Here is a 71,791-nt window from a genome sequence, read left to right as displayed (position 1 = left end):
GTGCTCTGTTAATAGAAATGTGTTTATTAAGTTCAAATTTATGTCATGAATTTTATTATAAAGTAAATCAGTGAGAATTATGGGACAATTTTGATCAAATCAATGGTTTGCAATGAAGGGTCATAGCTCTTGGTTGCTGTCTGAAATCTGCCAACACATCTGATGTTTGTAGAACTCCTAAAGTTCCTCTATAAAGTCCAAGGGCCCCCACAGGACTCTGGGTGAAAGCTATGACCTCCGTTATCTCCCCATATTCCTTCCAACTCAGATTTTTTCAGAATCTAGACTGTGTATCCCTAGAAGGTGGGCACTCTGTCTCCTTTATCTTGTGTCCCTGATACCTTGGGAACTTTACATCTGGCCCAGGGCTTTGCACAGGGTTAAAAAAAAATAAGTCTCTTGGATTGAATTGGGGACCTTACAGTCAGGTAAAGGAGGTAGGCCTTGGCTGGGAAGTTGCCCTACTCAGACACACAGGTACTGATCACTTCAGAGCTCCCTCCCAGATGACTGGGAGAAGCACTTTTGGAGAAGGATAGCTTACATCCTGGTTTTTTCGTGTATCACTCCTGCCAAGCTCCAGCTGCAATCTCCAGAAGGTTTCACTTCTGGGTGTCAAAGAGGCATCCCAAACCAGAATTTTTTTAGAGGTTGAGCAAAGCCAAGCTGACCAGAGTAGAGGAAGTGGCCTGGGCAAGAAGGACCAGAGTGAAACTGATTCGAGTACTCTTGGACATGGAATGGTGACTGTGGAGATAACTTTGAGAAGCAGCTTACTAAGCAAGGGTTTGGGAACTACAGGTGCCAGGTTGTTTCTGTGCAGCTGTCCTGGACTGACTGATGGTTCAGGTTGCCTTTTGAGAGACTCTGGAATTAGTTTTGTTTGTTGTTATTGTTTTCCTTTGGTATCCACTGCAGAATTTCTTAAAATGAAAATTTGTATGGGCAGAAAACGTGAATAGACACTTCTCTAAAGAAGACATCTGGATGGCCAACAGGCACATGAAAAGATGTTCAATGTCGCTCCTTATCAGGGAAATACAAATCAAAACCACACTCAGATATCACCTCACGCCAGTCAGAGTGGCCAAAATGAACAAATCAGGAGACTATAGATGCTGGAGAGGATGTGGAGAAACGGGAACCCTCTTGCACTCTTGGTGGGAATGCAAATTGGTGCAGCCGCTCTGGAAAGCAGTGTGGAGGTTCCTCAGAAAATTAAAAATAGACCTACCCTATGACCCAGCAATAGCACTGCTAGGAATTTATCCAAGGGATACAGGAGTACTGATGCATAGGGGCACTTGTACCCCAATGTTTATAGCAGCACTCTCAACAATAGCCAAATTATGGAAAGAGCCTAAATGTCCATCAACTGATGAATGGATAAAGAAATTGTGGTTTATATACACAATGGAATACTATGTGGCAATGAGAAAAAATGAAATATGGCCTTTTGTAGCAACGTGGATGGAACTGGAGAGTGTGATGCTAAGTGAAATAAGCCATACAGAGAAAGACAGATACCATATGGTTTCACTCTTATGTGGATCCTGAGAAATGTAACAGAAACCCATGGGGGAGGGGAAGGAAAAAAAAAAAGAGGTTAGAGTGGGAGAGAGCCAAAGCATAAGAGACTGTTAAAAACTGAGAACAAACTGAGGGTTGATGGGGGGTGGGAGGGAGGGTAGGGTGGGTGATGGGTATTGAGGAGGGCACCTTTTGGGATGAGCACTGGGTGTTGTATGGAAACCAATTTGACAGTAAATTTCATATATTAAAAAAATAAATAAATAAATAAAAACGAAAATTTGTAAATCAGTTTCGTGGTGCAAAATTTAAAAGGAATACAAAGGTATATAGTGAAAAAAAAAGTATATCTCCTTCCTTCCCTAGTCTCATAATATCTTTCCCCGAAGACAACCACGGTGGCCAGTTCTTGATGCATATGTCCTTCCACAGATATGTTATGCCTTTACTATATTTATATATCCTTCAAGAGGTATCTATACAAAGACAAACAGATACATGTTTATGTGTTTCTGTTTTCTGTTCACCTCCCACAGACATGAAAGTATCCTGCACACAATGCTCTTCATGTTCTTTTAATGGCTGCATAGTATCACACTGTATCAAAATTAATTTAACCAGTCTTTTATGGATGACATTTGGGTTCCTTCTAATCATTTCTATCATTCATAATGCTGCAATAACTACTCTTGAACATGTGTGATTTGGCAGAGGTGTGGGTATATCTTACTGCAGAGTTCTTGAGCCAGATTTTAAATCCAACCGTGAGGCTGCAGGAGGGAATGCTCTGGAATGCTTTAGAAGCCTAACTTTGCCTTCTTTTATCACTTTGCTGCTTTCCTTGAACTCAAGCTGGTGCAACAAAGTACCATTCTGGGATGTGAAGAAAGCAGGCAAAGGCCTGGTAGGCTTTTAACCTCCATTGGTTAACAATGTCCACTTGGCTAATGATTCCTATTTGGTGACATGTTTTGCCCCTTGAACCATTTAAGCAGTGGTCGAATGACAGACTGGTTTTAGAAACCAGGCAGATGGTGGAAATTCATGAAACAAGCAGCGTGTAAGATAATAAATGGCAATTGACACTTAGCTTCAGTCTTACAAACCAGATGGGGAATTGTGGGGGTGGGGCTGACCTGGAGAAAGCACATTCCATCTACAGGGGGCAGATTTCGTTCCAGCTGGCAATAGGGGCCTAGTACTATCAGATCTTCTGAATTTTTATTTATATTTTAAAGTAAGCCTTACACCCACCGTGGGGCTTGAACTCATGACTTCAAGATCAAGAGTCTCATGCTCTACTGACTGAGCCAGCCAGGGGCCCCCTAGATCTTATAAATTTTTAAGATGCTAGGGATATAGATTTTATGTGAACTTTTATATATACTCCCAATTTATATACAACACTAGTAATAATAATAGTAAACACCCACATAGCACTTATTGTGTGTCAGGCACTGTTCTAAATGCTTTAGATATCACAATGCAATATTCTTTGTATCTCTCTGATGTAGAGTACTATTGTTTATCTCTATTTTACAAATGGGCAAAGTGAGGCACAGAGAGTTTAAGTAACTTTCCCAGAGTCACACAGAACAAGTAGCAGGGTCAGGATGCAAACTCAGGCCATGTTCTTAACGACTATTCTATGAACTTTTAAAACACTCATATTAAATCTCTTATTGAGGAAACCTAAGAGAAATTTAAGTGCCGCACAGACCAACACTGCCAAGCCAAACAAAATGTCTCTGGAAGTCTCTGGTTGGAAACCTCAGCTTCAGAAGGTATCTGCATGAGGCTGCCTGTTGCTCAGCTGGTCCTTTAAACCTCAACATCGCCTGAGTCTCCCCCTGCCATCATTCAAACCCAGGTCAGGTGTCAGCACAGCACAGGAGCCAGGTGAAAGCCCTTTCTCCTCTGCTTCAGTCACACTGCCTGTGTTTTCAGTCCCTCCTGGGAACAGAGTGAGGGTAGGGGCCAGGGCCAGTTGGCCTAGCTTTGGGTCTTCAACAAGTCATGGAACTGTGGGTGAAAACGTGCTAGAACCGTTTTGGAGTTAGAATTCTTGGCTTCTAGTCTTGGCTTTTTGTTCTGCATTTTTTGTAATGGTTTTTATTTTTTTTGGGGGGGGGGTGCCTTTTGGCCTTTTTGATCCTCAGTTCCTTCATCTGTAAACCCAAGCTAATAATTCCTATAACACAGGATTATTGTGAGGAGCAGAAGACACTGTGTATACACGTGCAGTACAAATGGAAGAGGATATTCTTAGCAGTAAGGCTTGTTTGGGGGACAGGAAACTGTCATTTCCCAGAAGAAGCTACCCTGGGATGCAGTCGGGGAAGACGAGCTGTCTCCTCGTATCCCACCCTTCTCAGCGTTATGTTTTTGATTCCAAGCTCTTTCACCTACCAGTCGTCTTCTAAGACAATGAATGATACTTATCTAACCCTGGGCATGGCTTCCTGGAGTCCAAGGGCACAGAACAGCCTGAAATTAACCATGAGTGCTTTCTTTGCCAATAAATCTGCCTCTGCCAATTTTCCTGCTCCCTTGTATGCTTTTCCATGTTAATTTACATGTTTCTGTGTTGTGTTCAATAGGCTACATTTAATATAGTCTCAAATCTTTGCTCCTCAAGAGCTACCTATAGCTTAACGTCTGTGAATATTAGGCTACTCAAGGGAAAAAAAATGCATTGAAAGCAAGACTTAACATTACAGAGAAACCTAGTTTTCATGTCATCAACCACTTTGTGAAAGGATGCCATGTCCTGGTTGAGAATGAGCTTCATATACCAGCAGGAGGGTCATAGGGGAGTGGACAACATAAATGGAAAGGGGAACAGAGAGATGGGAGAACACAACAGATCTAGGGGACAGGGGAAACAAAGGGAGAGGGCAAAGGAATAGATACGGATGTGTTCCTGTGCTCTAGGGGAGGCAGACACTGTGTTCTCTGTATATCTCTAATGTTGTGACAGTGTGATGGTGAGTAACCACTATTCAGATAGATGCCTAGGCAGCCCTGTACAGAGTCCCAGAGAGCCTCCCACTGTGTTCAGTTCCTGTTTGTAGCTCCTTCTCTACTCAGGGCAGCCTACCAGGGATAGGCTTTTTACTCTGGATGTGAGTTGAGGCCAGGCCAAAAGAGTGAGGCAAGAGTGTGGAGGGTCTTGAACGCCAGCTTTCAACTTTTCCAAGCAACAGGAACCATGACAGGGGCAGGATGCCAGGCCACTGCTCCAAGAGGCTCCTGGCTGAGTGCGAGGAAGTCTGGGCTGCAAGGGCAGGAGGCTGGAGGCTGGAGGCTACTTGGTAGGTAATGAGACTGGGGGCAGACAATAGCAGTGAGGTTGGAGGGATGGGTTTAGGATGTAGAATATACACAGACATATAGGATATCTGGGTCATATAGTAGTGGGGTGGAGGAGTCCCAGAGAACTGCTTCTTGTGCCAGGGGCCGAGAGGAGAGGCAGGGCTATTAACATAAACAGTAAATTGGCTCAATGACTCTAGCCCCTTTTTATCAAAAGGCTGCCCAGACCTTTAGTGCAGGCCTGGCTGGGGCCGGCGGTGGGGCGGCCCAGGGTGGCAGCTGTGGAAGCTCTGTCTCATCCCAGGAACCAGGGAGGATCGAAACCTGAAGGGGCTGCAAAGGGAGGGCACCACCCAGCCCCAGCCGTTCCTGCACCCCGGCGGGTACCCGTCTTCGGCCCCACTTTGGCCTGGTGGGTCGAAAGCCAAAGACCGCCAGAGGCGGAGGAAAGCAGGCCAAAGGCGGGCTGGAGTCGGAGGTAAGGGCCGGGGAGCGGCGACGGGCCTGTACTCGGGAAGCGTGGAAGTGGGAGAAAGAGGTGGACTAGGGAGAGCCCACTCTGCAGGCGCCGACGGATCCCTGCGCCAGGCTCAGTTCGGCTGCTCCTCGGCCTCCCTCGCGCCTCCAGCTCGGGTAGGAGGAGCCACAGCGCCACCCAGCGGCATGTGGCGCGGAATGGCAGTCAGGGCTCTTGAGTGGCCCCAAAGGGAGGGGGAGCTGAGTGGAACCGGGCCCCAGAGTGGGGAAGGTGGGGTACACAGTAGTTGACGCGCTCTTAAACCAGACCCTCCATTCACTTCACCCACCATTCCATCTGGCACGTGGCACTAGATGAATCTTACTCCAGGTCAGCTGATGATATTCCTCTTAAAATAAAAACTCTTTCCTGGCTCCCAAGGGGTCTCAGTATAAAGCCCACATTCCCTGGCTTGACCTTCAAGGCCTTCCATGTTTTGATCTCAGGTTATCTTTCAAGCTTCATCTCCTGCTATCTATCCCACACACCCTACCAAGACTCACTCCTGCCCAACTGGATCACTCACTGGCCTCCACATCCATTTACTCAATGAACCTTTAACTAAGGCACTGGGGAAAGAGGGAACAGACAGAAGAGGTCCTTGTCTGCCCAGAGGTTGCATTCAAATGAGGAGCGAGGCAATGAACAAGAACGCCAATATATAAACAAGATCATTTCAAATATTTACCAGCTCTAGATCATATAAAAAGCAGGGTGGCATGATAGAGTGGGGTAAGAAGGGCACTATCATACCTAATCAGGAAAGGCCTTTCACAGAAAGTGACATGTGAGCTGAGATCTGATGATCTCTGAAGGAGAGTGAAGAGGAGTCAGCCTTGCAAAACTCTGGCAGAAGAACATCTCAAATTGAGGAAGGGTATGTACAAAGGTCTTGAGATAGGAGCAAGCTTAGTATAATATCACAAGAAAAGAAATAAGGCATAGTTGCCGGAGGATAGTGAAAGGAGTGTAGTGGGTGAGACTGACAGGTCATGAAAGGCCCTGTGGACCATGTTAAGGAGTTCGGATTTTATCCCTATGGTGATGGGAAGCTAATGGAGGGTTTTAGCAGGGGAGAAACATGATCTGATTTGCATTTTTAAAAGGTAGCTCGGGGCGGGAGGGGGGGGTGGTTGTTCCTGGGTGGCTCAGTCGGTTCAGCTTCTGACTGCAGCTTAGGTCATGATCTCACAGTTTGTGAGTTCGAGCCCCACATTGGGTTCTCTGCTGTCATCACAGAACCTGCTTCAGATCCTCTGTCCCCCTCTCTGCCCCTCCCCTGCTCGTTCTCTCTCTCTCTCTCTCTCTCTCTCTCTCAAAAATAAACTTGAAAAATAAAGACAGCTCTGGGCGGACTGTGGCAGGGGGACAAGATTGAGAAGCAGGGAGACCAGTTAGAAGGCCACTGAAGTGGTCCGAGAGAGAGAGAGAGAGAGAGAGAGAGAAGAGAGAGAGAGTTGGTGGCCTGGTGTAGGTGGTGACAATGGAGGTAGGAGAAATTGTCAGATTCTAGTAATTTAAGGGATTTCTATTCATGTTTCTTCTTACTAACCAACACAGGAGCTTCTTGGCAGATTCTCTGTGAGTGATCCTTGAATTCCTGCCCTACACCCCTAAGCAGGTAGTCTACTAGGTGCTCACTGTTTAGTGAGTAGATCTGTGACCCTCCACAGAGAAAGTGACCAGAGAATGGCAGTAAGACCGAAACTTGGGCCTGAGGCAGCAGTTCTGGGTCTTCTTTCTAGTTACTCTAATGCACTTCTCCCTTTTTCCTTGTTTGTCCCTCAGTGTCTTCTAAAAATGTTTTGAGAGGGAATGAAAGCAGGAATTATAACCTCCTCCTCTGTGCTAGGAACTGTACTCAATGCTTTCACATATATTACTTCACTGAGGTTAATTTATTTAATCTTTGTAATATCTAATCCTATTCCTTCATTTTAGAGATAAGCATATTAAAACTCCAAAAGGGAAAGGGGCTTTATGAAAGACAAAGTTGCCATAGCACAAAATATTCACAATTTTGAGCCCTGCATAGGGTCCTTTCCCCATTTCACACCCTCATACTGTTTATCTATACTCATTATGCTCAGGTCTTTTCAACCTCTTGTTAATGCTTAGTATTACACAAATGCAAATAAATTTCAGAGTGAAACTGCAGGTCTTGAAAAAGATTCAGGGTTTCATGAAGTCAATGAAAGTGATGTCGAAGATCCTCATTAAAGTCATATGAAGCCCTTGACAAATGGTGAGTTGCCAGAGATGGACCAGTTACCACTGGCAGAAGAGAAAATTGACCTGGGTAATGACAGGATCCAGGCTTCAAAGTAAACGATTCAACTCTCAGAGGATTATAAGAGGTCCTTGGGATAATTGAAGAAGCTCTCTAATTTTGGAAAAACAAAACTGTTTATGATGATGTGGTGAGAGGCACTATTGTGGTCCCATGCACTCTGGTCAGGAAATTATATTATGCCCCAGTGCTTGATTCATTCTTTGTTCATTTTAAGAATTAGTGCATATGTGCAATTATTTACACATTTCAAAACACAAAACTATTTGCCACATTTTCAATTTCATTTCTCAAGATAGAGTCCTGTTGAAACCTTTTCCCCCCTTTCCCCTACTCTACTGTGAAGTGTTGGTCCCTACTTCGAGTGGGTTCTTTGTAAATGTCCTTTTTCTAGCACCACTTGTCCTCGAATAACAAGGACTTCATGTAGGCCCAGCCTTCTATTCATCCTGTGATTGGTAAGCCTGGCTGCACATTAGAATCTTTTGTGGAGTCTGTTAAACAATACTGAGGCTGGGACCCCGACCCAGACTAATTAAATCTGAATCTCTGCTGGTGGGGCCACAGCAAAAGCTCTCCAGGTGATTCTGTTGAACTGCCTCCCCACCTCCTAGCATATGCTGAGGCGGGAAGAGACTGAAGCTGTCTGCAGTCAGCCTGAGGGAGAGTACCAGGACCTGGACCCAGGGCAAAGGGGGAGCTCAGAGCGGCATACCTTGTTTTTTTTTTTTTTTTTAATTTTTTTTTCAACGTTTTTTATTTATTTTTGGGACAGAGAGAGACAGAGCATGAACGGGGGAGGGGCAGAGAGAGAGGGAGACACAGAATCGGAAACAGGCTCCAGGCTCCGAGCCATCAGCCCAGAGCCTGACGCGGGGCTCGAACTCACGGACCGCGAGATTGTGACCTGGCTGAAGTCGGACGCTTAACCGACTGCGCCACCCAGGCGCCCCCATACCTTGTTTTATCATGCCTTGCTTTATTGCACTTTGCAGATACTGCGGGGTTTTTGGTTCTGTTTTGTTTTTTAACAGATGGTTTGTGGCAACCCTGTATGGTAGAAGTCTATCAGTGCCATTTTTTTTTTCAACCGGCATTCGCTCACTTCATGTCTCTATGTGACATTTTGGTAATTCTCACAATATTTAAAACTTTTTCATTATTATATTTGTTATGGTGATCTGTGGTCAGTAATTACAACTCCCTGAAAGCTTAGAGGATGGTTAGCAGTTTTTTTTTTTTTACCAATGAAGTATTTTTTCATTAAGGTATGTACATTTTTTTAGACATAATGCTACTGCACACTTAATAGACTACAGTGTGGTGTAAACATCACGTTTATACACACTGGGAAACCAAAAAATCCATTTGACTGGTTTTATTGTGCTGGTCTGGAACTGAAAAGCACAATATCTCTGAAGTATGCTTGTATTTCCTTGGCAGGGCCATTGTGCCCTTGACTCCCTTAGCACTGTGGGTTTGTAGCTCTCTCCAGTCTCTCACCTTTTTTTGTTTCCTATGCCCAAGGCCAAGATAAGTGGACTGTCCTCATTGACATGTGGTGAGAGAAAAACTCAAATGTTATGGTGAGCATATCATGGTTGCCGAACACATAGCATCATGTTATCCTGTGGATCTATAATGTGAGGTCCTTTACTGCTATATTCTCAGCATTGAGCACAGTGCCTGACATATAGTAATTGCTCACTAGGTATGTTTTCAATGAATGAAGGACCACGTTGAATAGAGGCAGGGTGTGATAAGTACCATGATTAAGGTGCAAAGTGTGCAAAGTGTTCTAGGAGTACAGATCATGCTCAGCTTGGGAGAGGGACAATGTGGATACCTTCATAGCAGAGGTGGCATTTGAGCTGGACTATGAAAACTAGATGAGGAAGTGACAGAGATGGAGAGAAGGCATTCAAGGCAGAAGAAACGGTGTGAGCAAAAGGTAGGAGATAAGAAGGCACAAGCTCATTCAGTGAACTGCCAGCAGGGAAATGTGGCTGGGGGCATGAGTGTGGGATAGTCTATAGGGCAAGATCAGAGTGGCGGGATCGGATCAGAATACAAAGATTCTTGAAAGTCCTGCTAAGAAGCTCACTTTTTTTTTGAAAAAAATTTTTTACTACATTTATTTATTTTTGAGAGACAGAGTGAGACAGAGTGCGAGCGGGGGAGAGGCAGAGAGAGGAGACACAGGGCAGGCCGGAGTAGGCTCCAGGCCCTGAGCAAGAGTTCAGTACAGAGCCCAACACGGGGCTCGAATCCACGAACTGTGAGATCATGACCTGAGCCGAAGTCAGACACTTAACCGACAGAGCCACCCAGGTGCCCCAGAAGCTCACTCTTGATTAGACAGGCAATGTGGAGCCATCTGATGTTTTGATCACAGGTGTGATCTGTTCACTTTAGGAAGATTAGATGTGTACTTTAAGGCAGCAGGTCTTTCACGAAATGTTTATGGAGTGCCTCCTGAGCACACTGTACTAGGGAGGGTGGGTTGGAGTTGGAGTGACTGGACAAGAGATTAGTTGGTAGGTCATTGCAGTGGTCCAGGCAAGAGCTACTGCAGGCCTGAAGTGGCTGAGTGGGAGGGGGGCGGAAAGGATGGGAAGGATCTGACACATGACAGAGGTAGAATTGACAAAACTCAGTGACCATTGTAAGTGAAGGTGAAGGAAAGAGAAAGAACACTGCGTAATGACAATAATAACGATCAATATTCTTGTGGCTCCTTCTATGCCGGCTGTTGTGCAAAGTGCTTTACGTATACCACGTAATTCTCACAATAAGCCTTTTGATAGAGGAGATCACCAAGGCTCGAAGAAGTCAAGGAACTTGTGCAAAGCTGTACAAGTAGGAGATGGTGGTGGTCAACTTTGCACTCACACACTCTTGGCTCCAGAGACCATATCCTAACCTCCATGCTATGCTGCTTTTGGGGGGATTGGGGGAACTTGCGTTTTCTTGGCAAAGGAATTCAGCAACTGGGTGAGGATGCCAGATTCCCTTCACACACATGCCCTTCCTTCCCCTGTTTATGTGAAAAGATGGTAGGGGTGGAGGGCTCTGTCTGCCCCTCCCCTAGGGTGCCTTTCACTTCTGCGCTGGGTACATGGGCCTAGTAAAGCAGCAGAGGAGAGATGAACTTGGTAGACTTAACAACCAAAGGCTGGAACCAATGTGGAAAACTGGTAATCCCCAGGCCAGGTGGGGCCTGCAGATGTGTTTAGCTCACACAGGAGTTTGCTTTCTTCAAACTTGAGCCAACATTTAGAAATTAGAGGGCTTCATGTAAAAAAAAAAAAGAATGAGATCAGGCATCATTGGGCCCACATTCCCACAAGACAACCCTGGGCTTGAGCTGCCCGGGCAGACTGTGTGTACCCTGCCTTTCTCACCACTCACAACCGCGGAGTCTGCACTTCACGACAACGTGGTCCACCTCACTCACTGATCTCTGCAGAAGTTTAAGTTTGTGATTCCTCACCTGAATGGCCTGTTACAGAGTTTCCTCTTTTTTTTTTTTCTGAGACTTGAACAAAGAGCAGTGCACAGGGTCAATGTCCTCTGGTCCTACCCCTTCTCCAACACAGGCTTTTTCCTCTCACAGTGCTTGACTCCACAGAACAAAACCATAAAGGGAGGGTTATCATCAAGTCTTACCATTTATTTCTTTATGGGGTTAAACAAGAGCAGAAAGGCCTCTGCTCTACAATGCAACAAAACAGAAAGCAATACACATACAGAGACTCTCACCGAAACACAGAGGCAGGGGAAGGGGAACAACTGAATCATAGCCAGGTGAGGGAGGAAGGGACGGTGGGGGTGGGGGGGGGGCTACTAGGAATCGAGCTTGGAGACTCAGTCATAAGAACTAGTGCAAGAGAGTTCTACTCATGAAGCACAGTGTAGAAAATGGCATAAGAAAGCTGCCCAGCTCTGCTGCCTGTGACGGAGGGCAGGGGCAGCTGGAGGGGTGGTGGAAGATCTGGGTGGTGAGGTGAACAGGGACAGTCAAATGACTTTGAGGTGGAGTGAGGTGCCCCTTTCCCCTGCCACTGGGCAAGGCCCTGGGCTGGTCTGAGCCAGGGGTCTCCTGGGCACTTGGTGAGGGGGAAGAGAGGATGGGAGTCTCCAAGGGTCCGTTCTTTGGGGCCCTAAGGTCCCCCTTTACTTCCCAGTCCCTTTTCCCCTCCTGAGGATGCAGGAGTTAGAAGGCTGTACCTAGGGTCTCTCACATCTACATAAGCGTCTCTGGAAAGGAGCCAGCACCTCTTCCCCTCCCCAGCTCAAAAGAGCACTCTAGGGATGGGGTATGTGGCTAGGCCCGAAGTGCTGAGGGCCAAACAGGGGAGTGTGTGGGTGGGGCACAGGGGTTGGGGGAGGGAAACAGGCTGTGAGAAATGAGAAAACCAGCAGGGAAGGACTCCCCGGTCTCACAAAGCCTCTCTGGGACCCAGCAGAGGTCCTTAAATGATTCCCTCTCTACTAGGAGGTCTCCCATCTATCCCCTGCCAACCACTTCTTGGTTTCACCTAATGCAGCTCTAGGCCCACTCGTCCCCTTAACTCATTGGCATCACAGCCTAGGACACAGGCCTTTCTGGTACCGAATGCCACTTGGCCCATTGCAGGAACACAGTTCTGGTGCCCTTTCTTGTCTGCTCCTTTTGGCTTTTAGAGGTCCCGGGCGATGTAGCCTCCGACTCTCTGGAGATCAGCACAAGGCTAACAGCCTCCAAGGGCCTCTCGATGCTTCTTTTCTTGTCTAGTCCTCTAGCCTGACTAAATACCTCAAGTGTCTCAGTCAAGAGACAATAGCACATTATCCTTATTCAGTGGGTTCCCTGGCCTGTCTCTGGACTTTCTTCAGGAAGGGGCAGGCAGGGGTGGCTGGATCAGAGGACCCTCTACAGGGTGAGGAAGAGTCTGGTTGTTCCACAGTTCAGATAGTAACCCATGGGGTCAGGGATGGGAAGGGATGAATACTCTTTGGTAGGCTGGGGATGGGGACAGGGTGGGGATGGGGGAGTCTCATCTCTGGAAAGCCCTGGGGCAATGCCACCAGGTTCTCCTTCATGGAGGCCTGGGCTAGGACAAAATGAGTGTGTATGGGGACCCAGGCCAGGCCTGACCCACTTGGACTTAAGTCCCTCCTCCCTATGGAGATCAGAAATGGAAACATCTTTGGCCTCAAGGCCAAGATCTCCAGGGCAAGAATGGCCCTTGGAAGTATGTGCACCTTCTGTAAGATAATGGCCCTTCAGACAGTGGCAGTCTGACCATGTGCTCTCAGGCTTCTGTTTTGAGGCCCAACAACCGGGTTCCTGTGCTCTTTCCCCACAGGACTCTATGCAACCCTTTCTGATTTGAGGAGGTGTCCTCGAGCCTGCCTCAACACTGATCGTCCTTCTTTCCAAAGCCAGGTGACTATAGACCATTCAGCCATCTCTCTAAGCCCTCTGCCCACATCTCATCTCTCCTCTCCCCTCCTGTCCTGTTCTCTCCTTTCCCTCTTCCCTATCTCTACTCTCTCTCACCACTCTGTACCCCATTACTACCCCTCACTACCTACAGTGGTGGGGCACAGCTTAACTGGGGCCCCGGCCTAGTCACGACTGTGTGCACCTCATCTCCCAGCCTGGCACTTCCCTGTGGTGGCCCCACGTGGGGCAAGGTGCACTGGAGTGGGAGGAGGGCCACTGCACCGTCTGCCATTGCCTGTAGGGGTATGGGCAGGAGGGAATTAAGGATCGTGGCAACAAAAGGAATGTGGAGGGGGGAAAGAGCTTCTCCCCTCTGTGCCCCCCAGCATTCCCTGCAGGGCCAAGGCTGGGTGAGTAGCCTCCTTCCCTGGGGTCAGGGTTCTCAGCAGGAGTGGGTACTTCTAGCCCCCACTCCCCCCTTTTTTTGCTAAGCCCCATAGATGGGGACCTGAGGGGGGGCATCTGCTGCTCCTGCCTTTTACTCCCGGATGAGTTTTGCAGCTCCCTGGGGCCCTCTGGCCGTTCTGTCGGAGCTGCTTTTGGGGTGGGGGTAGGCTGGGGGTGATGTGTGGCCCCCCATTTCCCCCCGCCCCCCACCTGGTCCTATACCTCCCATGGGAGGAGCCCCTCCCCCTCCCCCTGGGGGGCTGGAGCTGCTGTCAGTGTGTGGTGGAGGTCTGTCCTCCCTCCCTGCTGTCACTCTTCCCGAGTCAGGCCCTCATCTAGGGTAGGCAGTGCCTCCAGCCCCAGTCCTCCACCACCCTGGCTACTGGAGAAGGACACCATGGTATGGAGGAGCATGAGAACAAGGACATACAGCCGGATCCTGCTGGGGCTGAGGCGGGAGCCCCCAGAGACCGGCAGCATGGAGGGCCTGTGGCTGATGTGGCCTGGAGGGTCATGGCGGGGATGGTAGTGGTGGTACTGTTGGTGGTAGTGGTGGAAATAGGAGTGATGGAATTGCTGGTGGTGGGTTTTGGGGGCCTCAGTCTCCTTGAACTTCTTCTTCTCCGAGTCACAGGATACCCACTGCACGTCACAGCACTTGGTTTCCGGCCGCTTTGGCGAAGTATCCAGCAACCCTGCCAATGGATAAGGAAGGTGTGTGGTGGGGTGCTAAGGGGACAGATGGCTTTCCTAGAGAGGAGATTTTCAAAGCTGGGACTGCTCTGGTAGCCCTGCCCAAGACTCCTTTCCCCTGGCCCCTCAGCACCTACCCTTTCCAGATACTTCTCTCCCAGGGACCTGAGACAGTTTCTCTGGGATGACTCCTTGGCCAGGGCACGTTGTTGATAGAGATGGCCCCTGTGCTCTTTGTCTATTCCTCTTGACCCTATCCCAACCTGGGGACCTCACTGTCAAGTCTTCAAGGCACTAACCTTCTTCTAATCTGACTTCCCTGTTGTCCTCCCTGCTCCCACACCCCCAACCTGGTACCTGCCCTGGGCCCTTGGCCTTCTCCCTCCTTCCCAGTTTTCTGCCTTTACCTGTACAGATAAAGCCAGGAAGCCCTCCGTACACCATTTCCTCATTGTCAGGGAGTATAAAGGGGCACCGGGTCTGCACCTCCAGGCAGTATTGCTTGCAGGGCACCCAGCGCTGGCATTCCTGCTGGGTCACGCTGAAGTATTCTGAGCACAGCCAGGCCTTGTAGACAGCCTGTGGGGAGAGGAAAGAGTGTCAGCCCAGGCATCAGCCCCTTCCTACCTCAAAGGAAAGGGATGAAGGAGGAGTGTAATTGCCCACCCACCCATCCCCAGGATCCAGGGTGTGGAGAAGAAGGAGGGTTTGGGTCAAGACCACTACATGCTACCCTAAAATCTCTCATCTCATAGTCCAAACTCCCAAGTCCCCTAATCTGCAGGCCTCCAAGACTTACAACTTTCTCATTGGTAAAATCACAAAACTACTCCTGTGTCAGAGCTGGAAAGGGCGTTACCAATCATCCCATCCAACCCTGCTCTTGTACTCAAGCCAAGGAGCTATCCTGGCTTGTCTGAAGTCACTGACAGTGAGGTAAATTTTGGTTCTGTCCAATTCAGCCAACATTCCTTTGGCTGATGGTGTTAAGTTTCTAAATTCAAGAAAGAGATGGACAGAATAATCCTTGCTCTACCTCATTAGGGTGTTATGTGCATCAAATAATACGACACATATGAAAATGTTTTGTAAACTCTAAAGTGCGATACAAATGTGAGGGGTTATTTTAAATAAACAGGAATCTGCCTTACCAGGCACCACATGTGCTTTCAAGCCCTAGTTAATCCATGCTCTGTCCTGTTGGCTTCAGCCCTGGTGTGGAGCAGATGCCACCTTTCTTTTGGAAACCTTGCTTTGCAGTTTCATTCCACAGTATACTTCCTGTTCCTCATCTAGCCCATTCCTACCAGGCACTGGGTCCTAGCTAGGAAAGGTTCCCTGCTGTATACTGTTTGGCTATCAATAAGCCCAGAGTTTTTCAACAGTGACACTACTGACACTTTGGACTGGACAATTCTAAAATTTTTTTATAATTAATTAATTGATTAATTCAATTGAAGTATAGTTGGCATACCATGTTACATTAGTTTCAGGTGTACAACTTAGTGCCTCAACAACTCTATGCTCTATCACCACAACTGTAGTTCCCATCCATCACCATACAACACTAGTATAATACCATTGACTTTACTCCCTGTGCTGTGCCTTTCATTCCTGTGACTTATTCGTTCCACAACTGGAAGCCTGTATCTCCCACTCCCGTTCATTCATTTTACCTGTCTCTTCATTCCCTCTGCTGTGGCAACCATCAGTTTGTTCTCTGTATTTCTAGGTCTGATTCTGCTGTTCATTTGTTTATTCATTTGTTTTGTTTTTTATATTCTACATATAAGTGAAAATGAATGTGGTATTTGTCTGTCTCACTCTGATTTCACTTAGCATAGTACATTCTAGGTCCATCCATGTTGTCTCAAATGGCACAATCTCATTCTTTTAATATTTATTCATTTTTGAGAGAGACAGAGAGACAGAGCATGAGCAGGGGAAGGGCAGAGAGAAGGAGACACAGAATCCAAAGCAGGCTCCAGGCTCTGAGCTGTCAGCACAGAGCCCAACGCGGGGCTTGAATCCATGAACCGTGAGATCATGACCTGAGCTGAAGTCGGACGCTTAACCAACTGAGCCACCCAGGTGCCCCTTATGACTTTTATTTTCATTCTTTTATATTACACAGACACACACACACACACACACACACACACACACACACACACACACCTGTCTTCTTTATCCATTTATCTATCGATAGACACTTAAGCTGCTTCTATACCTTGGCTATTGTAAACAGTGCTGCAATAAACATACAGATGCATATACTTTTTCAAATTACTGTTTTCATTTTCTTTGGGTAAACACCCATGGACTGGATACTTTTTTGAGGGGGGCTATCCTGTGCATAATAGGATATTGAGCAGCATTCCTTGACGCTATCCAGTAGTTGTCAGTTAATCCCCCCCATTTTTGTGACAACCAAAAAATATATCTGGCCATTGTCAAATGTCCCCTGGGGATCACACAAAATCATCTCCCATTGAGAACCACTGATACAGCTTTTTGCTACTGGAAATGTGGACCTGGACCAGCAGCATCACCATCACCTAGGATCTTGTGAGAAGTGCAGAATCCCGGACCCCACCCCAAACCCACCACTTCAGCACTTGCATTTTAACAGGATGCCCAGGCAGCTCTCATGGATGGGGTTACCCTGCCCACATCCTCCTCATATCTTCAGGGGCACCTTCTCATGATTGCTTCTCATAGCAATGGTTCTTCGATTTCAATGGACCTCAGAAACTCCTGGGGCACTTGTTCAATATGCAGATGACTTCCTCCAATTCAGCTTCAAGAAGACTGAGGTGGGCTTAGGACTCTGCATTTTGAACAAGGGTCCTGGTCATTCTGCTGGCGGAAGCCTTTCAATCACACTATGAGCAACATGGTCAGTGCTTCTTACATGAGCTTTAAACATTTACAGGGAAATACAAATAACTTTACCATGGACATGGACTTTCACAATGTGTCCCCACAACAGCCTTTTCTAAAGCAGGGGGTGGTGAGGGGTGGTGATGGGTGGTGGTGGTAGGTAGTAGTGGGTTATAGTAGCAAATCAACCCCCTGAGAAACAAACTGTTGTTTGATACTTAAAAAAATTTTTTTTAACATTTATTCATTTTTGAGAGACAGAGAGACAAAGCATGGGTGGGGGAGGGGCAGAGAGAGAAGGAGACAGAATCTGAAGCAGGCTCCAGGCTCTGGGCTGTCAGCACAGAGCCAGACGTGGGGCTCCAATTCACAGACTGCAAAATCATGACCTGAGCCAAAGTTGGGTGCTTAACTGATTAAGCCACTCAGGCACCCCAAAGTGTTGTTTGATACTTTGATAACTTGCTGGCATCTCACATTTAACATGCTCTAAGTCTTAACATGAAGTTCTTACATTTTTTTTACCCCTCACTCCCAAGGTTTGACCATTTCAATGAAGTTCCATGGCCATCTACCCAGGTATTCAAGCCAGAAATCTAGGTGTCAGCCTTTATTCCTCTCTTTCTCTGCATCCCCACATGCAGACATGCCCATTCTTACTCCACATCCAAAACTTTGCGCAGGTCACTGTTGTCTGTCACCTGTACAACAGTCTCCTGTGTGGCCTCCCCACCTCTACTCTTTATTTTTCCAATCCACTGTTCACACAGGAGTAAGAGTGATCTCAAAATGTCACCAGATCATATTACTCCCTTGCTTCAAACCCTTCAATGCATTTAGAATAAAATCCAAACTTTTGACCACAGACTTCAAGCCCCTCCAAAACTTGGCTCCCATCTGGCTTTCCAACCTCATTTCCTATCTCTCCCTTCAAGCTCATCATGCTCCACACGCATAGGTTTTCTTTCTTTTCCTTGAACATGTCCTACTTCTTTCCACCTCGGGGCCTTGGCTCATACTGTTCTCTTGGCCTGGAATGTTCTTCCTCCCACTTTTGGCATGACTAGGTCCTTCTCATCTTTCAGGCCTCAGTTCAAATGTCACCTCCTCAAAGAGTGTCTCCCTAACCCCTCTAGCTAGAAGATGCCTTCTCATTATTCCCTCTTTTTCTTAACTGTTTCTTCACCACAAGTATGATTTTGTCTGCATCCTTGTTTTGTTTTTCTCAGCCAACTTCACTAAAATGTGAGATGCATGAGAGCAGACATGGGTTTGTCTTATTGACCATTGTGTACTTATTGACCACTGTGTCTGCAGCACAATATATGTAAAAAGGTCTGTTTATTGAATGAACGGGAGAAGTAAATGAGGACATGTCCCTACTCTCAGAGAAATTCCAGTTTCATCGATGGATGCATCTAATTTGAATCTATGGCATATGATCTATACTGTAGGAGAGGTAAACCACTGGTCATTGGAGGGAATCAAATAGAAAAGTTGGGAAAGAAATCAGTGAGAAGATAACAGTTGACCTAGAACTGAAAGTAGGATTAAAAAAAATTTTAATGTTTATTTATTTTTGAGAGATATACAAAGAACAAGCAGGACAGGGGCAGAGAGAGAGGGAGACACAGAATCTGAAGCAGCTGAGCTGTCAGCACAGAGCCTGATGCGGGGCTTGAACTCACAAACTCTGAGATCATGACCTGAGCCGAAGTCAGACACTTAACTGACTGAGCCACCCAGGTGCCCCTCAAAGTAGGATTTTAGATGGGATCGGTAGAGGTGAGACAAAAGGGCATTCCAGGCTGAGGCAACAGCTTAAGTGGAAATATGGAGGTAAGTAAATGCATGAGTGGGAAGGGTGCCAACCTCCTGTGGATGGACATTTATTTCCAAGTTTTTATTGTTATAAACAATGCTTTGTACACATGTCTCTTGCACACCTGTGCTAAATTTTATTTATATAAACCCCTAAAAGTGAAATTTGGGGGTGAAAGTTACATGCAAAGGAATGAGAAGGGAGTGAAATAAGGATGTAAAATATCAAGTACAGGTAAGAGGCAGGGTAAGAGAGAGGTGGAGGGGTAGAGTGGGGGTTAAGGGATAGAAGAGAGTGGCAGTGAGGTAAGGGGGTACAAGGCAGGAGTGTGTAAGAAAGAGAGGGTGAGAAAGAGTGGGTAGTTGGAGAGTAAGAAATGGTGGTGATGGGGGTATGCCTGGGGAGAAACAGCAGAGGAATAAGAGATGGAGGGTAAGAGAGGTAAAGGGATGCAGTGAGGGCGAGAGAAAATGAAACATAAGAAAGAGCATGGGGATAAGAGGGTGGGGACATAAGAGAGGGGGCTGTGAAGAGGAGGGGTAAGAAAGATGAAGTAACAAAGATGAGGGTAAGAGAGAGAAGGGGAATAAAGTTGGGTAAGGGAGGTGGGGATACAAGAAAGCAGAAGGAGGGTAAAAGAAACAAATGCAAGGCAAGAAAGAAAAGGAAATCCCCACAGCTAAGGGCCCTAGTGCCTCAGAGAACACCCTCCATCTTTTGGGACCAAGTGCAAAGGTGAGGCTCTGCCCATAGCCATTGCCCCAATCTCAGCAGCCTGGACCCAGGATCTTCCTCAATCCTCACCCCAAAGTATGTGCAATTGCCCCTTCTTCCACCGACTGAGTACAGAGGTCTCTGTCTCTGTAGGATTCTCCCTGGGCTCTTTCAGCTCAATATTTCTGCTCCTAACTGGAGGGTATTATGCTAAGTGAAATAAGCCAGGCAGAGAAAGACAGATACCATATGATTTCACTCATATGTGGATCTTGAGAAACTTAACAGAAGACCATGGAGGAGGGGAAGGGGAAAAAAGTTACAGAGAGGGAGGGAGGCAAACCATAAGAGACTCTTAAGGACTGAGAACAAACTGAGGGTAGATGGGGGTGGGGTGGGGGAGAGGGGAAAGTGGGTGATGGGCAGGGAGGAGGGCACTTGTTGGGATGAGCACTGGGTGTTGTATGGAAACCAATTTGACAATAAATTATATTTAAAAAAATATTTCTGTTCCTAGGTGAGGAGGCCCAATTGGAGTTGCAGCCCTCCTCCCAGGCAACTGTGATTTGCCTAATAACAGGCTATGGTGGCTGGGCACTCACCTGTATGCTCTGGGAGGGAGAGGGGGAGGCAGGGGTTGGGAGAGGGGTGGCCTGACAGTGGGAGTGTGGTCTTTCTAATTAATTAGAAGACCCTCCCTCAAGCCCCATACCCCAAGCCTGGGTCACCATGGCAACAAGTGGGTGAGCAGATTGCCTGAGGAGGACACCAGGTCTGTGGGTGGTTAGGCAGGAACAGGCAAGGAACTAATGAGGGGAATGGAGGAAGAGCAAACAGGAGCTGAGACGTAATCCAATTTCTTGGCCTCACAGAGGGCCAGCTGAGGCCACTGCTGACTCACCTGCTTCAGAGGTGGTCTGGGGTCCTTCTCCAGCGAAAAGTCTGGCTCTCAGGGCTACCACCTGTGCAGCAAGCCTGCCTCAGTTTCTGCAGCCCTTTCCCCTCACCGGGCCTAAGTAGCTTGCCCTGACTCATCAGTGTGAGGACTGAGCTAGAGGCCACCGGGTTGTTTGGGCAGTCACGGGAGCAGCCTCAATACTCATCCATAAGGATGGGGAAGAGCCAAGACATCCAGGGTTAGGGAAGCTGTGGGGCTTGCTGGAGGTGGGGCATGTAAGGAAAAGGAAGAAATGTCTCAGAACCAGACAACAGTCAGTTGGGAGACCCTTGGAGGTCTTTTGCTCTAGTCTCTCAACGCTGGCTGCATGTTAGAATCACTTGGAGAGTCTTTAAAAAATTCACTCCAGACCAACTAAGTCAGATTCCTTGTGGGTGGGACCCACACACATGTAGTTTTTCAAAATACCCTATGTAATATTAATATGCAGGGAACTATCAGTTTAGCCCCTCTACTTGCATTTCATAGATGAGGGAACTGAGGCCCAGGAAAAGGGGAATGACTTGTTTATAGCCACATAAAATACTGGCAGAGGGAGAAACTTTGAATCTGTTTTCTTGACTCCAACTCCAGGATTATCCTACCAATAGTCTACCAATGACTGGACAATCCTACCAATGACTGCAAATTCCATATGTAGGGGCAGGGCACACAAGGGCATGGGCAGGGGAAGAGAGCTGAGAACCAGCCTGGCTCTGGGCTTTCAGGCTCTTCAGACTCCAGCCCTGGCAGAAAAGCCTTTTTCATCATGTCCTGTCCTCTGAACTTAACCATCCTGGACCCTCTAGGTAGCAGCAGAGGATGGGTAGGGTTGGAAGACCTGACCTGAAAGTGCCCTCCTTTTCTTACAGAATCCCCCTTTCCCACCCTAGTCAGGCCACTGCTGGGCTCAATCAAGTTCTGGCTGCTGCAGCCAAGTTGCTATGGGAACTGGGAGGGGAAGGAAGCAGGGGGTAACTAGAGGGAACACCAATTAACCCAAAAAGGAAGCTGGGAAGGCTATCCCCCCCCTCCTCCCAGCTGGGCTGCCAAAGAACTCTTGAAATGGGAGTGGGAAAGATGAGGGGGATCCCAACCCCTTCTGGGCTCTGGAGCGGCCAGTTTAGGGAGGACCAGGAGAACCTGGAAAGCCTTACCTTCCTGCTTCCTGGCTTGCAGCTTTGGCCAGGGCTTTCTCATCCCTATGCTCCTTTGGAAAGACGTATCTGACTTCTCCTGGCCCCCAGGGTGCTGTGTGAATGCACACAAGTGAGTAGGTAGGCACACAGACCAAAGTCAATACTCAAGGCCAGAGGGTTTAAAGAGGAGGCATCCTGGACTCCTTGGTTTAAGAGCTGGAAAACCATCCAGAGAGGAGAGCTTCTGTTCTTGCCAACCAGAAAGTCGGCAGTTTCCTTCCTGGATTCCAACTTGCTAATGTCCCTAGGGCCTGTTTCCCCATCCAAATCCTCCCTACAGACCTTCTTTTTATGGTTGCTTGTTTTCTTAATGTACTTCTGGGACCCTTGGCCAGGAGCTGCCGCTGCAGAGCCCATGGAGACAGAGCAGCAATCTGGGCTGGACTTGGGGATGAAATCCACTGTCCACTGCAAACAAGTAACCACCCTGCCCCCAGATTTTACCTAAGGGGAAACTGAGGCCCAGTAAAAGGGATTGGCTTAGGAAGTCAGAGGCATGCAGGCAATCTACTACAAAGCCAAGATTAAAATAGGTACTCTGACAACTAACCCCTTGCCTCTTCGCACCACATCCATCAGCACACTTAGAATTGTGTGAGGTACCTCCTTGGGCAGAGTCTGAAAAGAGCCATGTGCTCCTATTCCTGATTCTGGGCTTTCAAAGAATTGGATCAGAAAAGGATAAGGTCAAAGTCAGTCTCCAGTTTGGGGGAAGGAGATCATGGACATAACTCTGGAGACAGCTGTAGTCACTGGGATTGGCAGAGTCAGACTGGGATTAGAGGCATGACAGGGCAAATCCAGGTGGATAATATGGCTTTACTTAAGTGGCTATAAAAATAAGCAACAGCTTTCCTGCTTCAGAGAATGAGCAGTCATGGGTCAAAGTGGCCTGACCTAGCCTGGAAGAAAGGCAGGTGAGATGGATGAGAGGTGGGTAAGAACTTAAAGCCACTGCAGTTCCAGAGGGACCTCACACACCCAAGCTTCCTAGGCCATCTGCTCAAAGGCCAATGGCTGGGTGGGCCTGGCTTGGCCAGGGGCAGTCTGGTTAGTGAAAAGTGGTGTTCCTAATGCAGGGGCAGCTCTTAAGGAGCCTAGGTGATCCATATCAATTACATGAGTAGAAGAGGCAGGTTTATTACCACTCCAGAATGGAAGTGACTGTGAGAGTCATCATGACACTTCCCTGTCTGCTATTGGAATTTCCATTCCAACATCACTGCCAAGCACTATTGTCACAGGGCTCTTACTCTCTCCCAGAGCAGCCCATATCTTCAGACAACTCTAGCAGTAAAAGAAGTTCTTCCTTCTTTTGAGCTAATGCCCTCTCTGTGGCTTTACTCATGGCTCCTACTAGCTCTATAATCGGCTTCCTGTCCCCTTTGATAGTCCTGAAGTTATTTGTAAACTTCCCTGAATCAGGTCTTCCCATTCATTTGTTCATGCAGTGATCACTTTCTGAACGTCTTCTGACTATCTGGCGCTGTGATAGGGAGGAGGGGCTACAGATGATGAAGATAAGATTGCTATCTTTAAGAAGAAGGAGAGACAACAATGTGAATCAATCATTATAAGTCACTGTGATAAGTAGTATGTGCTTGGTACAGTGTTAGCATAGAGGGAGGAGTGATCAACTGTTTTGAATGCTGGGGACGTGAAAACATCTCCATATGGGAGAGGCTTGAATTGGGGCTTGGAAAAAATTAGTAGAAGTTCACTAGGTGGAATAGGGCAGGGATAAGTGTATTTCAAGCAAAGGAATCAGTAGGTATAAAGGTCTGGAGGTGTGAAATAGTGCTGGGTTCAGACACTGTAGGTAGTTTAGCATAATTAGAGGCTGCAAAGGGAGATGTAATAGGAGGTGAGGCTGCAGAGGAAGGCCATGCCCATATTATGATATGTTCCGGATGCTGAGGAGGATGTGGACTTCATCTTATAGGGAACTGAAAGCTTTTAATGAGTTTTAAATAATTGCTTTTTAAAAGATCACTTATCATCACTTCTGTGGCTAACTTTACAGACTGTGTCTGAAAGTATGGATGATGGAGTGTAGGCATCAAGACTGAAGGTAGGGAGACCAGTTAGGAAACTATTGCAATAATCTTAGTGAGAGATGATGGGGACCTCAACTAAGGCAGTAGCAGCACAATTAAGAAATGGAGAGAAGGGGTGGATGAGAAGAGATGTCAAGGAGGTAGAACCAACAAGATAACTTATGGGGGTAGGGAATGAGGGAGAGGGAGGGGTCCAGGATGACTACCAGGTTTCTGGCTTGAGTGTCAGGATGAATAGTAGTTTCTTTCATTAAAGAAGGGAAATCAGCAGGAGAGGTAGATTTGGGGGTGCAAAAGATGAATTAAGTTTTTGGCCATAATGGGGCACCTGGGTGGCTTAGTTGGTTAAGCAACCAACTGTGGCTTAGGTCATGATCTCATGGTTCATGAGTTCAAGCCCTGCATTAGAGGGCTGTCATCTCTGTTGTCAGCACAGAGCCTGCTTCATATTCTCTGTCTCCCTCTCTCTCTGCCCCTCCCCTGATTGCACTCTCTCTCTCTCTCAAAAATAAATAAAACAATCATTTAAAAAAATAAATATAAAAAAAAAGTTTTTGGCCATATTGACTTTGAAGTATATGTGGGTCAGGTAGGTATAAATGTCCAGGAGGCAGTTGGATATAATGGTCTGAGCTCAGAAGGAAGATCTGGGCTAGAGACAAATCACCAAGGGATAGGGTTAGTCATTAGAAACATGGTAGGACTGTACTTCCCCCCACCCTTTGAAGATAAGCATGACCATATGACTTACTTTGACCAATGAAATGTGAGTTGAAGTCACATGGATCATTTTTGGGGAGAAGCTCTAAGAGTTGGTATATGATTTGCCATTCTCTTCCCTCTGCTGTTGACTATGGAAACAGTATTGAGAAGCTCCTGTCCTCCACTAGCCTGGGTCTCTTGGTGACTATCATGAGCAGATGATCCCTGCTGATCTGTTTCAGACATGTATGGTGAGCAAGAAATAACTGTTGTGCTAAACCTCAGATGTTTAGGAGTTGTGTGTTATCACAGCATAATGTAGCTCACCCTGACTGATAAAGCAATAGTGAAAGCCAAAGAAGTGGATGCTATTGCTTAGGGAGAGTGAGCACAGAGAGAAAAGAACCAACAGTGGATCCCTGGAAATCACTAACATTTAAGGGGAAGGTGGAGGAAGGGAATCTGATGAAGATAGGGGAGTAGCTTAAAAGATTAGAGGAGAAACAGAAGAGAGTGGCATTCTGAAAATTAGGGGAGGAGAGAGTTTCCAAGATGAAGGAGTGGTCAGCAGATAAGGATTTAGACAGAAACATGCTGGCAGTCCCATCATGGTGAGAGCAGTTTCAGGGGATCACTGGGGGCAGAAACCAGACTGAGGCCAATTTAAAAGGGAATGTGAAGGAAGAAAAATGGAGATAGCTATGTGTAGACTACTCTTCTAAGAAGCCAAATACTCCCAGTTTTTTCAATTATTTCATAGGATGTGGTTTCTAGTTCTCTGTTCTATCCTGGTTCTTCATATTCAGATGAGTTCCTATTTTCTGTGTCCCTTGCAACTGAACCCAATACCCAAATAGAGTTTATCAACACAATCAAGTAGAAGTATCAGCCCTCCTGACCTGGAAGCTCTGTTTCTGTTAATGCAGACTAAAACCACATTTGCTCTCCGGAGGACTGTGAATCCAAATTCACTGTGTGAATCCAAATTCAGCTGAGAGAGATGGAAAGAGATAGGCCTGCCTGGAGTGTGGGATCAAAGACATAGCCTAGATCAAAGTCCCTGAAAGGAGCCCAAGCCTTCTGGTAAGACATCTGTATAAATTAAATCCTTGAAACTGTAGGCTACCTGAGGACAGGGATTTTATCTTAATTATCTGTGCATTGCCCTTAGTGTTTACAGCTCTGATGGGGAAATTGGAGATGCATTAGCAAAAAGTCCTAGAAAACTAAGCAAATAGAAAAAAGAGGCAAATATTAACTCCAGGAAAACAAGTTGACCAAGGAAAAAAATGTAATCCAGTATTCTACATGATTCAGCTGTGAACAATATTTATAGTCCTAATGATGTAAAAATGGAATACTCTTAAAGTCAGAAGTTGTGATATGCCAATATTGGATGTATGAAGGGAGGGGAAGTATGTGTACACATACAGTGCTGCTGATAGTAAGAGAGCAAATATGCCTCTAATAAAGCCAATAGATATTTAAAACAGAAAAAAAATCAAGAAATAGCATTGGCATGCCATTTTGAACTGTGGGGGTAAATATCAGAAAAAACAGCTAAGAGATTTGAAAATATTTAAGTCTGAAGAGTGAGGCTCTAGGGTTGAGCAGAAGGCTTCTGTTTTAATTTTAAGCATTGAGATCTATATTTAGCATTTAAAAGACAAATTATACATATCTTTCATACACGTATGCACACACTGATATTTAAAACAGAAAAGTCAAGAAATAGCAGAACTGGCATATCACTAGAAATGTAGAGATAAATATCAGAAGCAAAAGGTAAGATAATTTCTGTAACACTCATCCTGAAGAATGAGTATACATATGTAGCTTATACAGGTTTCTTAACAATAAAACAAAATCTCCAAGACTTAATCTGTCCAACCTCGCCAGACTCAGGCCCAAAGCCCCAGGTCCTGTACTACCCAGTCCTGGATCATCTACTCCATTACCACTGCCTGGGCCATGAGGTTGGGCCACATAAGCTTAACAGGCCAACAGAATTAATGAGTGGTCCTATAGCCAAAGAGAGGAACTAATGTGAGAGGAAAGGAGCTTTGGGGGCTTCTGTGCCCAATGGCTATGCAGGCCACCACAGGAATGTTGCCAGTGTGACAGTGACAGCTGTCGCTTCCTTTGAGCTGCACACAGACATATGCAGCATAAAATCCCACTGCCCCCTCGCAGGCACAGGTGTTTGCCACACACTGCTAGTCCTGGGCCCAGGCCCAGAAAGCAATCTCTAGCCTTCTGCAGGGATCATTGTGAAACCAGCTTCCTGACCCTGCCTTCTTCATTCCCCAAATGCAGTACCTTGATAGACAGATGAGAGGCTGAGGAGAACAGAGACCTGATAAAAGGATCTGTCAGCTGTGTTTGGTCTCTAGGGATGAGGTGAATCAAGGCTTTGGAGTCCTTCCATCTCTGCCTCTTTCTTCCTCAACCTAAGCATGTCTTTGTGCCCTCACTTCTAGAATCTCTCCAGTTGCCTTCTGGCTCCTAACCTCCCACTCCCACGCCAGACACTTCACCTGCTCCCAAATTACCTTTCCCATCTCTTAAGCAGTCCATCTTGGTGTTGTCAATCTCAATTGGGTATTAAACAGTCATTTGGATTAAACACATCTAATTAAGGTAAGAATAATACTAGCTGCCATTTATTAAGTGCTTGCTATATGTCAGGCTCTGTTCTAAGCAAGTGACATTTATTAACTCCTTGAATCCTCACAACTACCCCCTGAGGTGGAGACATATTTACAGGTGAAATAGGAAGGGCCAGAGAGTATAAATAACTTGCCAAAGGTCACACAGTGAATAATAATAATGGTGGCTACCATTGCATGAGCACTTTCCATCTCATAGGCACTGTAGTCTTAAGAGGTTAGCATGTTGTAGGTCAGTTAAGCATCATAATGACCCTGTTTCCTAATTTCAAGTGTGAAGAAAGTGAGGTTCTAAGAGAGTGAAAGAAAATGTTCAAGATCAGCAATTATTTTATGGAGAAGACAGATTTCAAAGCCAGATTTACCTGGACTTTAGTGTCCAAGCTCTTATATCCCATATTGCCCCTTGGCTGGTACCTCTCCATTTCACTATTACTATTAAAATAATTAGCTGGTTACTTAAATCTTTTTGATAGAATTTCAGGTCAAGTTGGGGAAAGATCTCTAGGACTGGATGTGAGAGTGATTTTCCAAAGTCAGTGTATTTAGGGGCACCTGGGTGGCTAAGTCGGTTAAGCCGCTGACTTCAGCTCAGGTCATGATCTTGAAGTTCATGAGTTCGAGCCCCACATTGGGCTCTGTGCTGACAGCTCACAGCCTGGAGCCAGCTTTGGATTCTGTGTCTCCCTCTCTGTCTGTCCCTTCCCTGCTTGCACTGTCTCTCTCTCTCTCAAAAAATAAACATTAAAAACATTTTAAAAATTTGAAAAAAATTAAAGTCAGTGTATGCAGCCCATACATTGCAGCCCATACATTGCAGCCCATTCATTCATTTCTTCTATGAATAAGGTTTTCTTTGTAAGGGGATGTGAAGGGAAGAATGTTTGGGTACTAGGGGCTACAAATGACCATTTCCACTCTCCCATCAAAGCACTCCCTTCCCACTTTCCTCTAAACACACACACAAACACACACCTTAGGAGATGGAGATGTTGAGAAGAAGCAACTACTGCTTTGTTTCATCCAAACCCACCAGCTTCCTACCCACAGCTGAAGGCTCACTATTTCTGCTTTAATCTTTGGCAGCAGGTGAAGGGAAGGCTGTCTCCTTGTAGAAAGGTTTTCTTGGCTATGGACACTAGCTGTCCTGTCCCGGGTCCTATCATTTAGGGGCTTCTGGAACAGTTTTGCCTTGGAAGATTCCAATGCAAGAGTCCATTCCTTCAGAAAGGCCTCAGGGCACTCTACCTAATCTCTCCTACCCAGGTTGCCCCATAAATGTTCTTCACTGCAAAGCCTTTGCTTAAGTCAAATGGAGAGTTAGCTAAAGCTAAGTTCAGACACTGGCTCTGCCAGTACTAGCTTTGTGAACTTGGACAAGTCACCTGCAAGGAGGCAGGGACTCAGCCACTAATTTGCTATGTGGCTATGAGCAAACTACTTTCCCTCTCTGGGCCTTAGTTTGGATCCAACATGATGATCCCTAGGGAGGCAGCATGTATGAGGAGAAGACAGCGTCAAACATCTTTAAACTCAGTCCTGCAGTCAAATCCCAGGTCTGCTCTTACCAGTTATGAAACCTCAAGCAAGTGACTTAAATTCCCTGATCTACATTTTCCTCACCTGCAAAATGGAGGTAATAAAAGCACCTATCCTTACCTTTCTATAAATTATGTTGGCAAGGCAATTAGCACAAAGCTTTACCTATAGTTTAATTGTACTGGCACAGATTGGGCAGTACCATTGCCTTCTGGCAATCAAATCCCTGGATTTGACCTGGATTCAAATCCCAGCTCCAACTCTTACTAGCTGAATGACCTTGAGATAGTTTACTTAACCTCTCTGAACCTGTCTTCTCCTATGTAAAACAGGGATACATATTTTTGCACTTCCCAAGGTAGATGTAAGAATTAAGGGCCTGGGATAGTTCTTTTCTTTCCATTCCCTCCTTTCAGCTCTAAGATTGAAATAACAAATGAAAAAAACAACTGACACAAATGTGATCAGAAAAAGGTTAAAACCATTCATACATATAAAAGAGTACATATAAATCAATAAAAGAAACACACAAGATATAAACAGACAATTCACAAAATGGGCAATACAAATGGCCTACAAAGAAGAAAAACAAATTTTTGACCTAAGGAATGCAAATTAAAAGCCAACGCTCTGCCATTTTTTCAACCCCAACTTAGTAAAGTTTTAAAAATATGATACTCAATACTGGAAAAGGGTGGTAAATTAGTCCCACACTTGTGGCGAGGATATAAACTAGATATGGATATAACCCTTCTGGAAAGAAATTGGTAAGACAGAAACTTTGTATGTCAAGAGCCTTGAAAAGGGTAGGACTCTTTGATTGTGTTAGACTAGTCCCAAATGTTCATCCTGCAGAATTAATGTTTATGCTCCCATTTGTATGCAAAACAAAGGAAAGAAAAAGTCATTTTGTGTGCAAATGTTTATGTAAGCTCAGAGAAAGGGGCAGAAGGATACACACGGAATTGTTAACATCAATGACCTCAGGGCATAAACCTCTGTATGGTTAGATTTGGTCCATGAGTATGCATTATTTTGTGATTTAAGAAACTCAGCAAAGTAGAGAAATAAAGAAATGATTGAGATAGCATTTATTAAAAAAAGGAATCATAGATCTGACAGAGATTTATGAACAAAGATATTCATCGCAGCATTAATTGTAATAGTAAAAGTTGGAAGTAAAGTAAATATCTCACAATAGGAGCCTAGTTAAATAAGTTGCACTATATTCCTGTGATAGAATATTGTACACTCATCAAGAATGATGTTTTATAATATTTAATTACATGGAAAGATACTTGGCATAACTTTAACAGTAACTTTAAAAGAGCAGGGTGAACAACCTATGATTTCAACTATGTAAAAATAGATACTTCTATCTATTAGGATGGCTATTCTCAAAAAATGGAAAATAATAGGTGCTGGGAAGGATGTGGAGAAATTAGAACCTTTGTGGACGGCTGAGAAGAATGTAAAATGGTGCAGCTGCTGTGGAAAACAGCGTGGTGATTCCTCAAAAAGGTAAATATAGAATTATGTGATCCAACAGGTCCACATCTAGGTATATACCCCAAAGAATTGCAAGCAAGGATTCAAACAGATACTTGTACACCAATGTTCTTAACAACATTAGTCACAGTAGCCAAAAGATGAAAGGAAATGAAAACATATGTCCACACAAACACTTGTCCATGAATGTCCATGGCAGCTTTATTCATAATTACCCAAAGGTGGAAACAACCCAAGTACTCATAGAGATGAATGGATAAACAAAATATGGTATATCCAGAGAATAAAATATTATTTGACTATAAAAAGGAATGAAGTACTGACACATGCTACAACATGGATGAACCTCGAAAACATTATGTTAAATGAAATAAGCCAGACACAAAAGGACAAATAGTGTATGATTCCACGTAGATGAGGTACTGAGAATAGTCAAATTCACAGAGCCAGAACATAGGATAGAGGTTACTGGGGGCTGGGGAAGGGAGGTATGGAAAGTTATTGTTGTTTTTTTTTTTTCAATTTTTTTAACGTTTATTTATTTTTGAGACAGAAAGAGACAGTGCATGAACGGGGGAGGGTCAGAGAGAGAGGGAGACACAGAATCTGAAACAGGCTCCAGGCTCTGAGCCATCAGCACAGAGCCTGACGCGGGGCTTGAACTCACGAACCGTGAGATCATGACCTGAGCTGAAGTCAGACGCTTAACCAACTGAGCCACCCAGGCGCCCCAGGAAAGTTATTGTTTAATGGCTATAGAGTTTCTGCTTAGGAAAATAAAAATGTTTTAGAAATGGGTAGTGGTGATTATTGTACAACATTGCAAATGTAATTAATGTCACTGGATTGTACACTGAAAAGTGGTTAATATGGTAAATTTTATGTTATGTATATTTTACTATAATGGAAAAACTAAAAAAATATATATGCCAGAAAAAGACCTATTAGGAGGAGATACACTATAACATTAAGAGTGTCTCTGGGTCCTTTTACCTGTTGTACTTCTATTTTCAAAATTTCTCAAACAGCATGTCTTTGGTAATTGGAAAAAGGGGTATTTTTCCAAGACTCTGAGTCTGTAATTCTGGAAGCTTCACTTGGTGTTAGAAGTTCTAGTTGAGTTTAACCCTAAGCAGATACATTCACCTTTCACAGGTCTGCCAGGTGGCCATGCTATCTGCTGAAAACCAAATAAGAAGACAGGAAACAATGGTAACCCCCACCACCACTACATGTCTCTCTGCAGCAGCACTTGGTGAGTTGGCACTTCCTTCTACTCCCCCAGAGAAGCCTGGCCATTCCAGGCCAGGGCTCACCAAAACACTGGCAAGGGAACTAGGTGTCCAAAGCTCAGGACAGGCATCATCAGGCTCTGGGGTGACAAGGTCTCACTGTTTCCCCTACCAGCTCTCCCAGCAGGTGCTGGGTGGGGCTCAGGCCTGCACTAGGCCTGTTGAGGAGGACCTTCACCCCTCCTGCACTGGTTGGTCTTTCTAGTGGGTGAGGCTGAGAATGTGGGGGATACCTTCCCTCCAGGCAAGGGGAGCCCAGTGCTTCCCACCTCTTTTGTAGAGCCCACGGAAAAAGAAGGCAGCAAACACCTCCCTTCCTGGCACCCATCCTCTGTCACTATCCCAAGAGGGTACTGGTGATTGTTGCTGGGTCCCAAGGACAAGAGCCTGGGGTACCAAGCCAAGAGGATTTTGGTGGATCCCCACTTTGCATTTGAGCGGCTCCAGGGGACCCCAAGCTGCCAAGAGGCCTTGTTGGACTTCCTCTGAGGTCAGTGTGGCTTTGCAGCCCAGACTCTCAGTAGCCAGCTGGGCATTGTTTCTGACAGCTGAAGGACACCATTAACATTTTCTTTATACTTGTGTGCTCTGGGGAAAGAACAGACAGACCTGATTTTGTATTCCAGTCCCCCCCACCTTTGGGCTGTGTGGCATGGGTGGGTCACTTCCCTTCACTGAGCCTCAGTTGTCTCATTTGTAAAGTAGGGATAATGATAGGACCCACCTGCTAGGATGACTGTCAGGATTTAAATGTGTTTATGGACACCTATAAAGCCCCTGTAATCTCCCAGGCACTCAAAAGCCCCCTTTCCCTTTCTTATCCCTTTCTGCTTTGGCACCAGTCTGCCTAGCCTTCTAGCCCAGAGACTTGTGGCTCAGGTTCCAGCTCCCTTCTCCAGAATCCATTTGAGCAGGAGCTTTGGTCCTGGCAGCCCCTATTAGTCTGTAGTAACTCCTTCCCTCCCCAGGGCCAGCTGCAGCTTGCCTGTGCCCCTGCTCTCTCCTCTAAGCATCTACCTGGCTCAAGGTGTCAAAAATTCAGGCTGTTCTGAACCCCCTCTTATGCCTAGGGAGAAAAGTCTGATCCCACATCCCTGGCCACCTGCATAAGCTCTGGTGTACGTGCCTCTAATCACAGGAACACAACATACCCATTCTCCCGAGACCTCCCGGGTCAGCATTGGAGAATGGTGCTTCTGGAAGCCCATATTTGTCTAGACCCCATCAGAAGGTGCCCCTGGCTTTCTAGCAAACACCTGCAGCTGGAATGTGCATGAAACTGAGACAAGAGCTGAGGTGGGGGTGGAAGGCACGTTTGATACCCAGTCTGCCTGGGCAGACAGCAGGTAAACAGCCTCAGAGGGTGGGAACACAAAAGAACTGCCCTGAGGGAGAAGATTTTCTAGGGCAAACTCCCACCCTTGAGCCTGAGATGTCCTCCTACATACCCACCTACACACGGAGGGGTGGGTGTGTCCTTTCCCTGAGGTACCAATGCCTAGGGAGGAGACGACAGGCACCTGTATGACTTAGAAGCACCCTCTCAGGCTAGTGATGTGTTCCGAGGTCCTTGACCCTCCTTTATCCTATGTCCCGCCCACCGTCTTCCCTTTCCTCACCCCACCTCCACTGTGTTCAGCAGACTCTTCCAGCCAGACCATGAGACTAGGTGGGAGGCTGCTGGGCTCCCTTCCTCCACCTAGCTCCCCCCACCCCCACCTTCAGGAGATACCAGCGAATACTTCCTGGAGGTTCCCGTTGCTATGGTGACTATAGTAGTCAGGCACCAGCCTGTGGGAAGGATGGGAAGTATCCATGAAGAAGATTGTGTGTCCATGTGAGTGTGTGTCTAAGTGTGTGTGCATGTCACACATACACATGTCTACCCTGAGCAGGGAGCAGAGAAGGCAGGGAGGACATGAAAGCAGAAAGGGAGAGGAGGAGGGAGGGAGAGGACAGAAGAGGGGGCCAGAAGATGGAAGGGGGTGCAGGAGAGCGGATGGGGATAAGGGAGGTGAAGTGTGAATGGGGTGTGAGAGATGCAAGGGGTGAGGGGGCATGGAGGTTATCAAGGGAAAGAAGTACAGTGCAGGGTGGCAGGAGGGAGTGGTTAGGGCAAGAAGCCAGAGAGGGGAAGAACATGGGGTAAAAGTTGGGAGGGGTGTGTGGTAGAGGTGGGTGATGAGGGGAGTGGGGTGGGAGGGGAGATGGGGTGAGGGGATGGACGTAACTGCTGGGAGAAGTGGGGGTTGGATGAGTGTAGATGTAGGGGTAGGGATAAGAAAGTGAGGTGTGGGGTGCAGCTTGTGAATGCTCTGGCATGATCTTCTAAGAGATTGGAAAGGTTGTGTGGCCAATGGTATGTGGGTTGGGTGTGGGCTAAAATTTGAGAAGAATGTGGGGGTGGGGGTAGGTCAGGATGGGGGTGAAGGGGTCTGGAGAGGTGTGGGCAGCATGAGGTCACTTTCCCACTCCCACGTCGAATCCACTATATCCCTGTCTGAGGCAATCCCATTGCCTCTTCTCTGGCCCTTCTCTTCCCAGAAGCCCAATGCTCACATTCCTGGGCAATGAGCTTCTGTGGATTTAGAGACTCCTCCCCAGCGGAGGCTTTCCCATGGTTCCCAGGAGGCCCCTTCTTAACTGTCTCTCCCTCCCCCCACCCCCAGAACGGACCAGGGATCCCTCTGCCCGCAAGAACCCTGGGTCAGGGAGGCCGACTGTGGGGCACTCCTAGCATGTAAGCTCGAGTGACAACAGGGACCACTGGCCAACTTGGGGCATCTGCCCTTTGCCCAGTGACCTGAGCTCCCTGCTCTCAGCATCAGTGTCAGCTCAGGAGTCCTGCTTGGCAGGAAAGCTGTGGCAGGTGGGAGGAGAAAGGAAGGCAGTGAGGCAGAAACAGCTGCCAGCCAGAGTGGAGGAAGAGCAAGGCCCCAACGGGTATGGGCAGAAGGCAAGGTGCTGGCTCTGGCAGTCCCCTCCTCTGTGTGTCAGGCCCCTCTCTCTGGCCCTTCCCATCCAACGCTCCTGTTCAGGGAGCAGGCTCTGCTCATGGGCCTAAACTCTGGACTGAAACAGACCTCAGAGGTCACCTGTCCAACTCCCCCCATAATCTGGAGTTAGAGTCATCTCCACGGCATTTCCCCCAGGAGTCTGCCTGAATCAGGCCAGACATTTACTGGGAGCAGGAGCTCATTTCCTTCGAAGGCAGTCTGTTCCCTCTTTGGAAGGAAAAAAGCTGTTAACTGGGCAACTCTGATGTGCCAGGCCTAGGTACTGTGCAGACTTCTCATTAATGATGACCTCACAGGGCTGTTATGATGAATTCACTCCATTTTACAGATGAGATGAGTGAGGCTCAGAGAGTTGAAGTCCCTAGCTCAAGGTCACACAGGTAATAAATAAAAGAGCTGAGTTGGAACCCAGGACTTTCTCACTACAAAGTCCCTGGCGGGGGGGGGGGGGGGGGGGGCGGGGCGGGGTGCTAAGCAGGACATGCCTCCTTTGCACTGTGACAGCTCTTCTGAGGTTGGAAGTCAGAGCCCATATCCTCCCGAGTCTCCTTTTCGCCTGTTGAAACAGCTGCTTCAACTCTGTCCAGGAGAACTCAGGTTCCAGCCCCCTCCCCACCTGCTCAGTGTGAGATCCAGAATGAAACACACACAGTCTACCAGGTGGGTTCAAGCCTATCCAGAATAGAGTAGAACTATCACATCCTTCCTTGGCACCAACCTTTACTTATGTGGCCCTATGGCTTGTAAGAGAGCTAATTGTCCTCTTGGGATTCTTTCCTTTCTTGGATGAGAACTATGAAAGAAGAAGCCAGGGTTTTGTTTTCATTTCCACCACTCCCCGTAGTCGCAACATCCTGAATTTTGAGTAGGAAAGGGGCAGAGGTGGGGGAAAAGGCAATCAGCAGCAGGCAGCGGCCCGGCAGGGTTGGGACGGGGGAGAACTATGGGGGAGTGAGGTGGCTGTCCAGTAACCACGGGAAGGGCTGGGAGTGAGGGCCAAGGGGAGGGGGAGCTAAGAGCTTAGGGGGAGGGTGTGTGCACAAGGAAATGAGGGAGGGGTGGAGCACTGGCCTGGGGTTGGGAGAGGTCAGGGTGGGGGTGGGCAGCGGCCTGCCTAAGTTAACATCCCCTGCTGTGCGAGAGGAAGTCAGTCGCACCTTAAGGAAATGTTGCAGCTGGTACTAAATTGGGAGGTGTCACAGGCAGCAGTGAGGACAGGTATGATTCGTGGGGGCCTGTATGGCCCAAAACAGGGCAGAATGTTGCCAAAAAAGAGAACAGGGTTTCTGGGGCTGCCCCGGAAAGATCTGACTGAGACACTCAGGACAGGGCCCCAGGAATGGGGCGGTTACCTGGCCCTGGACCAGGGGTTCCAAGCTTGGTTTCCAGAAGTAGAGGAAGCCTCCTCACCCTGGCCTGGGCTACAGGCTCTCTACCCAGGAGAAGCTTTGAGGATGGGGCATCATCTCCAAAGGATCCCCTTTGGGGCAGGGGCTGGACAGGAGGGCTTAGAGCCTAGGGGCAGGCTTGGGAATTGGCAAAAAGGACTGGGATAGAGGTGGAATGGTGGGGTGAAGAGAGAGGGGCTGCAGGTAGGAGCAGAGCAGGTCTGCCTTCTCCCTCAGTGCCCATAATGCAGCTGCAACCCAGAGTCCTGGGGGCCTAGACCTCAGCTGAGGGAGACAGCGCTGAAGACGAGGGGGAAAGACTAGGAGAAAGCTGGCACTGCCCTTCTCCCAGCACAGCTGGCAGCAGGAGAGCAGGCAGAGTTCATTTGAGAGGGAGAGCAAGAGAGTGACAGTGACAAGGAGACAAAGGAGAGTAGGGAGGGCCCCAGCCAAGGGGAACCTGATGGGAGGCTAGGGCAAAAGCATGCCTGTGCTTCTCTGCAGAACATGCAGGTTGGAGGCCTGGCACTCCTACGCATCAGCTAAGTGACCTCACACAAACTGCTGGATTCCCCCTGCACCTCAGTTTCCTCATCTGTGAAATGGGGATAATGGTGCTGGTATTGCCATCCTCCCTGGGCAGTTGTGATCTCATAATATATGCGAGAGGGTAAAACCCTAAGCACAACATCAATGTCAGATGTTACATTATTATTACAAAACACTATCAGCTATCTCTTCCCACTTAAATCTCACAAAAGACTGAGGATGTAGGCAGAGGGAGGATTAGGGTCCCCGTTTTACACATGAGGAAATGGAAGCTTAGACAAGTGAAGTGACGTGCCCAAGGTCACACTGCTAACAAGTGGTGGAGGTGATAAGGCCTCCTGAATCCAAGACATCCTTTCTCCTACATCAAACTGCTTGGTAAAAATAAGTAATATGAGGGATCATTATTTAGTGTGGCATCAGACAGAGCTTGAAGGCAACTATAATATGGGAAAAATAAACCCATGGGAAAGTTGTGGTGTGGTCTCTCAGGCATCCTGGTGACAGAAGAGAAGAAAAATGATTGGGGCCATGGGATTGGAGGGAGGGCCACAAAGATAGACATCCTTTATTCTGTCTGCTAGTGGACCACATCCCTCTGCTCTCACCGAGTGTATATCTGTTACTGACATCGAGGGTGTGTGTCTGTCTACATGACAAAACGTGTCCTTCTTCATGTGACAGTTCTTCTGCCTGTGTGTCTCTGACATCGTGGGGAGACACGCTTGTGGGGGACACAGTGTCTGCTTCTATGGCACTGTTTGTGGGTGCGACAATCTCTCTATATCTCTGTATGACTTTGCCTGGTGTGGTGGTGGTGGTGGTGTATGGCAGTGTGTGTTTGTCTATCTGTCTGTACACCTTTAAGAAGTGGAATATCTCATTTGGTAGTGTGAGTGAGGCAGTGAGTCAGCTGAGGCAGAGGGAGGCGGGAGGGAGACTGCTAGGTTACGAGAACAGGAAAAAGGAGGAGAAAGTGAAGTCAGGAGCAAGGAGCTGCCCCTTTTCTCCCCAATCCCCTGCCCAATCCTTAAGAAGCTCACGAAGAGCATGGAACCCTGAAGAAGTCCACGGGGGTCACATTTCATGGAAAGGGGGCACTTTCTGCCCCTCCCCAAGGCCTCAGAGGGAGACAAGTGAGGATAGGAGTCACTGTCTCCCTCTCCAGCTCTCGGCCCCTAGCTCCAGGATGAGTGAGGCCACCACCCCACCTGGTCTCCTCCTCACTTGACCCTTTGACCTTGCTGCTCTCTTCTCTCCCCAAGGCAGGCCACCTGGCCAGGCTGAGCAAACAGGGCAGTAGCACCACATCCCAAATGCTTACAGCCGCCATGCACCTCTTGTCCAGAATGACCCTGCTGAGGGTCAAGAAGTTTCTCCATCCCCAGCTCTGCCCTAGGCAGGCCCATTCTGCTGCGGCCTCCCCTCTCCTCTGGATGCCTGTTCCTAGCAGCCAGACAGCCAGCTTCCCCTCCACTGCTACCCCAGTTTATTGGGAAGGCACTGGGAGTTTTGTAATGCACCAGCCTCCAGTGGCCTTCCCACAAGCTGCTGTGCCCTGTTCCCAACTCCTTTTATCAGGGACAAGGAGCTGGCAGGTTCCCTCCTTGGGACAAGACAGGCAACCCTGGGCTCCACCTCAGGTCATATAAGGTCAATAAGAGCCTGGTGCCCCACCAGCAGGAATGCCTCTCCTCTCACCCATTGGCAGGGGCCAGAGGGTGAGGTTTAGGTTGGCAAATATTTCTCCTTCCACCTTTGGCCTTCCCCCTGCACCAGTCAGTCCCAGGACATTCAATTCCAGCCAAGGAAAGGAAGGGGACACCACTGGCTGAGAATGGAGACTGGGGAGCCAGATCCCTCTTTCCACCCCTTTGTCCGTGACCCCTCCCTCCTCATTCGGGGGCGGGGCACCAGGAAGCCCCAGTCCGAAGGTGCCCAAACCCGGAATTAATAGAAGTTGGCCAGGTGGTTAACTGACCTGAATCCCTGAGGCCCCTTCTCTGGGGAGGGTCCCAAGGTACCATTCTTAGTGCTCTACTGTGAACGGTGGGGGTGATGGGAGGAGGTGAAGGCGGAGACCTCCTTTTTTCTCCGGGTCCCACCGCCACCGCTCCCGCCGCCGAGGTAGGTGGTGTGCCCGCGGACGCCAGTCCCTACCTTACAGCCTTTCGTGCAGGACCGGATTGAGTACTCTTCTGCCTGTAAGTATTTATGCAGCACGAGGTCGAACTCGTCATATTTTTCCTGAGCATGTCGGTCGAGCCGCTGGTACGCCTCTATACAGTTGCTACACACCTCCCAGGCCCCGGAGCCCGGGCTGGCCACCACGGCCAGAAGGTCCCCCAGCAGGGTGTCCAGGCTGCAGTCCAGGCTGTCGGGGCGGTCCATGCCCAGCAGCAAGTCCCAGACCGTGTAGGTGTCGCAAAAGGAGAGAGTGAAGTTCCGAAAGTGGCCTTTGAGCAAGTTTTTTTTGGCGGAGGGGAACTCGGCCGGGGCACGGGAAGGGGAGTCAGGGGGCCGCAGTGGGGGGGCTGGAGTAGTCGGTTCAAAAAGTCTCTGCAAAGATTGCAATTTGGTGCAAGCTGCGTCCAGCCCCGTGGGCTCTGGGACGCCACCGCAGTCCGGCCTGGGACCGGCAGCGGGGGCAGCTTTGGTCAGGTTGCTGTATTGGGGGCCGCAGGTGCCCGGGGATGCGCTGGGCTCGCCGGGCGGCGGCGGCCGCAGGGGCAGCACCGCGCGAGGAGGCATCGGCTGCCGCTCCCGGCCGGTCCCCCAGGGCGGCCGCATGGCGCTGCTCAGCTCCCTGGCCCGGGGCCGGGCCCCCGCGCACAGCCACAGATGGTCAGCGAGCAGCACGGTGAAGAAGAGCAGGGACGCCAGGGACAGTCGCCATCGCTGCGCCCGCTCAGAGTCAGCGCAAGGTTTGTCGCTTGGCCTGGGAGCCCAGCAGCAGCAGCAGCAGCAGATAGTCAGCGCGGCGGCGTCTTTCCCGGGCCACATCCAAGCGCCCCTGAACATATTTCAGGGGGGTCCGGGCTGGAGAGATCAGGTAGGCGCGAGGCCGGACGGCCGTCACTGGCGGGAGAGCGGGCTGCGCGCCGCTTCGCGCTCCTTGGCGCCGTCCAGGCTCTACCTCGGGGGTTGCATGGTGAAGCAGGCCAGCCGGCCCGGGGCCCCGCTCAAGGCCAGAGTCGCGGGGTGTTCTCGTGCCGTCCCCGCGCTCCTCCCGCGCTCCCTCGCTCGCAGTCTGGGCGCCGCCGCCCGGCCCGCTAGGCACTGCCCGGTGTCCCGGCGGGGGGCGGTGCGGGGCACTGGGGCGGTGGCGGCTGCGGCGGCGGCGCCGCACTCCTCATAGTGTCGGGCCCCTCAGCTGCCCTCGGCCCCGCGCCACTCCGCTCCGCGCCACTCCACTCCGCGCCGGCGGCCGCCCGGCTCGCACTCTGTTCTGGCCGTCTCGGCTCAGCGCAGCTCTGCGCCCCTCAGCGCCGCCGTGCGGGCCCGGCCACCGCGCTCCGCTCGCTCGCCCCGCGCCGCGTCGCCCCGCGCCGCGCCGCTCCCGCCCGCTCGTCCGCCCGCCCGCCTGCTGCCTGCTCCGCGCCGCTCCCTGCCTCGCTTGCGCCCTCCTAGGCCCGCCGGCCGGCCCACTGCCCGGCCCTTCGGGCTTCGCTCGCGCTCTGGCCGTTCGCCCAGGCCGGTCCCGGGCCGGCTCCGCTCCGGCTCCGCGCCTGCTGCTCCCAGAGTTCCGGCTCGGGCGGGCCACCTGGCTCCTGGCGGCGCCACAGGCGCCGGACGCCGACACGGGGCTTCACTTAGTGCGCCTCTCGCTTCCGTCTCCCGTTAGCACCTATGTGGCGGCCGCCAAGCGGCACGGCCCCGTGGCTCCCGCTGGCCATGCCCCCTCAGTCTGTCGCCATCTTCCGCTGTGCGGAGAACACCTTGAGAGCCCGAGTGCGAGTGTATTTGGGGGGGGAGCGGGGCGGAGAAAGAGGCACTGAGAGGAGGAGGGAGCGGGACTGGGGCCCCGACTGCGCCTGCGCCTCAGGACTCACCGCCCCCCCCCCCCCCAGCCCCCGCCGGCCGCAGCCGGTGCTGTTTGGGGATGTTTCCAGTCCACCCCCAACTCCATTCACTTCAGCGCCTCCGTTCATCCGCCCGCTCCCCGCGTGCACACGCCACACGCTGAGTCCCAGGCCCCGGCGCTCTCCCTCCCCCGCCCACCTGGGCGCCAGCCTCCCTCCCCAGGGCGGCTGCTCACTCTCCGCCACACACCCCCACACCCCCAACCCCCGAGGGCTAGGGGACTTCTGAGGGTGATTCTTGGTGGCAGGAGGCTAAAGGCTTCTCCTTTGCGTCTCGCTGCCTTCCTGGGTCGCCTCCCCCGTCCCCGTGACTAGGCGATGCTGGAGCCGGCTGCGGATAGAACCAGTCCCTTGTCCCTAACTCCCTGCCCGAGGCGGCCCCTGGTGCTGAAGGACAGCTCCCAGCTCTGCCGCCGCAGAGGACAGGTCTGGGAGAGCGCCCTGGAGGGGGCAAGACGGTGGGCTAAGATGGGTAGTAGAGATAGGGTGTCGTTTCTGCCCTTACTAAGATTTACAGCAGCCTCTCCCCCTTCCTAGCTTCCTGACTCCCCCTACAGGCTGCTGAGAAAAGCTGAGAGAGAGTTAGGGAAGCTGCGCCTCCCGGATGGAACCATGTGCTTGGGGCCCTCACAGAGTCACATGGCACTAGGAACTCAGACGTACAAACGTCCTGCTGCGCCACTAACCTTGTTTGGATTCCACCAAATCACAGACTGGTCCTATTGTCTACTTCCTTTTCTCACAACCTTCCACTCCCAGTAACTCCCCCATTCAAAATTTTAATCAGCCATTGCCAGTAAATTTGTGTTAATATAAAGAATAACAACAATAAAGAAAATTGTCTTTATTGAGCGTATACTAGGTGCTAGGTCACTGCTCAAGGTACCTTAGATGCATTATTTCATTTAATCTTCACAACAATCTTAATAAGATAGGCACTACTGTTATCTTCATTTACCTATGGGGGAAGCTGAAGTTTAGAGAGGGTAAGTTGCCTAAGGCCACATAGTTAGTAACTGATGAAGCCAAGACAGAAACCCAGGCAGTCTGGCTCGAGAGCTCTCTTAACACTCAAGTAAAGCCCTGGAAATATGAAGGAGTGGAAGACACAGTCCTACCTTAAAGGAAATTACAGTCTATATGAGGAAACAAAGAATATATGTTGGTTAGTGGAAGGATTCATGGACTGGAGACTTGGGTTCAAGTAATAGTTCTACCACTGAACATGAGGTGTGTCCTTGAGAGAATCTTTTCTTTCTCTGAGTCTTGGTTTTTCTCCTGAGTAACATGAGGAGATGCCAAGGGCTAAATGAGATAGGTGGGAATCATTAGCACTACTCAGGGTGGGCTGGGGTGGATGCATGAAAGGTTTCCAGAAGAGTGAAAATTTGAGCTTGTTCTAAAGAAGTAGCAGGATTTGGGTGGGTGGGAAGGGCATTCCATTTAAGAGGACTGTTTCAGGGATGAGAAGGGACCCTGTATGGTTGTGAAGCCATAGTGTGACAGTTTGGCTGTATTGGTGGTGAGAGCTTGTGAGGAAGGGAATAGAGACATATGAGACAAAGGACAAAACTGTCAGGCATTTGGGAAACCTATTCATTCATAATGTTCCAAGTACTATGTTGGGGACTAGGCAGGAGACTGAAGTGGATCAGACATGTCCCCATCCTTGAGATGCTCTCACAGTTGAATTAGAGATGCAGACATTTTATTTAGTTAGTTTTTTTTAAAGTTTATTTATTTTGAAAGAGAGAGAGAATATCCCAAGCAGGCTCTGCACTGCCAGCTCGGAGCCCAATGTGGGTCTCAAACACACCAACCATGAGATCATGACTTGAGCTGAAATTAAGAGTCAGACGCTTAACTGACTGAGCACTCAGGTGTCCTGGGCTACAGACATTTTAAAGAAGAAATTGCAACTGAGTGCAATAAAGATAAATATGAGTGGGAGGAAGGAGAAGTTTCCCTCCCATAAGGGAAAGGAATGATTCACTCTGTCAACTTCCCTCAGAGACAACTTTGCACATGGGCATATGAGTTGAGGCCATTCATTCATTCATTCATTTGGCAAACATCTTTTGAGGATCTGTTATGTTACAGATGCTGTACTAGGCATCAGAGATATGGGCATGAGTAAAATATGTGTCTTGGGCTGAAGGAGTTTAGTTGAAGTCTTAAGAGATGAGTAGGAATTGGCTGGACAGATAGGAGAGAAAGTGGTGTGTGAAGGATGTCCCAGGCAGAGGGAATGTCATGTGTAAAGGCCCAGGAGCAAAGCCAAGAATGGCATGTTCAGAAATCTGCAAAGTAGTTCATTGTGAATAGGTGTGAAATGGGAGCACTGCCAAAAACGAGGCGGAGGATTTGGCAGGAGACAAATCATGAAGAGCCCTGGGTGTCATGCTAAGTAGTTTGGACTTTATCCCAAGGGTACTAAGAGCCACAGAAGAGGCTGAAAGGTTTTCAGCAGGAGGTGACACAGTAAGATTTGTATTTTTAGAAGATTCATTTGGCTGTAGGATAGACATTGGGTTGGGGCAAGGGGAGACTTGAGACAGGTAAACTGGTTAGCAGACTGGTTAATGGTTCAGATGAGAGGTATTAAGGGCTAAACAAAGACACCAGCAGTAGGAGTAAAAAAGAAATACACATAGGAGGGAAATGACAGAAATTAAAGGACCTAGGACTGGCCTAGATATAAGGACGAAAGTAGGGCCTGCAGGAAGATGAAACCAAAGGGTTTGAGTTAGTGCCATGGGCACGACTACCCCTGCCTCCCTAAGAACTGTCTTTCCAGAGCCATTCTTTGTTTAGTCCTTGGAGGGTTCAGCGTTCTGTTTAACAAAGAAGGCTAATAGCTTACAGATGCCTGGTTCCGAGCTGATTGGCAGGGTCACAGTGATTGACACCCTTGAATGCCAATGAAAGAGCAGCTTGCCAGGCTTAGGCTATCAGCTCTGAGCACCTCTGGAGCTTTCTGTGAGAAGTCACTCAGGCAAGACTCCCACCCTCTCCCAGCGCACACAGGGCCAAAAGTGTCTCACAAAGGTCCATTATCGCAGGAGCACAATGTAACAATAACTTACCTACACAGTACCTGCTGCACACAAAGGAGAAGTAGTAGCATACCAGCGGTCAGAGGAAGCTCTCATTTTCTCCCTCTGGATGACACAAGAAATTGGGATTGTGGAAGGGAAGGCATTGGCTTCTAATCAGGCCCCTGGAGTAGAAAAGCCAGGTGTGGAGGGGGACTGCTGCTCCCCAGAACTGGTGAGCCCTGGCTAGCATTCCTCCCCCCAGTCCTTTTTCTCCACCTGCTCCAGGTTAGCAGAGCCAGAGGATAAGGGTGGGTCACTTCTGATGGGACCCAGACTGCCCAGGAAGAGTGATACAGTGTCCCCAAACCTGGTAGAGGGAAGACGACTTGGAGTAGAAGAAGGAAGGGAAGGTTTTCCACAGTGAAATTCTGACAATTAGAAAGAAGAAAAAGTGACAGCCACTTAAAGAGACAAATATGGTTACACAGAGAATTTTCTGTTAAGCTCAGATCTTAAAAGTTCATGGGAAAAAGATGCAAACAAGGACTCGTAATTAAAGCTAAATCTAATAACCTATAAGAAGAGTGCCAGGATGGCTAAAGTACAGCTTGAACTAAAACTTGTCAGGCTCTGCCTGGATCCCATCCTCTTTCCCCCTTCTCCCTTTATAGTTGGAGTACTTTTCCTCTGACCTGCAGGTTACACCTGTCTTAAGACAGGAAGGATTGAAGTAACCTCATCTTGTATCAAGTAGCCCCTTTGCCACCAATCTGAGTCTCAAGTTTCCACGGAGCCTCTGTCTCATTGTGCAGTTCTGATCCCTGGCCTTCTGTCTCATGTCCTGTGTCTGAGTACCCCAGTCAGAGACCCTGCCTGACCACCAGTTCCCTATCAAGTCCTAGGCCCAGTATGTTCTTTTAGTCCACCATCGAGGGAGAAAGTCCTGACCCCAAGCCCCCATTCAGTGGCTAAGACCTGATGGCCTACTGATGGACTCCTCTGGCCCCAACTGCCCACTTTTATTTCTAAATGTCTAAGTTCTTGTATTCATGTTAGCCCTCCATTTGGATCCCAAGCTTTCCAATATTGTAACACTATGTCAGTTAGGTGTGCTTTTCGCTGCAGATAATAGACAACTCTACATTAATGGCTATTTAAGATAGTTTATTTGTCTTATGCAACAAAAATTCCCTGAATACATGGTCTAGGCTGGTATGGCAGTTCAACAATGCCATCAAGGCCCTGGCTTCTCATCTCCACTGTCCTTAGGATAGGCTTGTTTTTTGTCTCATGGTCACAAGACACATGCTATAGCTCTGGGTCTCATGTCTGTATTATAGACAGGAAGAAGGGGAAAGAGCCACAGGGAAAGAAGGCTAAGGACAAAAAACATTCTAGAGAGGCTTTGGCTTTTTGTTCAGAATGAACACTCTCCCCAGTGACATCTACCTACATCTCTTTGACTAGAACTGTGTCATATAGACACTCCCAGCTGCAAAGGAAGCCAGAAAGTCCACTACTTTTAGATGGGCACACTAATGCTCTGAGCAAACTTGGGATTCTGTGAGTAAGGAAGAAGGAAATCCTTATAGGGCAAACAACTGGTAGCATCTACCATGAACCCCAACCACCAACTGCTTGCCTGGACTACTTTTCCTTTATACTAAACCACCAGTATACCGGGTGTTGACTGCTACACTTGACTTCCTCTCAGCAACTACAGCTGGTTTGTTCCTCTAGCACAGGATAGAAGAGAACTGCCTGGTTTAACAACAGCACATGTGAAAAAGACCTTGATTTGATTGCAAAGTCAATACAAGCCAACTGAGTGATGATGCTGCCAAAAGAGGTAATTAGATTTTAGGCTGCATTAACAGAAGTATAGAACTAGAACAAGAGAAAAGATGGTTCTTCCCTTCTCTATACTTGTCATATCCTACCTAGAGCTCTGTGCTCCATTCTGGACAACCCATTTAAACAGGGATACATTGGCTAAGTACAAAGTGTCCAAAGGTGGGTCACTAGGCTGGTGCACCTGAAGCCATATCATATGAGGAACAGCTGAAGGACCTAGGCTTAATTGGTCTAGAGGTAAAGAGACCCAGGAAAGAGCCCCCAGAGTGGAAGGATCAGAAGTAGTCATTCAAGTTAGGGTTTAGAGCCAAGAAGATTATAGCAAGCAGGGTGGTGTCAAGTGATTAAGTTGGGGGATGGGAGAGAGAATCAATAACAATAAAAATGCTTACATAGTGCTTAGTATGTACCAGGTACTGTTCTAAGCATTGACATATGTTAAGTCCATTAATTGTCTATGCAACAATTCTGAGGTACGAAATGTTATTTTCTCCATCTTCCAGATGAAGAAAGCGAGGGACAGACAGATTAAGGCACTTATCTAAAGCCACACAGCTAGCAAGTGGCTAAAGCAGAATTTGAATACAAGAGTTCATGCTCACCTTAGAACAGCGTTAGTGATTATGGGTAATTACTTAGATTTGAGCATCAGATAGCATTTGCAGCTTGCTTGATTATTTGTCAGTGGTGGATGAGTTGGCAAATAGGGCAGAGAGATAGAGGGCCCTATTTTATTTATTTTTTAATTTACATCGAAGTTAGTTAGCATATAGTGCAACAATGATTTCAGGAGTAGATTCCTTAACGCTCCTTACACATTTAGCCAATTCCCCCTCCCACAACCCCTCCAGTAACCCTCTGTTTGTTTCCCATATTTAAGAGTCTCTTATGTTTTTGTCCCCCTCCCTGTTTTTTATTATTTTTGCTTCCCTTCCCTTATGTTCATCTGTTTTGTATCTTAAAGTCCTCATATGAGTGATGTTATATGATATTTGTCCTTCTCTGACTAATTTTGCTTAACATAATGCCCTCTAGTTCCATCCATGTAGTTGTGAATGGCAAGACTTCATTCTTTCTGATTGCCGAGTAATACTCCATTATATATGTATACCACATCTTCTTTATCCATTCATCCATCGATGGACATTTGGGCTCTTTCCATACTTTGGCTATTGTTGATAGTGCTGCTATAAACATGGGGTGCATGTGTCCTTTTGAAACAGCACACCTGTATCCCTTGCATAAATGCCTAGTGGTGAATTGCTGGGTTGTAGGGTAGTTCTATTTTTAGTTTCTTGACGAACCTCCATACTGTTTTCCAGAGTGGCTGCACCAGCTTGCATCCCACCAACAATGCAAAAGAGATCCTCTTTCTCTGCATCCTTGCCAACATCTGTTGTTGCCTGAGTTGTTAATGTTAGCCATTCTAACAGGTGTGAGGTGGTATCTCATTGTGGTTTTGATTTGTATTTCCCTGATGATGAGTGAAGTTGAGCATTTTTTCATGTGTCGGTTGGCCATCTGGATGTCTTCTTTGGAGAAATGTCTATTCATGTCTTTTGCCCATTTCTTCACTGGGTTATTTGTTTTTTGGGTGTTGAATTTGCTAAGTTCTTTATAGATTTTGGATACTAACCCTTTATCTGATATGTCGTTTTCAAATATCTTCTCCCATTCTGTCTGTTGCCTTTTAGTGTTGCTGATTGTTTCCTTTGCTGTGCAGAAGCTTTTTATTTTGATGAGGTCCCAGTAGTTCATTTTTGCTTTTGTTGCCCTTGCCTCTGGAGATGTGTTGAGTGAGAAGTTGCTGCAGCCAAGAATCAAAGGGGTTTTTGCCTGCTTTCTCCTCGAGGATTTTGATGGCTGCTTGTCTCACATTTAGGTATTTCATCCATTTTGAGTTTATTTTTGTGTATGGTGTAAGAAAGTGGTCCAGGTTCATTCTTCTGCATGTTGCTGTCCAGTTTTCCCAGCACCACTTGCTGAAGAGACTGTCTTTATTCCCTTGGATATTCTTTCCTGCTTTGTGAATGATTAGTTGGCCATACGTTGGTGGGTCCATTTCTGGGTTCTCTATTCTGTTCCATTGATCTCAGTGTCTGCTCTTGTGCCAGTACCATACTGTCTTGATGATTACAGCTTTGTAGTATAGCTTGAAGTCCGGGATTGTGATGCTCCTGCTTTGGTTTTCTTTTTCAAGATTGCTTTGGCTATTCGGGGTCTTTTCTGTTTCCATACAAATTTTAGGATTATTTGTTCTAGCTCTGTGAAGAATGCTGGTGTTACTTTGATAGGGATTACGTTGAATATGTAGATTGCTTTGGGTACTATTGACATTTTAGCAATATTTGTTCTTCCTATACAGGAGCATGGACTTTTTTTTCCATTTTTATTGTGTCTTCTTCAATTTCTTTCATAAGCTTTCTATAGTTTTCAGTGCATACATTTTTCACCTCTTTGGCTAGATTTATTCCTAGGTATTTTATGGTTTTTGGTGCAACTGTAAATGGGATTGATTCCTTGATTTCTCTTTCTGTTGCTTCATTATTGGTGTATAGGAATGAAACCGATTTCTGTGCGTTGATTTTATATCCTGCAACTTTGCTGAATTTATGGGTCAGTTCTAGAAGTTTTTTGGTGGAATCTTTTGGGTTTTCCATACAGAGTATCACGTCATCTGTGAAGAGTGAAAGTTTGATCTGCTCCTGGCCGATTTGGATGCTTGTTATTTCTTTGTGTTGTCTGATTGCTGAGGCTAAGACCTCCAATACTATGTTGAATAACAGTGGCAAGAGTGGAAATCTCTGTCATGTTTCTGACCTTAGGGGCAAAGCTCTCAGATTTTCTCCATTGAGGATGGTATTAGCGTTGGGTCTTTCCTACATGGCTTTTATGATCTCAAGGTATGATCCTTCTATCCCTACTTTCTTAAAGATTTTTTTTTATCAAGAAATTATGTTGTATTTTGTCAAATGCTTTTTCTGCATCTATTGAGAGGATCATATGGTTCTTGTCCTTTCTTTTATTGATGTATCGAATCATGTTAATTGTTTTGAGGATATTGAACCAGGCCTGCCTCCCAGATATAAATCCTACTTGGTTGTGGTGAATAATTTTTTTAATGTATTGTTCTATCTGGTTGGCTAATATCTTGTTAAGGATTTTTGCATCCATGTTCATCAGGGAAATTGGTCTATAGTTCTCCTTTTTAGTGGGGTTTCCTTTTTAGTGGGGTCTCTGTCTGGTTTTGGAATCAAGGTAATGCTGGCTTCATAGAAAGAGTTTGGAAGTTTTCTTTCCATTTCTATGTTTTGGAACAGTTTCAAGAGAATAGGTGTGAACTCTTCCTTAAATATTTGGTAGAATTCCCCTGGAAAGCCGCCTGGCTCTGGAATCTTGTTTTTTGGGAGATTTTTGATTACTAGTTTGATTTCTTTACTGATTATGGGTCTGTTCAAATTTTCTATCTCTTCCTGTTCCAGTTTTGGTTGTGTATATGTTTCTAGGAATTTGTCCATTTCTTCCAGATTGCCCATTTTATTGGCATATAATTGCTCATAATATTCTCTTGTTATTGTTTTTATTTCTGCTGTGTTGGTTGTGATCTCTCCTCTTTCATTCTTGATTTTATTTATTTGGGTCCTTTCCTCTTTCTTTTTGATCAAACTGACTAGTGGTTTATCAATTTTGTTAATTCTTCAAAGAACCAGCTTCTGGTTTCATTGATCTGTTCTACTGTTTTCTTTTTTTTTTTTTTTTTTTGATAACATTGATTTCTGCTCTAATTTTTATTATTTCCTGTCTTCTGCTGGTTTGGGGTTTTATTTGCTGTTCTTTTTCCAGCACCTTAAGGTGTAAGAGTAGGTTGTCTATCTGAGATCTTTCTTCCTTCTTTGGAATGCCTGGATTGCTATATACTTTCCTCTTATGACCCCCTTTGCTGCATCTCAGAGGTTTTGGGTTGTGGTGTTGTCATTTTCATTGACTTCCATATACTTTTTAATTTCCTCTTTAACTGCTTGGTTAGCCCATTCATTCTTTAGTAGGATGTTCTTCAGTCTCCAGGTATTTGTTACCTTTCCAAATTTTTTCTTGTGGTTGATTTTGAGTTTCATAGAGTTGTGGTCTGAAAACAAGCACGGCATGATCTTGATCTTTTTGTGCTTGCTTATGGCTGATTTGTGTTCCAGTATATGGTCTATTCTGGAGAACGTTCCATGTGCACTGGAGAAGAATGTATATTCTGCTGCTTTAGGATGAAATGTTCTAAATATATCTAAGTCCATCTGGTCCAGTGTCTCACTCAAAGCCATTGTTTCCTTGTCGATTTTTTGATGAGATGATCTGTCCATTGCTGTGAGTGGGGTGTTGAAGTCTCCTACTATTATGGTATTACTATTCATGAGCTTCTTTATGTTTATGATTAATTGATTTATATATTTGGGTGCTCTCACATTTGGCGCATAAATGTTTACCATTGTTAGGTCTTCTTGGTGGATAGACCCTTGATTATGATATAATGCCCTTCTGCATCTCTTGATACAGTCTTTATTTTAAAGTCTAGATTGTCTGATATAAGTATGGCTACTCTGGCTTTCTTTTGTTGACCACTAGCATCTCCATCCCCTTATTTTCAATCTGAAGGTGTCTTTAGGTCTAAAGTGGGTCTCTTGTAAACAGCATATAGATGGATCTGGTTTTCTTATCCATTCTGTTAGCCTATGTCTTTTGATTGGAGCATTGAGTCCATTGACGTTTAGAGTGAGTACTGAAAGATATGAATTTATTGCCATTATGATGCTTGTAGAGTTGGAATTTCTGGTGGTGTTCTCTGGTCCCTTCTAATCTTTATTGCTTTTGGTATGTATGTATGTATGTGTGTATGTATGTATGTATGTATGTATTTATATTTTCATCTTTTCTCCCCTCAGAGAATCCCCCTTAAAATTTCTTGCAGTGCTGGTTTAGTGGACACAAACTCCTTTAATTTTTGTTTTTCTGGGAAACTTTTTTATTTCTCCTTCCATTTTGAATGATAGCCATGCTGGGTAAATAATTCTTAGCTGCATATTTTTCTGATTCAGCACATTGAATATATCCCACCACTCCTTTCTGGCCTGCCAAGTTTCTGTGGATAGGTCTGCTGAAAACCTGATCTGTCTTCCCTTGTGTGTTAGGGACTTTTTTTTCCCTTGCTGATTTCATGATTCTCTCCTTGCCTGAGTATTTTGTGAATTTGACTATGATATGCCTTGTTGATGGTCGGTTTTTGTAGAATCTAATGGGGGTCCTCTGTGCTTCCTGGATTTTGATGTCTATGTCTTTCCACTATGATTTTCTCACATAACCCTTCTACCCCTAATTCTCTCTCTTCCTCTTCTGGGACCCTTGTGATTCTGATATTGTTCCTTTTTAATGAGTCACTGATTTCTCTAATTCTTAAATTGTGCTCTTTTGCCTTAATCTCCCTCTTTTTTTCTGCTTCATTATTCTCCATAAGTTTGTCCTCTATATCACTGGTTCTCTGTTCTGCCTCATCCATCCTTGCCACCGCAGCATCCATCCATGATTGCAGCTCAGTTATAGCATTTTTATTTCATCCTGACTAGTTTTTACTTCTTTTATCTCCACAGAGAGGGATTCTAATCTATTTTCAACTCCAGTTAGTATTCTTATTATCATGACTCTAAATTCTGGTTCAGACATCTTGCTTGTATCTGTGTTGGTTAAATCCCTGGTTGTCGTTTCTTCATGCTCTTTCTTTTGGGGTTAATGCCTTCATTTAGTCATTTTCAATGGAGAAAATGGATTAATGAGGTGGAAAATTGAAATTAAAAAAATTAAGATTAAAAAATATTAAAAATTAAACACACACACACACACAAATAGAATAGGTGATGCTAGATTCTAGGTGTGTTTTTGTCTGGGTGTTGAAAGTGGTTTGATAGATTAGAGAAAAAAGGGAAAAAAAGAGGAAATCGTTTGAGAATTTGAAAAAATAAATACACTGAAGTAGACTAAAATGAAATGATGGGAGTAAAATAGAATTTGAAAAAATTTACACAAAAGTAAAGAGTATAGTAGAAAAAAATTAAAGAAAAATATTGTTAATAAAAATTAAAAGTAAAAATGAATTTTTCTCTTTCTGTATTCAACAAAAAGAAAAGAAGGAAAAAGGAGACAAAAGAAAAAAAAGGAAATCGTTTGAAAAATTGAAAAAGTCAATATACCATAGTGGACTAAAATAAAATGATGGAAGTAAAATAGAATTTGAAAAAAATTGCATAAAAGTAAAAAACGTAGTAAGAAAAATAACGAAAAATAATTTTAATAGAAATTGAAAATAAAAATGAAGTTTTTATCTTTCTCTATTCTAGAAAAAGAAAAGAAATGAAAAAGAGAAAAAAGAAAAAGAAAAAAGGAAATTGTTTGAAAATTTGAAAAAGTGTATACACTGAAGTAGACTAAAATAAAATGATGGAAGTAAAATAGAATTTGAAAAAATTTACACAAAAGTAAAAATATAATAAAAAAGTAAAGAAAGATATTTTTAAGAAAAATTGAAAATAAAATGAATATTTTCCTTTTGTATTCAAGAAAAAGAAAAGAAGTGAAAAAGAGAAAAAAAAAGAAAGAAAATTGAATAGATGGACCTGGTAACAGATTGAAATAGTACTGAAATTACTCCGTTTCCCCCTAGAAGTCAGACTGTGGAGCACTTTATAGTCCATGAACTAAGCAGGTGGTAAGACTTGTCTTCTTGAAGAGCGAGGTTGGTTCAGTTGGGTGGGGCTTAGTGTAATGGCTTCGTTCTCCACTAGATGGCGCTGCTTAGGCGCTTGTAGGCGTCTTCGCATGCGCGGGAGTGGTGAAAATGGCGACACCCAGCTACCCAGTCTCTAGTATAGGAACTCTGTTCTTCCTTGTCAGCAATCACACACCCGTCCTCTGTCTTCAGCTTTTGTCCACTCCCCGCGTTTTCCTGTCTGTGACCAAGCCCCAGGCAGTACCTCTCTCCTGAGTTTTGTCTCAGATGCGGCTGTTTTCCCCAGCCCCTTACTTCTGAAGGAGTGGCTTTGGCCTGTTCCAACCCCTCTGCAGGAGAGTCTCACCAAGCAATGACCAAATGTTGGCTGCACCCAGGAACACTTGCTGGATCCTGCCGCTGCCGGTGCCCCGAGACTGTGGCCAGGTGCCAGCCCACCCCAGAAAAAGTTCATGAGATAGTGTAGCAGCAGCATTTCAGGGATTATGGAAAATCACCACACACATCTGACACCAGTCAGACCTTGTTCCAGTACCAGCGAATGTGGCTGTTCTCTGGGGTCTGCTGGGACCAGGTGTCCTCAACAGTTTCTACCAAATGTCCTTCCAGCAACGGAACCACTTTTTCCCATGTGGCCCAAGAACCTCCCGGACCCTACTCTGCTTCTGGGGATTTGCCCTTCCTACCAGAGTGCCACCAGGTATTGAGCTGCGGAGTTGCAGACTCTGTGCTCTCCTTGTTTACAGTCTTAATGGAACTTAAACCCTCTCCTTTCTCCTTTCTTCCTTTTTAGTTTAGTCCCTGTGGCTGTTTCTAATTTTCCACTTTCTCTCCAGCTGCTTTTGGGGAGGGTTTTTTTTCCATATTCTCCCCCTGGTCTCTGTTCTCTGACCACCCGCAAAAGCGGCTCCCTGCCTGCTGCTGCTTCTCGCTCCCCAAGTTCACCTTTCTGTGCCACATACCTGCTGAATTCTGTGGTTCAGTTTGTGCAGATTGTTGTGTTAATCCTCAAATCAGTTTTCTAGGCATGCAGGATGGTTTAGTGTTGGTCTGCTGTATTTCATGGACATAAGACACACAAAAAGCTTCCTGCTGTCCTGCCATCTTGGCTCCTCCTCCATTAAAATTCATTTGTGTAAGAACTCTATTTTGTTAGTTTGAAGGCAAGACTTCAAACATGTAAGAATTGGGCATTCCAAAACTCAGAAGCTAACCCAGATGTTTTTTTCAAGTTCATGTGAATCTGGGATAATATTTGGTACTAAAGCTAATTTAAGGCTGTTGGTTTAATTAAAATAAATTGTCTTTAGAGTTAAAAAAAAGAAACAAAAAAACCCAAAAACAAGCCAAAATGAAACCAAAACCGATTTCCTCATGCTTCTCATAGCAAGGATAAAAATATGCTGCCTTAGCTCTATCCAAAGAGTTCTAAAGGTTATTATTTTGGGCTAAGTGCTAGTCCCCACATTTCACAATATAGAGAATTGAGGTGCCATCTGTTATACTGTATGTGGGCTACTCTTGGTATCTGGATATTAAGAGTCTGCTAAAACTGAAGCGTCAGACTGTGGAGGCTGTACATGTCAAAGCCATGCCTCTCAATGTATGGGGTTTGCTTTCACCTGAACTGTGTGATAGTAAATGATATCAATCACAATGGAGTTCTGAGAATCACCTGAGAAAGAAATTTATTTTTCTTAAGTTTATTTTATTTTAAGAGAGTGTGAGAGAGCATGAGTGGGGGGAGGAGAGAGGGAGAGGGAGAGAGGGAGAGAGAGAGAAAGACAGAGAGACAGAGAGAGACAGAGAGAGAGAATTCCAAGCGGGCTTCACACTGTCAGTGGGAAGCCTGACGCAGGGCTTGAATCCACAAACCATGAGATCATGACCTGAGGGAAAGCCAAGAGCCGGGCTTAACTGCCTGAGCCACCCAGGCTCCCCACAAGAAATATATTAATCAGAGAGGAAACCATGGCTGAAAAGGAGGCCTCTAACAAGTCTGGGATTCAGGTTTCTGCAGTATTGTCTGAGGAGGGAACCCAGCCCTCAAACACTTGCTCACTGAGGTTGGAGATACGAAGCGCCCTCTCTGTGAACACAGACCAGATCCAGAGAGGGAAGGAGCCAGGCCTATGCCATTTTGGAGCCCGGATGTAGTACAGACATGAGTGAGTCCCAGTGAAGAGTTAGCCATTATTGGCTCAGAGATGTGTGTTGTGGAATCTGGGCTATTTGGGTTTCTGGTGTTGCCTTATGCTTCCCCCAGAGTGTTTCAGGAAGTTCTTTGTGCAAATACTGTGACAACAGGTGATGAGAAAGAGGCAGAGCCCTACTCTGTGGCCCTCTGTGGAGGTCCTGAGAGTGAGATGCCCTCCTTCCCAAGGTCTTCTTTGCTCCAATCTGGCAGACTCTGTGTTCTGTTTTACCAAGGGAGTGACAGTGGTAAGGTTAGAGTGAGACTTAGGACCTTAAGGGGAAAGGAAGATTCAATGGGCCAGAGTTGGGAGTTGATCAGAGCTTCTCCCATGAAGACTCTCTTTTTAGTGCAATTGGTTTCTCCTAACAAGGGAAGTGGTTTCTTTATTCACTAGGTACTTTTCTTATGGGTCAACAAGAGACCTACCTATAGAGACAAAGGTAGATTTTCCATTTGCCAGTGGGCAGATGGGCCCCTTCAGCACTGCTCTTCAGATCCTCTCTGGAGCCACTCCCTAGGCTGGGAAACGCCTTGGCCAAAAGGCTACTGGTCTGGGATCTGGTGCAGATTGCTGGTTTCTCTGCAGCTTCCTGCCTCATCTGCCTCTCTGCAGCTTCCTGCCTCATCTGCCACAGGGAGTTGCCTAGTGAAAGGTAAAAGGTAGGACCAGGGGACAAGGAAGGGAGGGCCTCCACCCTCCACAGCTTAATATCAAGTCACTGTCTGCCTCATTCTCTGCCACTGCAGAGCTGGATATAGAAGGGAACCTAAGAAGTGGAGGTCTTAAAGCAGCAGAACCAACTGAGCAGTAGAGTCTCAGTCACTTTGAATGCTGGTCCATGCATGACCTGAGACTTTGACCCAAGGAAAGCCTGGGTTGCCTAGACTTGGGCTTCTTCCTCAGTCCCTCCCTCAACTTCTTCCTGCACTGCTTCTGGGTGGGGGCCCACACCCTGGCATATGCTGCACTTTGGCTCTGTAGCTGTCCTATACCCCGGAGAGACTATGGTTCATTTCCTGAGGTTTGGGACATGGTGCAATGATCTAGAAGTTGCCTCTTTTAGCTGACCTTATGGACTCTAGTCTATGGCTCCCACCCTCTTCAGGAAGCAGGACATTGGTAGTCATAACAGCACAGACTTTGGAGTCAGGCAGGCCTGGGTTTCCATCCTAGCCTAGTGAGCACAAGTGGTTAGAACCTCTCAGTTCTCCTATCAGTGAAATGGGAAAAGTAGCTACTTCATTGTCTGTTGTGTAGATAAAATGTCATGATGGCTCTTAAGTGCCTCATACCTGGTCCTCAGTACATTTTAGCCCACCCTGAACTATGCTTTGTAGGACAAGGTAAGCATTCTCCTTTTCTTCTTTCATGTTGTCTTTCTATTCTGTTCAGTTGTTTGAAACACATTTGTTAGCAGATTATTAAGTCTGGTTCTCTGCTCGTAAGAAATTCCCAGAGGGGACAATTTCTGTGTATAGCAGAGGCTTGTGGTCCAGGGGCAAATATCCTGAGATACAGATCACCCCTGCAGAGAAAGCGGGCGTCTTAGGCATGAGTTGGGATAAATGTATTTGTGAGTGGGTAGAGTGTTGGGAGGAAGTGATCTCCACCCTCTAGATAAGGAAGACAGAGGGAGGGGTGCCTGGGTGGCTCAGTCAGTTGACCATCTAACTCCTCATTTTGGCTCAGGTCATGATCTCATGGTTTGTGAGTTTGGGCTCTGTGCTGACAGTGTGGAGCCTGCTTGGGATTCTCTCTATGTCTCTCTCTGCCCCTCCCCCCTAATAAATAAACATTAAAAAAGGAATATAGAGGGAAAAAGCCTCACAGAGCTTCTAGTGGTCATCTCAGAAGGGAGTCAGGAGATAGAGCACAACCTCTCTAATCTCAGTCTTCTCTTCAATCTCAGTCTCCTCTACCTGGAGACTTTAGGAGATAGAGTCTGACATTTTATGTTCATTTCACTGTAACAATTCACCGAATCTAGTAAAAGCAATGTGTTGCTATTGTTACTTCTGTTTTGTTTTGCTTTGGTGGTCATCAATAGAGGATTGTCATTAGATTTATTTTTGGAGGAGTGCCATGATGACTTTATCTCAGTCTTTAGCCAGCCCGAAGAACAGCTGTGCCCCACCCAAAGGGATGAATGCCAAGGACAGCTTTAGAGAGGAAAGGAAAGGAGGCTGAATACCTAGGCCTTTAGTAAAGAAGCCAGTAGATCTCTTGAGGTTGGTCTGAGTCTGACTCATGGTCTGGCTGTTTAGGAGGAAAAGCACGAGGCTTGCCTAGGGTATACCTTAGGGAAGTTCAGCACCTTCACAGGTTGGTCTAGATTCATAAGTGGGTCTATTTATTTTATTATCTCGGTGTCCTCCTGAGTGGTTGCTATCTTGGGCTTTGAGATGTCAGTTAACAGATTATTCCTTTCTGTTCTGAAGTCTGAGCTTGCTTCTGGAATCCCCCAGTAATGACCTTTTAGGAGTGCTTCTGGCTTTCAGTTCATTTGTGGAATATAGATGGCCAACGTCTTCTGAGTTTAGTAACTAATCAAGCTAGCACTGGTTACCATACTTGCCCTCTTCCCCAAGAAATGACCAATGACTTATCCTTTTTGGTATACCCAGGAGAATGGTGAAACTCTCCCTAGAATCCCTGAATTTGGTACCCTCAATTTATGGACTATAAAAGTAAGAAGGTAGTTCTTCCAGGCCAGAGAGGCCAGTATGGTGGACATGGGGAAAAGCCATTGCCAGAATGATCTGCGAGATAATTTGAGGCAGTATTTCTGAGCAGGAGTTCTAGGTTACGAGAGCTGAGCCTAGAATATGAAAAGTGCGGGAAGACTGTTTCCATGTAAAAGTCAATTAGGGAAAGAGAGATATCTGTGCACATAGTAAAAACTGAGCTAAATTATGTACAAATATCTGTCCTCTTCCCTTACCATGTTTTGGACTTACTTATTTTGGCATTTTGGGTTTCCAAGGCTGTACCACTGCCCTGGAGCCTTTCCTCATCTTTGACTTTTGCTTTTTGGACTTCCTTTACTCCCTACATTGAGTCAGGTCTATACTGGCCTGCAGGGATGTGATGCTGCCTGGGATCGAGCTGACCCTGGATATGACTCCATGCACAAACACAAACAGATTCTAACCCAGGGATTCTGAGTGTAGGATAAGTGTTTTGTAAATTGGCCTCTGCTGCCCCCACCAAGATAACTGAGGTTATTTTTCCTCACCTGAGGTGACTTGTGAAAAAAAGGCTATCAGACCTCCAAATTACTGGCCACTTCCCATAGTATTTTAGAGCCACCCCTAGCCTTCTCTGCAGTGCTTCTGGGAACATGGATGTCTCTTTGGACAGGGGCAGGACACAACTTGGCCAAATCCTGGTACTGGAGTGGTTTAGGCCATGACTGGAAGGAGCTGCCACCCACTTTAGCTTGTATCCAGACTCCCCACCTCAGAGCTCTTCTAGGGAGGTGGAAACTTAACAGGAAAGAAACGTGTTTAAGACACTGGGAATGGAATGATTTCTCTCAGAGCATGCTCAGCCTTATAATCACCAGCCTGAAGGCCCCTAAGATCCCCAAGCACCCATCTCAAAGTCTCTGAATATGATCATTCCCAAGTGTGCTTTAAAGTTAACCCAGAAGCCATGACTCAACCTCTATTGTTTTTTGCTAGGTAGCTCTGGCCCAGAGGTGGCCTAGAGCTTCTCAGGCATGAGTTGAGAGCAATGTGTATTAGCTCATCTCCCACACTCTGGGCTCTACACACCTTTGGGCATTAGGGCGTGGATAGAAAAGGAAGCAGGCTCTTGATCTGATGTAAAAGATATAGGCTCCCCCGCAGACCTCAGGGAAATGTCACATTGCTGTCTGAGAGAGTACCACTTTACCTACAGAGCCATAAAACCAGTGCAAGGCCTAGCCTGACCATCTAGGCAGAAATAAGAAGACCGGTTTGGAGCGTTTATGCCTCTCTGAGTATGAGCTGGCAGAGTAAAGATACAACCAGCATCCCACCTCCCAGCTTGAGAATTGGGTGAGGAGAGGGTTCCTAGAAGTAAATCTAGCAATGTTTATCCTAGGCTCCAAGTTCATCCCTCATTATTCTGGAAAGATGCTGCTCATCCTCACTTTTTGGCTTCTTTCTTTGGGTATCCCTTGTACAACTCCTTCCTGTATCTGAGAACTTTACCTTATTTTAGAGGCAGAGCTTGACCAATCCAGGGGCAAAGTTAGAAATCTAGAGTCATAATAATCAAGCTCTCTAGGTATTTTACATGTATTATTTCATTAATCCTCATAAAAACCTTGTGAAAGAGGAATCACTATTATTGTTTTTTATAGATGAATAAACCAAGTCTCTGAGAGGTGAGATGATTGCTACAGGCTCCCACAGGTAGATCTTGGAGGAATCTTTTACACATATATCTGGCTTTAAAGTCAGTGATACTCTTGCAGAATATCACCTTTTGTTGTTTTGGATCTTTTCCTCTTCCTGATCTTTATATTCTACCATATGTCAAATCTATAGATACTAATTTATAAATAGCTCCTATATCTGCTCTCTCCACTCTCTCTGTCTGTCCCTCCTCTATTTCTTTCTCCTGTTTCCTATACTGTCTCTCTTTATTGAAATAAAATTTAGATACAGTGAAATGCACCTGTCCTAAATATCCAACTCAATGAATTTTCGTGAATGTATATACCATATTTTGACCACCACCACCATTGAGATAGAAAACATTTCCATCACTTTGAATGATTTTTCATTTCCACTTTCAATTAATCTTTGGCCCCTACAGGCAACCATGAATGTTTTCTGTTACTATACATTAGTTTTCTTGTTCTAGAATCTTATATAAATGGAGTAACACAGTATATACTCTTTGAGGTTCTACTTCTTTTGTTTATATAATGTACTCTATATTCTGTATGTTGCTATGTGTATCAGATATTTTATTCCCTTTTTTGGTAAGAGCTTAATGGAGATATAATTCACTTACCATACAATTTACTCATATAAGTGTATAATTCACTGGCTTTTAGTCTTCTCACAGAGTTGTACAACCATCACCACAATTGATGTTAGGGCATTTTCATTAGCCCAAAAAGAAACACTGCACCCCATAGCTGCCACACTTCAGCTCCCCACTGCCCCTGCCCCCAGCACTAAACCATTAATCTAGTTTATATGTTTATAGATTTGCCTATTGGGGATCTTTCATAAAAATGGAAATATAAAATATGTGTTTTTATTGTGACTGACTTTTTCCACTTAGTATAATGTTTTCAAGGTTCATCCATGTTGTAGGATGTATCAGTACTTCATTCCTTTTTATGGCTAAATAGTATTCCATTGTATGGATATAGAACATTTGTTTAACCTTTCATCTGTTGATGGAGGTTGGGGTTGTTTCCACCTTTTAGATAATATGAATAATGTTTCTATGAATATTCATGTATAAATCTTTGTGTAGACACATTTTAAAAAATTTCTCTTGGATATATACCTAACAGTGGAATTGCTCTCATACAATAACTTCAAGTTTACATTTAGAGTAACTGACAAACTGAGGATGTCCTATTTTTTTCTTCATTAAAAAATAGTTTTGCTGGATATAAATTTCTTGGTTGATATTTACTTTTTCTTTCAGTACTTTTAATATGTCATGTCACTGCCTTCTAGTCTTCGTTGTTATTTATTAGAAGTCAGCTACAAGGGGCCCCTTGCATGTGATGATTTGTTTTTCTCTTGCTGCTTTTAAGATTTTCTCCTAGACGTTGTCATTCAACATTTTAAGTCTGATGTGTGTGGTGTAGATCTCTTTGTCTTTATCCTACTTGAACTTTGTAGAGTTTCTTGAATGTGTAGATCAATGTTTTTAGTCAAATTTGGAAAGTTCTCAGTCATTGTCTCTGTCTGGGTATATTTCTGCTTCTTTCTTTGCTCTCCTTCTTGTACTCCCATTATATGTATGTTGGTGCACTTAATGGTATCTCACATTACCCTTGGGTTCTGTTAACTTTTATTCTTTCTTTTTTCTCTCTGTTTTACAGATTGTATAATCTCTAATGATTTATCTCCAGTTCATAAATTCATTTTACTACCAGCTCCAATTACTCTTGAACACCTATAGTGAATTTTTGTATTCCATTCATTATATTTTTAAACCCCAGAATGCCCATTGGTTCTTTAAAAAAAATTCCTATCTCTGTTGATATTTTCTATTTGATGGGACATTGTCATCATAGCTTACCTTACTTTTTAAATCATAGTTTCCTTTAGTTCTTTGAACATACCTATAATAGCTGTTTTGAAATGTCTACTAAATCTGACATCTGGGCCTCCCTAAAGGCAATTTGTATAGCCTGCTTTTATTTCTCATTTATGGGTCATACTTTCTTGTTGTTTGAACATCTTATAATATTTTTGAAAAATGGATATTTTAGATAATATATGGTAGCAGTCCTGGATACTGATTGCCCTCTTCTCCTGGGGCTCACTATTTTATTATTTTTGCTTGTTTTATTGGTTATGGTTTAGTGACTTGACTGGACTGTTTCAGTAGCATCTATTTCCCTGACAGTATGCCACCTGTTATGTTACTCTTCAGAGGCATAGCCTTGGGCAAGTTCACAGTCTCCTCAAATGCCTGGGCTGGTCTGCCTCTTTTGGTATCCCAAAGAGTTGTTAGCCTCAACAAATTGCTATCTGATTGCTCTGCTATTTTGATGATGCCCTAGGGCATAAATTGATCCATGGTCTGGTCTAATAAATGTAGACTCCCTTTGCAGGAGCAAGGTGTTATCAATCTTTGTGGCTACCAATTGCCAGGTATACTCTTCTTAGCTATTTCTTTCCCTGTGTATCTCTGTTAAACTTCTAGATGGTATATCATTTGGCTTGTTGCTTTTAGTATTCCGCAGCTACTAGCCTTCTTTTAGTTGCTCACCATCAAGATTCCCATTGTTTTCAACAACACTGTCAGACATGAACTTCCCCACACTCTGTTCCAAATGTCAGTTTCCTTGGAGAGAGCTATGGACTTTTATGTTCTTGTGATATGTCTCTCCCCTGGGCAAAACCTCTGTACCATTATACAGGAATTGGGGGCGGGGGCAGTGGTCTGATTTTTCCAGAGTGGCACTACTGCTCTGTGAGTAGGGCTTACAGATGGGACAGTAGCTCATTCTAACTTGACCATTTACCCTATAAACAAGCTAAAACAGGGACATTTGAATTCCAGATTTCTCAGCATAGCATATCTGGAGTAAAGACTCTGCCTTATCAGTAGAGGCTGGGTTGGGGAAGGGAGACTCATCCTCTTGGCAGTGTTTGCACCAAATAGAGCTTCTGCAACATGAATCTTGGAGGGATGAGAGATGTTTGTGGTCTGTTCCTCCAAAGGTGAAACTACAGTGCCAGACTGGGAACCATATGGAGAGGAAGGCTTGTCTTGGCTGCACATGACTCGTATAGGAGCTGGGATGTTGATAAGGGAGTACTCAATGTGGCTGAAATGCCACAGACTTTCACTGTTACAACTTTTAAAAAATAGATATTTCTCCATTTGGTGTATACCCTTAGAACAATTTCCAGTGACTTAAATGATTGTTTTTAAAATACTTTTCAGCAGTGAAATTGTTTCCCTGAGAAGAGGGCTCATAACATTCCTCACACTGTCATTCTGGAAATTGATCTCCTCGTTCATTTTTATTGCTGAGTAATATTCCATTGTATGAATATACCACATTAATTATGGTTCTTTTAAAATTAAGCTTATTTTGAGATAATTGTAGGTTAACATACGATTGTAAGAAATACAGAAAGATTTCATGTACCTTCTACCCAGTTTCCCCCAAGGGTGTCAGCTTGATAAACTACAATACAACATCATAACCCAGATATTAGCATTGCTATAATCCACTAATTTATTCAGATCCCAAGTTTTACTTGTACTCATGTGTGTCTATCTGTTTGACTATCTGTATGTGTGTGTATGTATTTAATTCTAGGTAGTTTTAGTGCATATGTGAGTTCATGTATCCAGCACCATAGGTAAGACACAACAATTCCATCAACACAAGATCCCTCATTTTCCCTTTTAAAAAAATGTCTATTTATTTATTTTTGAGATAGAGAGAAAGGGCATCTGTGCACAAGGAGAGGTAGAGAGAAAGGCAGACAGAGAATCCCATGCAGGCTCCATACTTTCAGCATAGAGCCCAATATGGGGCTCAAACCCACAAACTGTGAGATCATGACCTGAGCCAAAACCAAGAGTGTGACACTTAAACCGACTGAGCCACCCAGGCACCCCTTATTTGCCCTTTTATAACCATACCCACCTCCCTCCTGCCTCCATACCTCTTCCTAATTCCTGGCAACTGCTAATCTGTTTTCTATCTCTATAATTGTGTCATTTCAAAAATGCTGTATAAATGAAATCATACGGTGTTTAAACTTGCAGGGTTAGCTGTTCTCACCCAACCTAATTCCCTGGAGTCATCGAAGTAGTTGTGTTTATCAATAGTTTGTTCCTTCTTATTGTTGAATAGTAATTCATGGTATAGATGTATCATAGTTTGTTTAACCATTACTTGATGAAGTATATCTGAATTGTTTCTAGTTTTTGGCTACTGTGAGTAAACATGCTGTGAACATATGTGTGTAAGTTTTTGTATAAATGTAATTTATTCGTCTTGGATAAATGCCCAAGAGGACAATTGCTGGGTCATATGGCCATTGTATGATTTTTTTTTAAAGAAATTGCTGATGTACTTTCCAGAGTGTTTTTTTATTATTTTACATTCCCACCAGCAATATATGAGTGATTCAGTTTCTCTGCATCCTTGCATTTGATTTGGTCACTATTTTTTGCCATTCTGATGGGTGTGTAGTGATATCGCATTTTACTTTTAATTAGTATTTCTTTAATGACTGATAAAGTTGAACATCTTGTGATGTGCTTATTTGCCACTTGTGTATACTCTTTCATAAAGGCCAAATGATTTTTTTTATTACATCGTGGACATTTTGGCTATTATGTTAAGAGACTCTGGGTCCTCTTTACATCTTCTATTTTAGCAGGCAGTCATCCTGTTTGGGTATAGCACACAGGTTCTGGCCTACTTTTGTAGGCTCTGGTTCCAACAGTAATTTAATTTTCATTGCCTTGTTATTCTCTTTTCATCTTCTTGGTTTACCTGGTGTTTCTTGGGTTCTCATGGACTCTGAGCAGGTAGAAGTATTTTCCCATGTCAGACTTCCTGGTTCATCTAGATGGGCAAAGGAATTCTCTACCCACAGGGATGAAGAAAGCTTCCTGGTCTAACCACTTGTTGTGGTGGGATCCCCTTGCCACTGGTGCTTCCTACTGCTTATTGTAGAGGGAAGTCTCTGGTTCTGTTGGGGAAGAAGATTGCTTTCTGACAAGATGCTACCTGTGGCAAGATATCCCTGCTTGTGGGAGATTAAGAGTGTTTTTAGGCCCAGACAGCTTGTTGCAATGGGATTTTCCTCCTTGTTGCCCCTGAACTGCCATGCCCCATGTCTCTGGTTGAGACAGAGGAGTCTCAGCACAAAGGAGGCAAAAGAGTTTCCAGGTCTAGGTCACTTGTTATGGTGGAATACCCCTTGCTGTTTCTTTCTGGCCACCTAGTATCTCTCTGTGTTAGGGGTGGGCAGAGAGTCTTGGACCTGGTATGAAAAGAGAAGGCTTGCTCTGGTCACTTATTTTCAGAAATGATCTTCATTGATCCCCCCCTTGCCATTGCTGCCAATGCTTGGCAGCAAGCTTACCTGGGGCTGTCATTGGGATTCTTGTTCCATCTGGGAGAGAAATGAACCTACCTGGACCACCTTGTGTTGCTAGGTTGGGGGTCAGTTGTTGATAGGCCTGAGTTAAGTGTTGGGTGGGGAATGTGTTGGTGATGTACCTTTCCTCAAGTCCTTGGGTCTTTAACCAGATTGCTCTCTTATTTCCACTTTTCAGAATTCACTTTTGGTTTCATTTTGTGCTGTTTCTAGGATTTATAATTACAGCAAGGAGAGCAGGGATAAATGAGTCAATACTGTCATGTCTGGTATGAAAGACTAGGTACCTTTTTTTTTACTTTTTATTATAGAGAATTTAAAACAAAATTGGAATATTAATTAAGCTTGGTGGTATATTCTTGGGGATTCAACAATGATTAACTTTGGACCAATCCCATTTCATCTATATTCTCTACCCATTGCCTCCAACATTACCAACACTGGATTACTTTGAAGCAAATCCTGGGCATCATATAATTTCGTTCATATGTATTTTAATATTAGCCCTAAAAGACATGGCTTTAAAAAAGCAAAAGAAATATACCATATGGCACCTAAAAATTAATTTCCAGTGTTCGAATTTCCTTGATTGTCTGGTAAAATTTAGTTTACCATTAGTGTATTCAAATCAAGATCCAAATAAGCCCCATGTATTTTCTCTCTCTCTCTTTCTCTTTAGTATAGTTCACACACAATGTTACATTAGTTTCAGGTGTACAACATAGTGAATCAAGTTTATACATTATTACCACAATTGTAGCTACCATGTATCCCAATATATCACTATTATAATATCATTGACTGTATTCCTTATACTGTGCCTTTTATTGCATGACTTATTCACTCAATAACTGGAAGCCTGTATCTCCCACTTTTCTTTGCTCATTTTGCCCAACCTTCTACCTCCTTCCCCTCTAGCAACCATCAGTTTGTTCCTGTATTTATAGGTTTGATTCTGCTTTTTGTTTATTCATTTGTTTTTTAGAGTCCACTTATGAGTGAAATCATATGGTATTTGTCTTTCTCAGTATGACTTATTTCATTTATCATACCTTCTAGGTCTATCCATTTTGTCTCAAATGGTATGATCTCGTCCTTTTTTTATGGCTATGTAAAATTCCAGTGTGTGTGTGTGTGTCTGTGTGTCTGTGTCTGTGTGTATACATACCACATTTTCCTTTTTCCTTATCCATTCATCTATCGATGGACACAGTTTGCAGGTTGCTTCCATATCTTGTCTATTGTAAGTAATGCGGCAATCAACATAGAGGTGCTTATATCTTTTCAAATTAGTGTTTTCACTTTCTTTGGGTAAACATCCAATAGTGGAATTATTGGATCATATAGTATAGCTATTTTTAACTTCTTGAGGAATCTCCATACTGTTTTCCACAGTGGCTGTACCAATTTATATTCCCGTCAACAGTGTAAAGAGTTCTTTTTTCTCCACATCCTTTCTAACACTTGTTCTTTCTTTTTGATTTTAATCATTCTAACAGTTGTAAGGTGATATGTCATTGTAGTTTTGATTTGTATTTCCCTGATAATGAGTGATGTTGAACATATTTTAATGTGTCTCTTTGTCATCTTATGTCTTCTTTGGAAAAATGTTTATTCAGGTTCTCTGACCACTTTTAATCAGATTATTTGGGTCTTTTTGGGGGATTGAATTGTATGAATTCTTTGTGTATTTTTGGATATTAACCCTTTATTCAATATATCATTTGCAAATATCTTCCCCCATTCAGTAGGGTGTCTTTTTGTTTTGTTGATGGTTTCCTTTGCTGGGCAAAAGCTTTTTATTTTTATGTAATTCCAATAGTTTATTTTTGCTTTTGTCTCCCTTGCCTTAGGAGACATATCTAGAGAAATATTGCTATGACTGGTGCCAGAGACATTATTACCTGTGTTCTAGGATTTTTGTTTGTTTGTTTGTTTCGGGTCTCACATTTAGGTCTTTAGTCCATTTTTAGTTTATTTTTTGGTATTGTGTTAAAAGGTGTTCCAGTTTCATTCTTTTACATGTAGCTGTCCAGTTTTCCCAGAACCAAAAGAGACTTTTTCCCATTGTATATTCTTGCTTCCTTTGTCATAGATTAATTGATCATGTAATCATGGTTTACTTCTGTGTTGTCTATTCATTCCACTGATCTATGTGTCTGTTTTTGTGTTAGCGTACTGTTCTGATTACTATAGCTTTGTAGTATATCTTGAAATCTGGAATTGTGATACCACCAGCTCTGTTCTTCTTTCTCAAGTTTGCTTTGGCTATTTGTGGTCTTCTGTGGTTCTATAGAAATTTTAATATTTGTTCTAGTTTTGTGGAAAAGTTATTGATATTTTGATAGGGATTGCATTGAATTTGTAGATTGCTTTGGGTAATATGGACATTTTAACAATATTAATTCTTCCAATCCATGAGCATGGAATATCTTTCCATTTGTCTGTGTCATCTTCAATTTATTTCATCAGTGTTTTATAGTTTTTGGAGCATAAGTCTTTCACATCTTTGATGAGGTTTATTCCTAAGTATTTTATTCTTTATTGTGCAATTGTAAATGCTGTTGTTTTCTTACTTACTAATTTTGCTACTTTGTTATTAGTGTGTAGAAAGGCTATTGATTTCTGAGTATTAATTATATATCCAATAATTTTACTGAATTCATTTATTACTTTTAGCAGTTGTTTGATGGAGTATTTAGAATTTTCCATGTATCATGTCAGCTGCAAATAGTGACAGTTTTTCTTTTTCCCATTATGGATGTCTCTTATATCTTTTTCTTGTCGATTGCTGTGGCTGAGGCTTTCAGTTGGAAATCTAGGTAAGTCTTTCAGAGAACAAAATAGGCTTTCTAGAATAAAAAAATGTAACTGTCAATTTTAAAAATTCAATGGACAGGTTAAATAGTAAATTAGAAATAGAGACTGTTGCTGATCTGGAAAGTAGATCTGAAGAAATTATTCATAATTCAGCAGAGAGCAAGAGAAAAGGGGTAGGAATTATAAATGATAAAGTTGAAAATATGAAAGATAGAATGAGAAATCTAACATAAATATAATTACATTTCTAGATGGAGAGAATGCAGAAAATGAGAGAGATGCAAAATTCAGAGTAGTGGCTGATAGTTTTCCTTATTGATGAAAAACATAAATCCTTAAATTCAAGAATTGCAACATCTCAAGCAGGACAAATACAAAGAAAGCTGTACATAGACACATTGTGGTAAAAAGATAGAGAACGTCTGAAAAAAAGCCAGACAGGAATGACAGGTTATTTCTAAAAGACTGATTATTAAACTGAGAGCAGACTTCTTAAAAGCAACAAAGTCAGAAGACAAAGGAATAAAACAGTTGACTCTTGAACAAAGTGGAGGTTAGGAATGCTGACCTCTGTGCAGTTGAAAATCTGTGAGTAAATTTTGGCTCCTCACAGCCAAACTTAACTACTAATAGCCTACTGTTGACTGGAAGCATTACTGATAGCATAGATCAATTAACACATATTTTGCATGTTATGTGTATTATATAATGTATTCTTATAATAAAGTAAGCTAGAGAAAAAATGTTATTAAGAAAGTCATAAGGAAGAGAAAATACATTTACAGTACTGTACTGTATTTATAAAAAACTCCATGTATAAATGGGCCTGCATAGTTCAAATGTGTGTTAAGGGTCAACTGCACTTTCAAAGTGCCAAAGGAAAATATCTGAAAAGCTAATGTTGAAAAATAAGAGCTAAATAAAGACAATTTCAGACATGTAAAATCAGATCTTCACTAATAGATTTTCTATAATGAATTTCCAGAAGAATGGAAGAAGAATGAGATCAAAGAAGGAATAATGAGCTAAGAAATTTAGATAAACATAAACAACCATTACGTATATTAAACAATATAGTGACCAAGTTGGGGAGTTTATTTTATTTTATTAAAAAAAATTTTTTTAATGTCTATTTATTTTTGAGACAGAGAGAGACAGAGCATGAATGGGGGAGGGTCAGAGAGAGAGGGAGACACAGAATTCAAAGCAGGCTCCAGGCTCTGAGCTGTCAGCCCAGAGCCCGACGCGGGGCTCGAACTCACAGACTGTGAGATCCTGACCTGAGCTGAAGTCGGACGCTTAACTGACTGAGCCACCCAGGCGCCCCAAGTTGGAGAGTTTAAAAAGGTGGAATTGAAATACTGGAAAACAGTAATAAATAAGCTGAGGAGGTGATCAACATTAAAATTTTAGAAGGTCCTTGTATCATTGGGGGGAAGGTATAGATACTAATTAATTTTAGACTTGGTTCATTTAAGTATGACTATTAAAATTTAAGGGTAACTATGAAAAGAATAGAAATAGAGTATACAACATACAACCCAGTAGAGGAAAAAATTGAATAACAAAAGTTCAGTTACTTGTAAAGAAGGCAGAAAAGGCAAAAATAGAAGCATTAAAAAAAATCAGAGTAGAAAACATTAAATTAGATGGTATGAATAAATAAAAAATATGTTAGTGATAAAAATAAATGTTGTGTGAAATAAACCGCTTAAAACGCTGAAATTTTAAATTGATAATTGATTTTTTTCAAAATCCGGTTATATCTTTTTACAAATGACACACTTAAAACATAAAGACCATATTATTTCATCACAGTGCAATTAAGTTAGGCATCAATAGCAAGAACAAAACACAACCTTAAAATATATATATAAAATTAAAAATACATATTTGATTAACTCATGGGACAAGGAAGAAGCCTTAATGTAAATTAGAAAATATTTATAACTGAATTTAATACAGTATCTCACATCAAAACCTGTAGGGTGAAGCAAAGGAAGATTGTGCTTAGAGACAAAGTTATAGCCTTTAAATATCTTTATTAGGAAATAAGAAAGAATGAGTATTTATACATTAAGTGTCCAACCTAAGAAGATAGAAACAATCATATGAACCCAAAAAAGTAGAAGGAAGAAAATAACAAAGTTAAGAGCAAGATTAATAAAAAGAAACTGAAGCTATGATAGAAAGAATTTAACTGCCATATTGATACTTAAAAAGATTGCCTTTTTTTTGGAAAATGGATAAACCTTTGTCCACACTAATCAACTAATAAAGGAATAAAGTAGAAGAAATAAAGGAAGTTTGTAACTAGAAATACAGAAGAGATAGAAGAGATTAAAAATAAGTTATTACTGTTAACTATTTTATGCTGATAAACCTGAAATCTTAAAATGGGCAATATTCTGGGCAAATATAACAACAAAAATGACTCTGGAAGAAATTGAAAATCTTAGTAGACTTATAAACTTTAAAGTAATGAATCAATAAGTAAAACTACCACACACCTCATTCTGAATACTATAATCCAGATGATTTCACAAATGAGTTCTATCAACATTCAAGAAATAAATAAATCCAATCTCACAAAACTCAGCTGAGGAATAAAAAAAAAGAACAATTCCCCTCAATTCATTTTATGAGGGTTTATAACCTTGATAATAAAATTGACAAGAACATAAAAAAAATACAGGCTTATGTTTCATATAAAAATAGAAAAATCTTATGCAAAATATTAGTATTTCTATGTAGAAAATGTTAAATTTTTGCTGACAGACATTAAAGAGATCTAAATGGGGAAAGAGGTACATCATGTACATAGATAGAAAGATTAATATTGTAAATATGTCAGTGATCCCCCAAATTAATCTAAAAATTCAATACAGTTTCAGCCAGAATTCAAACTATATTTTTTTGGTGGAACTTAAAAAGCTAATTATAAGAGGGGCATCAAAGAGCAAAGGGCCAAAATTGGCAGCTGATATTTATTGAACACTTACTATATTCCAGGCAGTGTTCTAATGCTTTACACGTAGGAACTAATTTAATCATCACAATAGTCCTATAAGGTAGGTACTGTTTTGTACCTATTTCATATATGAAAAAACTGGGGCACAGAAAGGTTATAATTAATTTGGCCAGGGTGTCACAGCCATTAAGCAGCAGAACTAGAACTCAAACCCAGGAAATTTGGTTCCAGATTCTTTACTCTTTTTTTCCCTATTTGCTTGTACATATACAGATTCCATACTCTTAAACTCCACAATAGATAATTTTGAAGAATGAGTTGGGGAGTTCACTCTGCCTCACATCAGGAATTACTATATAGCTATAATGATTAAGAGAGAGTGATATTGGCATGACAGTAGACAAATAGGCCAAGGGAACAGAATAGAGAATCCAGAAGTAGACTCAAGAGACCAACCCCAAGAAGGATGCTATAATTAGAACTTATTCATTCATTCAACAAATGTTTCTAAAGCATGAACTGTGTGGTTGGCATTAGAAATACAGTAGTGAATAAGAGATGAGCCCTTCACTCATGGAGTTTACATGCTAGTGGGGGAAGACAGAAAATACACAATAAAGCTATAATATAAGTTAAGTAGTTTGTAGTGGTAAAGTGGGTGTTATTGTGGCAGCAGAGAGCAGAGAGCCCAGCAGAAACCTGAAGAGCCCTGTGGAACATACTTCTATAGATAACGTTGAAGCTGTGGGGAGGAGTGGTTGATAATTTCAGAGACATGGAATGGACCCAGTAATGGCTTCTCTAGTTTACATTAGGGTTGGCTGGGCCAGTGGGGCAGGAGGAGAGACAGACCACGTTCCCTAAATATTCAGCAACCCCATCTTTTTTTTTATGTGTTTTATTTTTTTTATTTTTTTATTTTTTCAATATATGAAATTTATTGTCAAATTGGTTTCCATACAACACCCAGTGCTCATCCCAAAAGGTGCCCTCCTCAATACCCATCACCCACCCTACCCTCCCTCCCACCCCCCATCAACCCTCAGTTTGTTCTCAGTTTTTAAGAGTCTCTTATGCTTTGGCTCTCTCCCACTCTAACCTCTTTTTTTTTTTTCCTTCCCCTCCCTCATGGGTTTCTGTTCAGTTTCTCAGGATCCACATAAGAGTGAAACCATATGGTATCTGTCTTTCTCTGTATGGCTTATTTCACTTAGCATCACACTCTCCAGTTCCATCCACGTTGCTACAAAGGGCCATATTTTGTTCTTTCTCATTGCCACATAGTACTCCATTGTGTATATAAACCACAATTTCTTTATCCATTCATCAGTTGATGGACATTTAGGCTCTTTCCATAATTTGGCTATTGTTGAGAGTGCTTCAGCAACCCCATCTTGATGAGCAGTGGTTGTCAGCAGAGGTGATTTCTTCAAGGTATTGTTGAAGCTTGGAGCTTCCCAAGGCATTGACCAAGTTGTGATGGGTAGTGCAAGGAAGTGACAGCAGTGATATCTCTTGCTATTGAGGGCAGTGGGTTCTGGGTGAAGCATAGCAGCCACTCAAGACATTTGATCCAGCCTTTGAATCAAGGTACTAGGGTATCATGTGGGATACCCTATCATGTGGGAGTGTCATGTTAGATATGAAGCCACCAAATATCCCTATGCATTACATTTAGAATTTTTACTGAACACAAAAATTAACTTCTGGAATAGCACTGTGGCAGGAATCTCAGCCA

General features: G+C 44.6%; 1 protein-coding gene across 1 annotated transcript; it reads right to left on the bottom strand.

Annotated features, from left to right (window-relative positions):
• Positions 1–13,804: 13,804 nt before the first annotated feature.
• Positions 13,805–39,521, bottom strand: NALF2 (NALCN channel auxiliary factor 2). Its single transcript, XM_042974899.1, has 3 exons — positions 38,661–39,521; positions 14,631–14,802; positions 13,805–14,225 (listed from the first exon to the last, which is right to left on the bottom strand). The coding sequence occupies exons 1-3, from the start codon at positions 39,519–39,521 to the stop codon at positions 13,840–13,842; spliced, it is 1,419 nt and encodes a 472-aa protein (XP_042830833.1). The 3' UTR covers positions 13,805–13,839.
• Positions 39,522–71,791: the final 32,270 nt, after the last annotated feature.

The sequence above is a fragment of the Panthera tigris genome, chromosome X, assembly GCF_018350195.1.
Source record: "Panthera tigris isolate Pti1 chromosome X, P.tigris_Pti1_mat1.1, whole genome shotgun sequence".
Taxonomy (NCBI): Eukaryota; Metazoa; Chordata; class Mammalia; order Carnivora; family Felidae; genus Panthera; species Panthera tigris.
This window is presented reverse-complemented; position numbering and strand designations above follow the sequence as displayed.

Excerpts from the sequence above, each read along its gene's own strand:
- NALF2 (XM_042974899.1), bottom strand. The coding sequence starts at position 39,521 with ATGTTCAGGGGCGCTTGGATGTGGCCCGGGAAAGACGCCGCCGCGCTG. Across the intron at positions 14,803-38,660 it reads CCTGCACGAAAGGCTGTAAG|GCTGTCTACAAGGCCTGGCT; the intron begins GTAGGGACTGGC and ends CTCTCCCCACAG. Across the intron at positions 14,226-14,630 it reads TCCTGGCTTTATCTGTACAG|GGTTGCTGGATACTTCGCCA; the intron begins GTAAAGGCAGAA and ends ATCCATTGGCAG.